General features: G+C 40.3%; 3 protein-coding genes across 3 annotated transcripts; all 3 read left to right on the forward strand.

Annotated features, from left to right (window-relative positions):
* Window positions 1–14,200: 14,200 nt before the first annotated feature.
* Window positions 14,201–19,092, forward strand: LOC141465621 (alpha-1-antiproteinase-like). Its single transcript, XM_074149165.1, has 5 exons — window positions 14,201–14,291; window positions 14,707–15,369; window positions 16,253–16,523; window positions 17,174–17,321; window positions 18,152–19,092. The coding sequence occupies exons 2-5, from the start codon at window positions 14,724–14,726 to the stop codon at window positions 18,344–18,346; spliced, it is 1,260 nt and encodes a 419-aa protein (XP_074005266.1). The 5' UTR covers window positions 14,201–14,291; window positions 14,707–14,723; the 3' UTR covers window positions 18,347–19,092.
* Window positions 19,093–33,337: 14,245 nt separating this feature from the next.
* Window positions 33,338–36,565, forward strand: LOC141465265 (alpha-1-antitrypsin-like). The gene is made up of 4 exons (XM_074148607.1): window positions 33,338–34,010; window positions 34,496–34,766; window positions 35,493–35,640; window positions 36,359–36,565. The coding sequence occupies exons 1-4, from the start codon at window positions 33,338–33,340 to the stop codon at window positions 36,563–36,565; spliced, it is 1,299 nt and encodes a 432-aa protein (XP_074004708.1).
* A 14,552-nt stretch (window positions 36,566–51,117) lies between these two features.
* Window positions 51,118–55,588, forward strand: LOC141465522 (alpha-1-antitrypsin-like). The gene is made up of 4 exons (XM_074148982.1): window positions 51,118–51,793; window positions 53,297–53,567; window positions 54,233–54,380; window positions 55,321–55,588. Exons 1-4 carry the CDS (start codon window positions 51,136–51,138, stop codon window positions 55,510–55,512), a joined length of 1,269 nt encoding a protein of 422 aa, XP_074005083.1. The 5' UTR covers window positions 51,118–51,135; the 3' UTR covers window positions 55,513–55,588.
* Window positions 55,589–63,721: the final 8,133 nt, after the last annotated feature.

Below are 63,721 nucleotides of genomic sequence, written 5' to 3' on the forward strand. Positions count from 1 at the left end.
AAGGATCTGTTTTCACTATTAAGATGCACAATACTAAAAGTTACATTCATAATGCACATGCTTATTTATTTTTTCTTGTTTACTTTCCTACCTATTTTTTCCTATATTTTTCACATCTATAATTATTTTATTTCTTTCCTCATGCTCATGGTATATATCTGAACTCTGGTTGCAGGAGGGGTAAATTATTGACTAAAATGTGTTCGTCTGTTAATAGGTATTAAGCATTAACACCAGTCTTTGTACAGCCTTGAAATATGCAGACAAATGTACTACGGTAGAAGAACAACAATGAATAAACGTGACATGAAAAATTTTCTTATTTTGCTATTTCATTTCTGTAATTCTAAGTCTTAAGTATGGTTCAAGTAGGTTTTTTTGACCAGTGTCAACAAACAGTTATTAATATACTGCCCATATATCAGCATGGTAATGCTAGTAATGAGCTTCAGAAAGCCCTCTGCCTTTGGCTGGAGCAGTAAAACCCTATTCAGCACACAGTATGGTATCTCTATTAGGAGGAGAACTTTTTGTGTAGGTTCAACACTTCTTTGATGCAGATATTTAATTCAAAGGCTACAGACAGCATGCTGCTTCTACTCTATCAAGTGTGTAGTTTCATGTGTGTCTCATCTCTCTTCTAAAGGGCTCTCTCTTGACTCCCTCTAATAGCTATGTAATCAGTCTTGGCATGTGTTTTGAGCTGTGGTTCCTGTTATTCCATAAACAAAATATGGACCATCTAGATCATACATTTTTTAATAAATTATGACAGGAAAACAAGAAAAATGCTTAGGAGCTATAAGTTTTTTGTAGAGGACCCCACTTTCAAGTTAAAATCATAGTGAAGAAAGACTCCTCTGTGTGGCATTCAAATCAGGCAATAAGTAAGAATAAATTTAGTATTTTCCAAACTGAAAACTAGATGTACTCATCATGTTTTCATTTGTCTTTGACTACATCACTGGATCCACAGCAAATCTTGACAGAGGTTATTTTTCTACAGGTTCTTACAGATGTTTGTAATTTATATTGATCTAGAGAAACTGCAGATCTTGCTAGGTCATAAGCAGTTTTCTGACATAACCAGATCTTGCAGCTTGCTTTCCTGTAAAAATGTATAACAATGCTTTTGGATGTAAATCCAAAAAAACTAACTTAAAAAGGAAAAAAAATAGGCATATCTACACATCAAAGTAAATTAGGATTATGAGGAAAAACTTCAGAAAACAGAAGTCATGATCAAATTGGGGAATGCCCCCCACTAAAAAGAATAAACCCGCAACATTGCATCTCAAACTATAATAAGAAAGGACAAGGACAACTTTGAGAAACAAAAAATAGCAGAAGTCATAGCATATAATGATATATTCTTTTTCAAAGACATCAGAAAACTGCCAGAGAGCCTGAGGGGCTGGTAGATGTTCAAAGTGTAAAAGAAATACTCAAAGGGGATACTGGGAAAACAGGAAAGCTCAATCCATTGCACATGTTCTTCCCTTGCAGTGGTTGAGCCTGAGCACCTATTTCAAGTTCAACTAACAGTAGAAGAGATTTAGAAAAAAAAAGATCAAAGAACAAGTAACAACAAATTGCCAGGACTGTTTAGGATGCATGCAAGAGCTCTTAGCTGTCTCAAGAAGAAAAATGTTAAGCTTTCCACTGCTTCCAATGCATCAGTTGGACTGGTCTTTCTGTAATAGAGTGACAAATGTGATATAAATTAAAAAAAAAAAAAAAAAAAAAAAAAAAGATGCAAGTGAGCACGCAGTGAATTGCAGAACAGTTAGTCCAACTTGGATATTTTGGAAACTGTAGAATTTGTAGTTGTATGGATAAATATGACAAAATATTGAAAAACTAACATGACTTCCATAGAATCATGAAATTGTTTATGTTAGAAAAGAACTTTAAGATCATCGAGTTCAACCATGAACGTAAAACTGCCAAGGAACTTTAAGATCATCAAGTCCAATTGTTAACCTAGCCCTGCCAAGTTACCACTAAACCATGTCCCTGAGCACCACATCTACACCCAGAGATGGTGACCCAACCACTTCTCTGGGCAGCCTGTTCCCATGCTTGATAACCTTTCAGTGAATAAATTTTTCTGAATATCCAATCTAAAACTCCCCTAGTGAAACTTGAGGCCATTTCCTCTTGTCCTATTGCCTGTTACATGGGAGAAGAGACTGACCCCCAACTCACTACAACCTCCTTTCAGGTAGTTGTAGAGAGCCATAAGGTCTCCCCTGAGCACCATATTCCTCAGGCTAAACAACCCCATTTCCCTCAGCCGCTCCTCATAAAACTTGTTCTCCAGACCCCTCACCAGCTTTATTGCCCTTTTCTGAACACACTCCAGCACCTCAGTGTCCCTCCTGCAGTGAGAGACCTAAAACTGAACACAGTACTCAAAGTGGGCCCTCATCAGCGCTGAGTACAGGGGGACAATCACTTCCTTAGTCCTGCTGGCCACACTCTTTCCAATACAAGCCAGGATGCTCTTGGCCTTCTTGGCCACCTTGACACACTGCTGGCTCATATTCAGCTGGCTCTTTACCAACACCTCCAGGTCCTTTTGTACCAGGCAGCTTTCCAGCCACTCTTCCCCAAGCCTGTAGCACTGCATGGGGTTGTTGTGATCCAAGTGCAGGACCTAGCACTTGGCCTTGTTGAACTTCATCCCATTGGCCTCCACCCATCGATTCAGCCTGTCCAGATACCTCGGTAGAGCCATCCTACCCTCAGGCAGATCAACACTCCTGCCCAACTTGGTGTCATCTGCGAACTTACTGAGGGTGCACTTGATCCCCTTATACAGGTTATTGATAAAGATTTAACAAAGAACAGGTCCAAACAATGAGCCTTCAGGAACACCACTTGTGACTGGCTGCCAACTAGATTTAACTCCATTCACCACAATTCTTTGGTCCCAGCCATCCAGCCAGTAGATCACCCAGCTAAGCATGTACCCATCCAAGCCACGAGCAGCCAGTTTCTCCAGGAGAATGCTGTGGGAAGCAGTGTCCAAAGCTGTCCTGAAGTCTAGTTGGACAACATCCACAGCCTTTCCCTCATCCACTAAGTGGGTCATCTTGTCATAGAAGGAGATGAGGTTAGTCAAGCAGGACCTGCCTTTCACAAACCCATGCTGACTAGGCCTGATCACCTGATTGTCCTGTATGTGCCGCATGATAGCCGCAAGTTGATTTGCTCCATAACCTTCTCTGGCACCGAGGTCAGACTGACAGGCCTGTAGTTCACCAGATCCTCCTTGCGGTCCTTCTTGTAGATGGGCGTCACATTTGCTACCCTCCAGTCAACTGGGACCTCCCCGGTTACCCAGGACTGCTGATAAGTGATGGAAAGTGGCTTGGTGGGCACTTCTGCCAGCTCCCTCAGTACCTTTGTGTGGATCACATCCAGCCCCATAGATTTGTGTGCATCTAAGTGATGTTGCAGGTCACTTACCATTTCCACTTGCATTATGGGAGGGGGGATTCATTCTGCTCCCCGTCCCCGTCTTCCAAGTCAGGGAGTTGGGTATCCAGAGAACTGGTCTTACTATTAAAGACTGAGGCAAAGAAGGCATTAAGTACCTCAGCCTTTTCCTCATTCTTGGTCACTACGTTTTCCCCTCGCATGCAATAAAGGATGGAGATTCTCCTTAGTCTTCCTTTTGTTGTTGACGTAAGTATAGAAACATTTTTTATTGTCTTTTACAGCAATAACCAGAATCCTTTACCAAAGGGTTCTTTGAAAGAGTTGATGTGTGTGGGTTACAATGGTTTGATTGGTATATGTCACATAGTTCAGAAAAAAGATAAGATTCCTCAATGAAGGATCTCAAAAAAACCCTAAGATAGTAAGAAGGGAAAACCCTTTATAAGAAATAAGTTCAGGCAGGCATTATTCAGAGAAGTCAGAGGTCATGTGGGACTTTAATGAATTATGAGATGACACGTTTTGTTGTTAGTCCCACCTTGTTCATGGGTAGGGGTCTCATGGGACTCAGTGACTGCCTGATAAAATGGTGCAGGGGTCTCTTAAGTTAGGCATTGCACTCAGGACGGAGATTTTACAATGATGCTGGATAGGCCACTGAATATGTCATCTCCATGCCCAGTGCTGGTGGAAAAGTAAAGCAAGAAGTGGAAGATACGAAGAAAGGAAGAGAGAGAAAGGAAACATCAGTGTGCCTCTGTGCCATTTTATATGGCTTGTACAATAAAGTTATCTGTATATATACTGTGTATCTATGGGCTCAACTCAGAGCCAAAACCTAAGTGTTTATTTCCTTTTGCTATGCCTGAGGGTGTCTAAGACAACAGTATGGAGCTGGCAGTTAAGAGCATTTTTATTTCCTCAATTAACAGCAACACTTCTATCAACTCAGTGGTTCAGTAGGAAACAACTAAAAATCAAAGCCGACTTACATGACTCAGTAGATTAGAAGTATTAATTATAAAAAAAAGTGTGGTTTTTTGATAGTTTGCAAGGGTCTTTTTATGACGTCTTTGAATGATTGAAGTAGGTGAATTTACATTTGTAGCTTATTTGCAGTTTTGATTCTTTTTACAATCATTGATCATACTTTTTACAGTCACATGAATGCCTTGCTATTTACCAGCATACCTTCAAAAAGACTCCAACCAGATCTATCATGTCTCTTATTTAATGTTTCTGGGTTTTGTTCTTTTATTTCTCTGTCAAATATATATATATATATATTACTGGGAATATCTCCTATCTCCAGTGGGAAAACTAGCCTATTTTTTCTCATCAGATTCATACCAAACTTTCCAATTTAAAATTTATTTTTTTAATGTGAATTAGCTCTCAGTATACCAGTTCTAAACCATTTTTCCTCTAGATCTATGACTTTACAGTATATGACAAATCTATTTTCAGTTCATGAAAAAAGGCAAATGAGAATAAAATTCTGAGTGGCAAGATAACAACTTAGTCATTGTTCAGGTACCCTACAGCTAATGCAGAAGTTTTTTCCATCCTGACTTAAAGAAATTAAGTGCTTGATCTAAACTTTATTGTAAAGAATTTCTTTCCAGTCAATCATTTTCTACAACAGCCTTTAGATAGCACCCATAGTCCCATATTGGTATTATCTTCCCATTCAATAAATGACATTTCTTTCCCAAGAGAATTTTCCAAAGATGTGACAAAAATTTAAAATCGCAACAATTTTCCTGATGGTCCATTTTAGTGGTAAGCGATAGAAAAGTTTATCCCTTGATAGCATCTTATAAGATAAAAGGTAGTGTGGAACATTTTCATCATTTCTATTTGAAAATGTTGACAAAGCCAGCGAATTTCTGAAAATGTTCTGATTTCTCTGACTCTGCTTTCTTACATGAAAATTGCTCCCTTAGACAACTTCCAAGAAGTTTTTCTGAGAAAGCATTTTTAAGGGGGACAATAAGGGCACTTGCACAATCTAGGAAAGTTTCTCAGATGCAGAAAAAAGTTGAAGTTAACATTTGTGAAGTAGTTTGTAAGAAGTAATACAACGCTGAAGTTGTCGCTCAGTTATAAGCCTACTACCATCAAAGATGAAGTAGGGACCCCCAGCTCAAAGGATTTATTGACTTCTTAGCTTTGGCTGTGCACTGAGTGCCCATGGAGCAGCAGTAGAAATAACTGGCTTTACAGTAAACTATGAAAGGAAATGTTTTTAGAACATGCTGGTAAAAAAACACCTCCTTTGGAGAGGAGTGAATCCTCTTATTTAGTCCTGCTTTGCAGGATTCTGTTTCTGGTGAGGAGATCCTAGTCATTGTTCTTCACAAACTACCTCAGGAGGGGTCTCAATAGTTATAGAGATCTCTGAAGAGCAGGGGATGCTAAGTGTCACCTGTGCTGTAATATTTGGGTGTTGGGTTTGGAGTTATAGTAATTATAAGTGTGGAGGCGAATTAGAAAAACAAACGTGTTTGTTAAGAGATTAATTCAATCATCATTAGTGTGAGAGCTGGAGCATTCACAAAGGCCGGAGACCAGTTCAAACTGGTTCTCATAATCCCCACCCACCTAAGTTCTGCCAAAGCCATTAATTTAAAAACATTGCATCACCAAGGAAAAAAAAAATACTCTCACTGGCTGATCAATGAACCTGAGAGCAGGACATCGTCACCTAGAAGTTCTTGCGACCTGATTAACCTTGTTGCTCTCTACAGCTGAGTCCCATTCTTGCTGACCCCAGCCCCAAGAGTGCCATAATGCTCTACTGCTCTATCAGAGAAGACACCTGGTGTTCTGTGAAAATCAGTCTGGGCTTTCCCTGGTCCCTAAAGGTTGACTTTTGCTGAAGGGTCTTGCTGTGACCCCTTTGGGAATGCCTGCCTTCGTGATTCTTCAACAGGATCTATTGGCCGTTGCCCTCCAAGCTGACGGAGGGAGCAGGGGGTAGAGGCATGGTGTGCCAAGGAGATAGAGTGGTCTGCAAGTGACTGTGGGTGATGTGAAGAAAGGCAGGAAAAGAATGTCAGAGGAGATGTGAGTGTGCAGGAGCCAACACTAGAAAGGATATTGACTAGTTTTAGGTAGGGAATTTTTGATCTGTACTGAAATATTCACAATTCCAACAGTTTTCTGTTAAAACTAAGAAAATTGAGATGCTTGTGAAATGACTCATTACATGGAAAAATGGCTTTTTTTCCTTGTCTGCATACTGATCTTGAGTAAGATTTTTGAAAACTCTGCCGTGATAGCCTAAATCTTCTCCCAACAAAGTTAAAAGCTGTGGTGGGAACATAGTTTACACTGTATCCATTCAAAATAAAATTGAAATCTGCCTCCATTCTGCATTTGTTCCCTGGTGGACTCCTATGTTTGTACCCTCATTTTCAACAGAGCATTTCTTACAAGGAGTGGTAAACAAGGTAAATTGCCTCTGTGGCTTGCAAGACCACTTTCTGGGTCCTTTCTTTGAGCATTAGCCAAAATCCATATTATGTGTTTGGGCAGCTGAGCTTCTGAGTCACAGAATAATGTCATTACTGTTTACTTCAAGCCACTTAGATCAACCTTACTTGATCAGTTGTGTGATTAAAGGTAGGCACTCGATTTGGTATTGCTCAGGAGTACAGAGGAGGAAAAGGAAACAATTCAGGTGAGATGGTCCCAGATAGCAGGGTCGGAGGACCAAATGGGAAGGTGAAGAAGAACTTTTTAATGAAGGCTTTCAAAATAATGTTAGTTGCTTAAGTCTTGAATTACTCATTGGGATGGTTCTTGTTAACTATATTTTCGTGTTGTATAGACACACATTTATTACAATTTTAAGTACTATATTGCTGTTGGAAACCCATAATTAATTGATTAATTTCTTTCTTTCTTTAACGCAAGAACATTATTAGGAAAGAAGGATGGGCCAGAAGTTACACAGCATTGGGCTGGGACTTGGGAGTTTCTGCTTCCCTTCCTAGCTCAGTCACAGGCTCACTTTGTATAAACTTAACTTCCTGTCTGCTTATAGCTAACCATTGAGGGTGATCATCCTTCCTTTCTTTGTTTAAACAGTCAGAGAGGGATTCAGGTGCCTTGCAATAGGGAAATAGTATGATTTTAAAAGCACAACACTGGACTGGCAGTAGATGAAGAGGTTCAGGTGAAATGATCCCTGCTGGTATGGTGCTTGTGTCAAACTGGAAGGTGAAAAATAACTTTTTAGTGAGCACAATGATCTTATTCCTTTTCTATTTTCCTGTACCAAACTCTTGTGTTGTAGGTACTGGAAACAGATATTTGTGTTTTCTAGTCATGAATGAAAAAACTTCTGGTAAAGGGATTGGCTTGGGGAGTGCCATGTGGTACATGCAGATCATTAATACTTGTAATTTATGTGTGCTTAATCACCTCTCCCCATGCTGTAATGTACCTAAGTATCTAGCACCTCTTGGATGCAAGTACTCAGCACACCAGGAAAGAAGACTTCTGTAAAGTCCAGAGGACTTTTAATGGAAGCTTACAACTGAGGAACCTTTCTAATTTCACTTAGAAGCTGTATAAAGCTGCATCCTGCAGACCACAGATTTTGAAATTGTGTATTGTTGTTACCAAGGGAGGTGCCATGGTACCAACCTGATAATAAATGGTCTTGTCTTCATTAAACTCAATAAGGAACTGAAATGATGCTCAAGGCCATTGAGAGCAACTTTTTATTTTCATGTCATCTTACCTCAATGAGGAAGTTAGATGTGTCATTTTTATCTTACAGATGAGAAAACTGAAGCCCATCAGACAGAATTAGTGTCCTGGTTTCAGCTAGGATAGAGCTAATTTTCTTTCTAGTAGCTGCCGTGTTTTGGATTTATTATGAGAATAACATTGATAACATGTATTGTCTAAGTAAAGTTTACATTAGCCAAGGGCTTTTTCAGCTTTCCATAGAAGCTGAGAGGGAGCATAGACAGGACAAGCTGGCCAAAAGAATATTCCATACCATAGACATCATGCTCAGTAAATATATGGGGGTTGGCTGAGGGGGAAGGAATCCATGTTTGCTGCTCAGGATGGACTGGGCAACCGATTATTGGGTGGTGAGAGTAACTTGTGTTGTATCACTTTATTTCTTCTTTTACTATAATTATTTTTTTCCCCTCTTCCGTTACTGTTCTATTAAACTGTCTTTATCTCAGCCCATGAGGTTACCCCCCCCGGCCCTTGTCTTCCTCTTCTCTCTACCTTATGAGGTTGTGCAGGGGGTGAGAAGTGATCAAGTGACTGCATAGTCCTAGTTACTGGCAGGGGTTAAACCACGACAGTTAGTGATGTTCCCAAGATCAAAGCTGAGCTGCTCAATAGAGCTAGCAGCCTATCCTGAATTTTCAGCCCAGTGGTTCTCTCATCAGGCAGTCCATCTCATCCTGAAGTCATTCCAGTATCTTGAACAGTATTTGGGCAATGGAAAATATTCTTGGACATCTTTATAAGTCAATAAGATTGCAACATGGTTGTTTTGTCAACTATTTTGGGGGAGAGAAGGAAAATGAAATGGAATGCATACTATTCTTTCACAAGATGTCTGTTGGAAATCATTCAGATATGTAAAACTCAGAAAGCTATTTTGATATTAATAGTAATAGTATTACAGAATTACTATTATTTCTGTAATAGTATTACAGAAACACTCAAGTCTGAAAAGAAACTCCATGGTAAAGCTGTTACATGCAGAAATAATGAAAAACAAGCCTTCTTTGAAAGTTTCTGGGGTCCAAATAAATGTTACTAATGTTAGAGCAACCTGCCTACTCTCCTTCTCCTTTTTCAGGAGGGCTCAAGTCTGCTGTAGGTCCTGTATCATCTCTGTCATCCTGCACACTTCCAAAGCGGCAGTAGGAGGTCTAGTTGTTATTGGTGTACCATACATGTAACACATCTGCTACATTTTAGTAGGTAATTTGTAATGGGCATCGGTTTTCCAACCAAAAAATGGTGATGACTGTTAACTTATTGTCATTGTCATTGGTACAGTATATATTTTTTTCAGTTCTAGTCCCTGCTCCCTACTTAGTGTACACATATTATTAGTGATGCTAATTCAAATGAAATGCAGTTCTGTAAGCAGAAATTCTGCTCCTCCTGAATGTTCTCATCACTATATACAGACTGTATTTCATCCCCATTTCACATTCCCTTTCTAAACTAATGAATTTTGCTTTCCTGGAAGAACAGTGGAGGGGATGCTCCAAGAAGTATTGAATGACATGACATAACCACTGTGGGCAGATTGGGTCTTTTTTCTTCATTATATACCTCATCCAGACTAGAAGAACCATAATTCACCAGACATGCGTACATCTTCAACCTTAACAATTTTCTCTGCCCTCTGACTGCCTGATCCTTCCCAAAGACTATTAAATAACCCGAAACTATCGGGGGGAAGGGAGGGGAAGGCAGTGTCCATTTCCTCCCTATTTCCACACTAAGTTTCCTTCATATTGCTGCTATGTCAATATACTTGTCACCTATGCACTTTACACTTAGAAATCTTGGTATTACTTTGGATATAATAGATCTATAGGGATAAAGAGTTTTTTGATATTTGAAGTAAGCTGTGTGTCTGTGATCCTTAATCCCAGAACAGCTATTATTGTTGCTAAATTGACACGGAAACTATAATTTCCTGACCTGAGGTGTAGAAGCATAACAAAAACGTCGGACAAGTTGAATGGTTCTGTTGTCATCGAATATACCAGCCATTGGTTAAGAAAGATCTCCTTAAACCTGCTTCAGAATGATTTTTTCAAACCAAAACAAACTGGCAGGAAGCTGCTTGCAAGATGCTGGTTAATGCATGAAATATTATATGTGTCTATTTCATCTAAAGAAGTAAAAATGTGAGTTGAGGTGTGGTATAGATACTGACCTAAATGAAGTACACAGCAGTAACATAGACTTGGGTAATGTAGACTTTGTTGTGGTTTTAATTATCAGAAGGAATAAACCACATGTATTTGCTTATTTCAGTATTCTGGACTTTTATTTCTATGAAAATCAGTAGTAGAGAAGCAAGTTCTAGTTCAGCAGATGATTGATCAGTATGAATCTGGTTAACATGGTTTCATGACAGAGTTTTAGAGTTGAAATTGTGGTAAGTAGAGAGGTGGGACTGTAAATGGCTTGTGGCAGTACACCCAGCACACGTGCATCTGTTCATCATTTTAGTTTAAAGCTGGTGTAGCACCTTATTGCTGCTGCTCTAATGAAATGCTAGGGAAATGACTTGTTAAAGTGTAGCTTAACGTTATTAAAAACAAAACAGTAATTACAAGGCCCCACAAATGAAAAAGAAACAAGAGGCTTATAACCATTTTGTAACACAGTTTGTCCTTGACCACCATGACCTGTCATTCTCCTAGGCTTTCATGAGTAAAATACACCCTGTGTTTGTCACCGTTTACAGCCAGAATTGGAGGGAACAAGTAAAAAGGAAAGGGGAAAAAGAAAGAAAGAGGAAAACAAAGAAGGGGAGTGTCAAGAAAAGGTTTATCTATGTTCTGTCTCCATGTTTATCTATGTTTGTAATGACGAAATTACACATATGAGTAAACAAGTACAAAGGAAAAAGAGTCGTCACAGATGAGGAAATGTATTTCATGTCACCGCTCAATCATGGTCTTTGGTGTTAATGGGAAAAATTCAGTCAGCTCGATCCACTAGCATTTTATTCCCGTTGGAAAAACTTAATAGAAAAAAGCAGTACTTTTTTTCATTCCAACAATCTAAATTTGTGCGAGAGGGACAAGAAGAAGTGAGTGTGCACATGCAGTATGTGCTTGTGTGGGAGTAGAGAAAATAGCTTGCTACTTGTATTCCCACCACCTGCCCGGGGCACTGACTCAGATGCACACAGAACTGAGATATGTGAAGGGACCACCATGTCAGAGTAGGAAACCTATCAGGGAAACATGTCTATCACATACCCTCTCAATGGCATGCAATTACAGTCAGATTGAGAAGGTACAGGCAACTAGTTCAGCGTCCATATTCAGGCTAAGGATCAGGAGGCAGATTTGGCTCTGGTCAGACTTGGGAAGAGCACTCAGCTGCTGTGGTGTGTGGCTGTGAGGTCCATGTGTGCTTCAGCACAGCACAGAAAGTCTGACTTCTGGCACCAAGAGTTAGCATCTGCTTCCAGTGGTTCCAGGCACAACCTCCTGGTTTCCAGTAGGGCCCTAAGTACACAATCTTTGCCCCTAAGCTCCTCTACATGGTCAGAGGCAGCAGGCAGAAAGTCACAGCTGCGATTCAAATGGTTGAGGATTGTCAGCTCCATTGGCTGAATTTGGGAGATGATCCTTGGAAACCCTATTTCATCAATGTTTGCACTGTTTCCTCATTTTTTTTTTTGGTTGGCTCTAATTTTTGTCAGGTCTGTTTAATGTTTAACAGTGGAAATGAAGCAGAAGATGATGTAGCAGTATAAGTAACAGTGTGGACAACAGCATGGTCAGCTGAATGCAGCAGGGCTTCTGATTTTGTAAGTACTGCACATGCATTTTTCTTAAGAGACTTGCAATTGATGCTTTCTGTGGTTGGTGGAAGTTCCATGTTAGGTTAATTTCATTTGTCTGCCTGTGACTTGGTTGTGTGTTGCCATGAAATATTAATCAAGCAAACATGCAGGGTACCAGTGGGACCTGCTGTTCTGGGAAAATATGCTTAGCCTGAAATGAGAATAAAATAACCTTTGAAGTCATGGGGACTTATTAAGTAGTTGTTAAAGCTGAATACTGATGAAATCACCCTTGAGGTTTGAAACAGCCTTCACAGTGACTCAAAATTATCATAGTCCCAATAGTGACTGAACAACCAGGTATAAAACAGCCACTGAATTGCTAAGGCCATGCTCTCTAATTAGGACTGGGGTGAGTGTAGGGGGTGGGTGGAAGACCACAATTTAAATTTAATTACCCCTTTTATTCCTATAGACAAACTAATCTGTGGTTTGGCAGAGAATTATTTTCTGAATTTCCAATTTGCGTATAAAAATACAGCCCAGATTTAATAAAGCCTTTCCACTTTCTTCAGCTTTGATATCATAACAAAAAAGTATTTGTGGCTGAAATTATCTAATTTCAAAATGTTAAATTAATGTTATTAGCATCTCTAAAGGGAAGTATGTAGCAAAAACTTGATGACAATATTCAGTGTTTCCCAGCCGCTGGTAGAAAATTATTTAATATTTCTGTAGAGAGCTGTGATACTAAGAGAAATTTTAATTTATCTGTTATACTAAAGTTAAAACCAGAGCCATGCCCAATATAAACTTGCTGCAGAAAAGCCATACTCTTTACTTCAGAAATTCTTTGAAATGTAGGCTAAGCTCTATTTGGATGCAGGAAGTGGTCATGAACAGGCAAAAATTATTCTCTTTTTCACTGAAGTGTGCAATATCTGAGATAACTAGAGAAAAACAGCCTATGAAATGTTAAACAGCAAGTACTTTTGAAATACCCTCTATACTACATGATTGCTTTGTTTGTCTGCAGTACATAAGGGTTGCTTTTGTGGGTTTTTCTGCTGGGAGGAAGAGGAAGAGTTCTGATTAAGAGAGATGCAAATAGTTGAATCATATTCCCATCTAGGGCTATACTCCATCTTTTGATTTAAGGAAATTAAAATTTAGCATTACCGTTTCTTACTGCAGGTGCTTTAGTGGTCTGGTCTCAGACATACTCAGCATACTCAGGTCCTAACAAATAAGAGAACACACAGCTAGTGTATGTATCTGCTATAAAAACAAGAAAGATCACTATACCAATAAAAAAATAAAGCAACTGGTTAATCACCAAGAATCCTGGAACTTGGGCTGCCCTCAGAAACTCCATCTAAATCTTGTTTAGATAGTGGATACAGTCACCTTTCACACCTAAGAATGAATATGGGACCAAGAGAACTTCACCTTGGCAGGACATGGGAAAATGCAGTCCTGGAAGACCAAGGTACAAACAGGCTGTTTTGGCTGGAAACCAGAAGAGGAGCTATAAGAGCATAAAAGTTCTAGAAATGTTCATTACAGAGCTGCAAGAGCAAAAATCTTATTTTTATAGATAGCTTATTAGATTTCTAAAGAGGGTTTATATAAGATGCCTCCCCAGAATAGCAGGGAACTGAGTTCAGTAAACTAGAGACTTTTTCCAGTGCCTATGGAGGTTAGGAGGCTCATGTGATATCATGTTAACATTAGGAGAACAAGCATAATGAAGAAACTTGTCATCTCCAAGTGGGTTGACCTGAGTGTCCTTTGAATTCCAAATGGAATCTGTGCTTTTTTACTCTTGGATCTAGGTCCTTCCTGTGTCTCTAGAGGGAGCCACACACCCCACACAAGCTAACCCATGGTGAGGGACAAACCACCAAACAAATTACAAACACTTGTTGCAGCCCCCTGAAAAGAGTGTGTCTGTTCCAAACATGCACTTCATTGTCTGGTGCAAACCTGCTGCTTCCCACATGTCTCTATGGCCACTTCGAGTGTTCTAGTGCCATGGCACAGGATGCTTCAGGCTTTTGCCTTCAACTTTGCCTTGAAGTTTATGTAGATGACTTTCATCCATCACTTACCAGCTGTGGCCAATGACTGGCCATGTGAGTAAGCAATCTTGAAGTAAACAGGGGTGTGAATTTAACAAGCACTGGATAGTCCATGAAAAGTGTCTGTCCATGTGCTGCTGCCCTGATAAAAGTGAGGGAATTTATCCCACTTCCCATAAAAATTCAGCTGCCTCACATTTCCTCACATTTATCAAACCACATTTGGGCTGGTACTGTGGAGTATTTGATGTCTTTGAAACCCATACCCCATCTTACCTCATGGTAACTTTTTTGTTTAGTTGTACCCTGTAGGAGACAATGATCCAGGGAAGAGAATGCCATTGTTAAGAGAGATTATTATGGACTATGGCTCTATACTTTCATTGACAATGAAGACAAGAATTGCCTTTTCAGGGCAATTACGGTGGAATATTATGGTTTTATTATGCCTGAAATTTTAATTTATAATTTGGTTGAATTTATTAATGACATTTGACTTTGTGTCCATGGGCACTTTAAATATCCTATGTACATTAGATCTTTACTGTTGCACTATATAATATTTATGCTAACAAACTATTCATTATTTCTTACTACCAAGCTCCTTACTGTCTGCTCATCTAATGGCTGTTTGTTTTGTGACAGAATAATTTGGAAAGAAGATGAAGTATCTCCTGTGCCTGTGTTTACTCCTTGCTGTTCTTTGTGCCGTAACCCATTGCCACCGTGAAGATATTTGCCGTGAAGTCAACAATACTAATTTGCACGATGGAACACAAAATTTATTAACACATAACTGTGACAAGCAAGGCTCTAACTATGCAGATTTTGTATTTAGATTTTACAGGCAGGCTATATCAAATGAAGCTGATAAAAATGTTTTCTTTTCTCCCATGAGCATCTCCACTGCCTTTGCCATGCTGGCTGTTGGTGCTAAGTCAACCACCCGGTCTCAGATTTTTGAAGGACTGGGCTTTGACTGTCTGACTGAGACTCACGTGCATGATATACATGAAAGTTTTCATAAAATTTTAGCAGTATTGAGCTGTGCTGATGTTAACATCACATTAAATACAGGCAATGCCCTTTTTACAGCTATTGGGTTTGAACCACAGGAGACATTTTTACAAAACACCAAGCAATTTTATGATGCAGATTTTTTTTCTAGCAATTTCCATGAACCAGAAGAAGCTAAGAAGCATATCAATAAATATGTAGAGGAGAAAACCAAGGGGAAAATTCCTGAGTTAGTTGGTCATCTTGATCCAAGTACTGTATTGGTTCTTGTTAACTACATTTATTTTAAAGGTAAGACATATAGCATAGTATTTCAATAGATTATTTTGATGGAAAATAAAAATTGTAGGGAACTCTTGCTGATTTAGAAAGACCTAAACTGTGGAGGACCTTCAAAGTAAAGATTAGATCTGGCAAAAGGCAGGGTAGCTGATTGTGGAGAAATATTGATTGCTTGATTTTGGCCCAGTTGGCCAGAAAGTTGTGGACAGAGAAGTCCCATTCTAGTGGACTGCCTCATAGACAGGGACCCACTGTGCGCAGTCTCGTTGGTCTCGGGGCATAATGACTAAAGATGTCTCCACGATCTCTATGCTGACTGTATGTGCCAGTCAAACTTAGTCGACTGATATCCTTGCACTTCCAGGGTTCCCAGTATTATGGTAGATCTACTAGGTACACTGCATGAAAACTTGGGACATATAACATTTTGAGGGCCTGTGCTTCTAGAGCCCTGCTTGAATGTTAGGATCCTTTATTCTGTTGATGAATTCCTCACCAGGCTGAGTGCAGTCAGCTTGCATCAGGTACAGCATAAGAGGAATGGCATAACAAGATCATGTGGCTGAACGTTTAGGTAGTTGAGTTTAAATGACATAAAAGGCACAAGCGATGGGAACATATGACTACAATAGAAGCAGGAGTCTCTCAGTTGGTCCTTATCAACCTTTGGTTGTTTTTCAGCAAGACAAGACTTAGTCACACTATGCTGAACCTACTGCACAGCTAAAATGTTTTATTGTATGTTATGCAGGAGGTTCAAGTGATTTAGTGATCCTCTTCTCCCATAAACAGCCCTTCAGCATCCTAACATTTCAGTTCGTCTGATTTATATGAGCCATTTTTAATGATCTTTACATGTTTGAGTACAACATCTTCTTTTTTCACCCATTAGCTGCCTGGGAAAATTCTTTTGATCCTTTGCGTACATATGAGGATAATTTTTTTGTGAACACAAACACATCTGTTAGAGTCAACATGATGCAGCGTGATGGTGACTATGACAGTTACTATGACCAGGATCTCTCTTGCGAGGTGGTAGAGCTGCCTTACAAGGGCACTAGACGAGCATTGTTCATTCTGCCTGATGATGGAAAGATGAAGCAAGTGGAAGATGCTCTTTCCAAGGAAACTCTTTGTAAATGGGATAACAAACTTGAGACCAGGTAACTCTAGGTAGATGGATTACTAGATTTGAGGAGACATCATTATTTTAAGAGAAAGCATTAATTTCAGATCGCCTCCTCCTGGATATAGTGTTCTAATTTCATAAAGTGGTGTTTTAAGTGATTCCCAAGATGAGCCAGAGCAGGGGCTGCTTGCTTATAATCAATAAGCAATAGCAGGCTGTCTGACCTGGCAGAAGCAGATACAGCATTGTAACAACTGCCTCAAGACTTGCTTGGCTATCTTTTGGCTACCATACGTCTTCTTTCATGGTCCTAACATAATTCATTTACTTCACTGTGTCTTAGATTTTATCTTTTTTTTCCTTTCTTTTAGCCTTTCCACAGTTGTTCTGCTTACTCTCTGTAGCCTCTAACCACAAAACTCTGCTACTTGTGTATGTGGCACTGGGATGAGAGGCAATGAAGAAATTAGTTTCTATTTCCAAAATCAAAAAGAGAATGTACGTATGGGGAGATGACACGTCTTTCTGGATGCCAGAATTGCTCAAGGAATACAAATGCTACCATCAAACAAATTAGCAATCAAAAGAATGCTTTCAAGTGCCACTGAATTACATACTATTCAGTCTGCTGGCTGAAACAAGTCTGCAATGCTTCACTGTTGTGTTGTTTTCTTTGTTCAACAGGAGATTAGATCTGCAGTTACCAAAGATTTCTATTAGTGGATCTTATGATGTTAAAAACCTGTTCAATGAAATGGGCATTACTGAAGTATTCTCTAGTAATGCTGATCTGTCTGGAATTAGTGGCAGCCGTAATCTTCAGGTTTCACAAGTAAGTGAACACGCAGAGCTGGTGATGGGGCGGCGGCTGGTTGCTCTGATCAATTATATCCAGGGTTTTTAAAGAATTGCTTTTACTCCTTGTCATACGGAAGTTATAATTAAAACTCACAATGCCATGTGGGGACTTGCTTAGTAATTGTGCTTTTCTACAGAGACAGTCTGCTGTCCCACTTTTGTATTATTTTAATATTGCTAATAAAAGGCTGGATATTAACTATATGGAAAATTTGGACAAGTTTTTAAATTATTTCGTGGCCCTGGAATATGATTGTTTACATGCGATTGTGTCAAGTAAATTATAAACGAGGAGTATATTATGATATTCGTGTTGATTAGTACCTAATTTTTTAATATTCTCAACGTTTCCAGGAAAATTCCAGTTTGCATTAGCAGAATTTCACCATGTCAGTTTAAGCTACGATTTAATGTGGCAAAGATGCCAAATACTGTCCCTGTATTAGTATTTAAATAAGTCTTCCACTGACCTTGGAATAACAGAGAAAGTCTTGCCAGTGGAAGTTCAAACAACCTAAGAAAATAAACCAGCTAGTGCATGGGCTGTGATTATCCCCCTCTACTCAGCACCGGTGAGGCTGCATCTACAGCATGTCCATTTTTATTTTGGGCCTTCCCCATTCAGTCCAGACATGAAAAACATTCCTGTTGCAGGCTATTAGAGATTTACCACACCAGAAAGTTTGGTCCACTGAGTTTTATCACTCCTTTCTTCTCCTAAATATTCCATAAGAAGAGCATGTCTTTTCATCCCCTATTTGCTCTCCCGTGTATTAACACAGCTTTTGGTCCTTTTCCCTGCAGGCACTTCACAAGGCCCTGCTGGAAATTGATGAGGCTGGAGCTGAGGCTGCAGGAGCCACAGCCATAATCCTTAACAGACTTCTCCATCCTTCTGTTACCATCAAATTCAACAGGCCCTTCATTATATTGATTTCTGACAAAGCAACCGGCACGACACTTTTCATGGGGAAGATTGTCGATCCTACTAAGAAGTAATTGACAAGTTATTGTGCATGCTGGTTTTCAGCATGGGTTATAATGGCTACAGTGTTCACACATGTGGGCTAGTTAGTGCTACTAACTACTCTCCAATCGAAGGATATTCAGAAGTAAATGAGGAATTTCCTTATCAAACTAATAAGCAAAAAATTGTAAAAAAGCACCCAAGCAACTGACAGCTTTAAAATGTAACATTGACTCCAGTTGAGTAATTCAAGTTATTAACACATTTTACCAATTTTCCTTGGAAGACAGTTTTTGTAAAATCTACTGCTATTTTCACAAGTGAATTGTCTCTGCTAAGTGGTTTGTCTAGACTGCTTCCAGTTCTGGGTTACTCACCAAAAGCTTTATCCCAATAGGTAACAAGTCCCCTGGAGTTCTGTTATGTCTTCTCTGGCACTTGCTGATGACCACTGTTCACCTGAGCCAGTCCCTATGGAGTTTCTTCCTTACATAGCTCTTTGCTGCCTATGTCATTGTTTTTTCCCTCATGTTCTTTCACATGTTCCAACTCTTTGCCTAGGATGTCTTAAAAAAACACTGACAAAAAAGAGAAAATCCCTGAGACAATAGACTTATTCTGCTGTAGTACTCACTGTAAGTGCCTTTTTGGAGTCAGCAAAAAACTTTGAGAGACAGTGACATTAAGCATAAACTGTCAAAGAATTGTCCTGCTACAATGTCATCCATGAATTATTGCTAAGGCTGATGAATAAAATAAGCAGTCATTTAAATCACTTAAGAGCTGACTCTCAGTGACTCCATTCTCTTCCTATCCTGTTATAAATCTTTCAAAATCAATGAAAACTTTCAGTCACTCTTATTAACATAGCAGGATGTCTGTAAAATATATTTTAAAGGCTGTTAAATGAGTCTGACTTTTCTGATATGGAGATGGTAATCCTTTGCATTCTCTCCCTATGTGCCTACTCGGGTAAAACCTGTTTTCAAGGAATACATAACCACTCTCTTGCTCTTGTGGGTCTGAAGATCACCCACTCTGACTGCAGTGGAGTGCTGGGGCCCAGGGCTCAGCATTGCTGAAGGCTATGGCAAGCCCTTTATCATCCAGCTGCTGCCTCAAGGACAATCCAACCCCTGCTTTGACACTGGCTCTCCCACTGCACTGCTTTGACTTGTGCCACTGCATATTGACCCTGGACACATTTTCTGCAAGTGGAGTTTAGTTGCTATCGCTGGGAAGGTGATGCTCTTTAACGTATGTTGCTCATTTCTACAGTGGTCCTGGCAATGTGCTGTGTGCACTGTGAAGGTGATGCAAGCCCCAAATCAATAAACAAGCTCCCTGCTCCTGACATCTCTCTGGTCCTCTGACATGTTCTCCCAAACATGGTCCACTCTGCACAGAGGTGCTTATTGAGCCCCATCGGTGCTTGTAGCATGGATATGGTGTATGGGTGGTCTATGTTTCTGACTTAGAGAGGACTTGGAGACTACTGCTTTGTCTGAGTCCCTTTGCTCCAAGCAGCAAGAACTCAGTGGAAGCCCTGAGCTATTGCTTCTGCTGGGGCAAGATACCATCACTCAGTGGACTGGGAGATAACACACCTCTGTGCAAAGCAGCGGCTTTTACAGAGTAGAGATCAAAGATAACTTGCTGTGGTGTGAGGCAGCTTACATTGCGGTGACTGTACAAACTCAACAAGAGCCGGGAGCAGTTCAGTGAGATCCCACCCTGATAAATTAGTGCACCAGTACTGATTAAAAGGTAGGATGGTGAGATTTTTATCAGAGTGGGGTGGCAGAAGAACAGGTTCTCAGCCTATTGCTAAAGGGAAAGAGGTTAGGAAAAATCTCACAGTTGCTAGGACAGCACAGAGGCTTCAGGAAATAACACATGGAGCAACTTCCTGTTCCATCTACCTCCCAGGCCTTTGCTTTTGAGAGTGGAGACAAGGAACTGGAGGAGGAGAGCTGAACTGAGTTTTCACAAATTGAGTATGAGGAGCGACTGCTCCTGGCAAAAGTATGAAACATGGCACCTTGAATGCTGGATGGGCTTGGGAGGTATCTGCCAGGATGCAGGGCATCACCACAGTCGTCCTCCAGTTCAGGAACTTCATGCTCCAGACCAGCATGTTGGCCTGAGCTGTGGCAGGGACCTGGAGTTGGAAGAAGGATCATCCTAAATCTCTCTGGAAGGTGAGGGTGTGGAGAGAGCATGAGAAAAAACACTAGTCATGTGCCATACATATGTGGAAAGCACAAAATTTTCATAGTGCACAGTATGGAGATCCATAGAGCAGCAGGCTAAATATACCTGGCTGATGCTACTTTCAGCATAGACCTGATGATGTTCTTTAAGAACTGGACAATTCTGCAAAGTTTTTGTGGAGACAGGGAGCATTTTGTCCTAATTCCATGAAAATTGTGTTGGTCTGTCTTTCATAATTTGTTCGTGTTGCTTTTGTCTCTCTTAGTGTGTGATAGGGAATGTTCCTCTTCATGGTAAGGAAAGGGAGGATTCTGATAGACATAAGCTAAAAATTTCATTTCTGTACTGTGTTTCATTTTGTCTGTGGTAAACACATGTATTTTATGGTGTCTTTGATTCATCTGTAGGTGATTTTATTAACACCCTTTTGTCTTCCACTACAACAAAACCAGATCTGTTTAAGACAGGTTAATCCCACACATGCTTTCTCAGTCTATTGGGCAGCTGTATCCAAACTAAACTGTGAAACAGAACTAGAGCTTCTTTATTCCACTGTGAAGTGTTTTCCACTTGACATCCTGCAGCAACAGTCAGAAAAAGGGGGCAATACAGCTTACAGAGGAGTATGTGACCCCCTATCATAACAAGATCAATGACGCGCTGTGGATCCATTAGCTCTGCTCTGACATAATTACAGGAAGGTCTGAGGAAAAGGACTTACCTAAAGAGAGCATATCTCAGCTGAGAACCCCTGCAAGGGAAGAGGCACCCACTGGGAAGGGTCCCTGAAGGGCAGCCTAGCTATGCCCCAGCAGATCTGAGTGCCAGACTTCTCTTGGCAGCCTCTGAGCCATGTGGGAGACAGTAAGTTTGTTCTATCTGACCTTGTTTATGGTCCACTGGGACTCTGTTTGCTGTTGGGATAGCTTCTGTCAGTAAAGCTCTGTTTGCTTTGCCCCATGGCAGGGTCCATGTAATATGTTGTCACAAACCATGAAGCAGAGGGATTTCAGGGCTAATGTGGTATGTGTTCAATGCATTTTACCTTTCATCGGTAAGGAAAGGAGCGGACTCAATGCCAAAAGGCACAAAGCAATCAGGTAATTACAGGAACACCAGTGGCTCACATAAGCCCTGCTATTAAGATGCTACCAGTACTTTCTTATTCCCATCTCTATGCAATTTGAGCCCCAATGCTGATATCTGGAGAACTTGCCCTTGAATGTGCACACCAGCCCTGTCCCCACAGCTATGCCATCTGTTCAGCCCTTCATCACTGCTACTATTTCAAGGAAATGGGAATTCACCTAGATGTAAACCAACCCTATTTTAATTGTTTCAATAGATTCAGCACAACATAAGCAGCAGTCTTTTTCCCTGTACTCACAATCATTTCAAGCAGAGAATCACCAAGCTCTTAGAAAAGAGTTGTTTATGATAGTTTCTGTGCAGGATGGTTTTTGGCTGTGGATTCTGAGAATGAGGATTGCCTGTATGTCAGCTACAAGGCAGCCTCAGTGCCTCATAATCCAGCTCGTCTTAGACATGGCCCTAAGTAGCTTTGGGAGGTATAAAACAAAACAAAAAAAAAGCTCATAGGAGTGTTACTCCCTAATCCAGCATTCAAGTCTTGTCTCCAAAGCGGAGAGGTAGTAGCGTTTCCCAGCAGAAAAAAATACAAGAGAAATATGAGCATTTTTAAATGCAAATATTTCAATGAAAACTCTAAATATATACTGCAGTGGGAGCTAGGATGAGTGCAAATTCTCGGAAGGGAAAGGAGCATGAAGACCACCATGTATCTCCAAGTCCTGTGATACATCCTCTTAACCGTACCCATCCGTCCAACATTCCCTGTTGGGTACTGCACCTCTGCCCTTACCCACACAAGGCTGCTTTCTTTAGATTTAAACTGAGCTCATGTGTGCAATGGTGACATCATCCATTTGCTGTAAACTGTTAGCCAGCAAAGACTGGTGAGTTCCCAGTCCCAGGTTTAACAGGGAATCCATTTTTAAGATAACTTGGTAATTGTCCTTTCCTCAGAGTAACAGTTTTAAAGAAACAATATAATTAATTCATTTCATGTCCATTTTCTTGAGTATGATTAATACCCTGGTTACACAGACTCAGCTCAGCACTGATGTTGCTGCAACTGACTTTGCTGGCTTCTTGCAAAAGAGAATTTTCATGACGAAAGTATCTTTTCAGTTCAATCCTACCCCTGGAGATGAATTTATTACAAGTGAATTAGCTTGAATTATAGAAATGAGTCTTTATTTCTCTTATTTTTGATTGCATTCAGTTTCTTTTCCATAAGTCATCTGGGAAAAAAAAATACTTAGAATTTATTACTGTACTAAACAAGAATGTATCCTTTGTGGTTGGAAAACTTTTGTTAACAGTGATGTGGTGCTTGTATGGAAGATATGAAGAAGGCTTTGCCTGAATTGTGTGAAGATCTTATTAGGGAAAAGTTGCCATATTGTTTACTATGTCTCATGTAGGAAACACAGACCACATGGAAGATGCTCTGCTGAAGGAAAATGTTTGAAAGGAAAAAACAACATAGAATAAGATAATTCACTAAGTGTTGTAGGTGTCATAAAAACTTTGGTTGCAGCCAGGAAAGTATCTCAGAGCAAGAAAAAACATCTGTGCACAGAAGAGATGAAAGGTGTAATAAAAAGTGGGTCCTAAAATGCATATGAATGCAAAAGAGAACATACGCCTAGACCTCATTTAGGTCATACACATCCAGATTCTTCAGCCAACAACAAAGCCACACAATACCTCATGTATTCAAGGGACAGATACTAGAATGTACAACATGAATTTATTTTCTGTTCCTATATCTTCTGTCTTTCAAGTCTAGGCTGCATCCCTTTGGTAAATCTTAAAGGTTAAATTTTAAGACATTTTGGGCCTCAGTTGCCCCAGCCAGAGATCACTACCTCATGCCATGCCTGTCATTGTGCTGTGTGTCAGAGTCTTGACGTATTCATAGTTGAATAGAAAGATAGTATTCATAGTATTCATAGTTCAATAGAAAGATAAATAATGTAAGACATCAATTAAATGTGGAAACCAGTGATGACTGGTGTTCCTCAGGTGTCAGTAGTGGGACCAGTGCTGTTTAACATCTTTGTCGAAGACATGGACAGTGGGATTGAGTGCACCCTCAGCAAGTTTGCCGATGACACCAAGCTGTGTGGCACAGTTGGCATGCTGGAGGGAAGGGATGCCACCCAGAGGGACCTGGACAGGCTTGAGAGGTGGGCCCGTGAAAACCCCATGAAGTTCAACAAGGCTAAGTGCAAAGTCCTGCACCTGGGTCATGGCAATCCCAAGCACAAATACAGACTGGGCAGAGAATGGATTGAAAGTAACCCTGAGAAGAAGGACTTGGGGGTGTTGGTGGATGAGAAGCTCAACATGAGCCGGCAATGCACTCTCACAGCCCAGAAAGCCAACCACATCCTGGGCTGCATCAAAAGAAGTGTGGCCAGCAGGTCAAGGGAGGTGATTCTGCCTGTCTACTCTTCTCTCATGAGACCCCACCTGGAGTACTGTGTCCAGCTTTGGAGTCCTCAACACAGGATGGGCATGGACCTGTTGGAAGGAGTCCAGAGGAGGGCCATGAAGATGACCAGAGGGATTGAGCACCTTTCCTATGAATACAAGCTGAGAGAGTTGGGGCTGTTCAGCCTGGAGAAGATAAGGCTCCAGGAGGAGCTTATATCAGCCTTCCAGTATCTAAAGGGGGCCTACAGGAGAGATGGGAAGGGACCCTTTATCAGAGAGTGGAGCGATAGGATGAGGGGTAATGGGTTTAACCTGAAAGAGGGTAGATTTAGATTAGATATTAGGAAGAAATTCTTTACTGTGAGGGTAGTGAGGCACTGGCACAGGTTGCCCAAAGAAGCTGTGGATGCCCCATCCCTGGAGGTGTTCACGACCAGGCTGTATGGGGCTTTGAGCAACCTGGTTAAGTGGGAGATGTCCCTGCCCATGGCAGGGGGGTTGGAACTCAATGATCTTTAAGGTCCCTTCCAACCCAAACCATTCTATGATTCTGTGAAATTTGAATAGTAATGCCAAGAGGTTTCTCTGTGTAGACAACTTCATTCCAAAATGAGAACTTTTATCCTCTGGTGAAATGTCACTCTAAAAGTTGTTTCCATAAGAAGGGTTCCTTTATACCAAGAGAAAAAGGTCTGTAAAGCAAATTCTGCTAGTAAAATGTTATCATTTCAGTATACTAGTTAGGAGTAGTGAGATCCTTGCAAGAAGCCAAGCTTTTAGTGTGATTCTGCTACACTGCTTTCTGCAGGTAGAACTGTAAGTATGAAGTGTCGAGTTCTGTGGATTATAGGAAAAGGAGCTCTGTGCCACCACCTTCTGGTAAAATCAAGGAACGGACATATCAAATTCTGTCTCATTTTGAAACCAGAAAGAACAGCAGCATTTTGGCTTGCTGTTACTGTGTCAATGGGGATTTTGATTTTCTTGTTAAGTTTTAACTGAAGGATTGGTGAAATGCTGTATTTGAACTGACTGCTGTCACTCAGGCCTGAGGGTTTGGTGTTATGGTAGGTAGTTCATATACAGATCAATTCAGTAGTGGAGAAGGAGGCAAACAATATTAGAAACTATTGGGAAAAAAAAAATTCACATAGGAACATTGTGCCACTGCTTAAATCTCTGCAGAATCCACACGTGGATTAGAGCATGTAATTCTGGTCTTATAATAACAGAAAGGATAAATGAGAACTGGAAAAACTTTAGGAAAAGGTGGTAAGGTTAATCAAAGGTCTGGAACAGCTGCTGTTTGAGGAGACAGATCTTCAGCCTGGAAAACAGACAATTTAGAGGGCATAAGAAAGCAAATATTATTTGTGACACAGATTGGGTGAATGGAGACAATGTTCACCATTACCACATCTAATGCCAGAGCTACAGCCCATCACATGAAGCATGTAGGAGCCAGGTTCAAAGCCAATAAAAAGAGGCGGTTCTGCACGCAGCAGACTGTGTGTGTGGAGTGGCACATTGCAGGGTGATCCTGCACACCCAAGGTGTACCAGCCCAGTAATTGTTCCTCATGTGTTCCTGACACAGACAAATTCCAGATGATAAATATGGCCTTTATTTAAAGGCATGTCTTCGTTCACAATGCAGCCTATAAACCATAAGCATGCTGGGTAGATATTAAATAATTTTTTTTCCCATTTCCTGTTGTGTCTGTTATATATTTCACAAGCATAACCACTGCTAAGGAACCCTTCTTTCTGGGAGCCCAGATCGCTGGTGGAGTGAGGAAGGGCAGGACCTAGGTGTGAAGGCAGGGCGTCTGGTTGGGGGGAGACGAGCAGTGGGGGAGGGTCTGGGAATGGGAACTTACAGGAGAGAGTAAGGGGATCCCTCCAACCTATGTGCATCTTTCCATGGAGCATAGATGCTTTATTGACACAGGGAAGAAGGGATTGAGTTTTGTGTTTAAAAAGCTGAGAAAATGACAGAGGGTGAAGAAACCTGTACTTGTTCCTCATACATCTCCTCCTCTTGCTCCCCATTCACAGCAGACCTGGGCTGAGAACACTTTCTGAGGAGAGTGTTGAGCCCCAGCCCAAGGAGACTGAATAATTCAAGTTCTTGAGCTCTCAACCATCTCTTGCACTGCCAACCTCAGGCTTTTCTTACTGAGGGAAGATGTGAGCTAATATAATAGGAAAGGTTGGAAAAGATCTGTGTTTACCCAGGTGCGATGGACAAACTGCCTATTATGGGCTGCAGAAAGCAATGTTCTTCCATTACATAGGGACTGGCCCAATATAAATCTAACCTGTAAACAGGTGCCTTCTATCTTAGAAATTAACTTCTGCATGGGCAAAGTGAATGCTTAGTGCTATCTATCCATAACTGTAACTTTCGTACTGAGTGTAAAGCAGTGGAAACTGAGGTCAGCTGCATTTCTTTGGTAAGCCAAACACTTTCTGTCCAAAGCATACAACGAAGAACAGGTCAAAGATGCAAAATTTCATCATTTTCCAGTTCTGTAATTCTCTGTCAGCACTTGGAAAACCCTTTCCAAAGTGTTTCTGCAGGACTCTAGTTCAAGGCTCAAAGTCTCTCACTTAGAATCAGACAATAACTTAAGTTTGAAGGACTGCTGGGCTGCTTTCCTCCAGATCGATCACATATGGAGCTATAGCCTGTGTGTTTTACGAAGGTAGATTCTAGATTGCGATGCTTCCCAGTTACCATTACTTCATCTAAGCAAATGTCTTTTATAACTCATGCTTTTACACAGACTTGTCGGATTTGCTAACTGAATATTCACTCCAACCAATTAATCACAGTTCTTCAGTAGGTTTTATCAGGTAACTAGAGTAAAGCTTAGATTCAGGAGCGTTATCCTTTTAGAAATTGATTTTTAAAGTTTTCTCCTCCAATGGTACCTATTAATGAATGACACAGAATCTCAGTTGAAATATATAGTGATCTGGAACATCCAGTCTGGTTATAAAATGTTATAAAACAGTTTCAGTGTTTACCAAAGCTACTCTTTATCCATGTTGTACTGCTAAATCATTCCACCAAGTGTTGGACTGTCTGCAAGCTATTCCCAGAGGGACATAAAAGAAAAGCTAATGATGAGAAAAATGGAGATACATCATTATTAAAAGGTAATATATAATAAATTGGGTTTTTTCATAAGTATATGTAAGGCAGATGAAAATATTTGTGATAACTAGTGAAAAATGGAGTCACATGAACTGTGAAAACTGAGAAAGTGTGACTCGTATAATCCCAAACACAAAGAAAATAAAATAACCATCCTGGTTTCCAAAGGAAACAACATCAAATTTTCATGTTTGTAGCCACTTGCCTTCTCTAGCTACCCTCCACAACATTGCAGTTTAGCAGCAAATTTCAGTCAGGCTTAACAGAGAGGTAGGGGATTGAAAAACCATTAAGCTACTTTGTGAAAATTGGGCACGACCCCACAGCAGGCAAAAACTTGGATTTGTGCCCGCTGTGGGGAAGGCAGGCAGGACTCAGCTGTTTTAAATTCTGCTGGTCGCAGCAGGCAATGAATGTATGGCAGGGAGCCCAAGCACCAGCCCTAGCCTTAGCCCTAGCCCTAGTAGTCTTAGCTCTGCTCTCCTTCGTGATAGGAGTCATCCTGGAGGCTGTGAAGTAAAGCTGCAGTTATTTTTGTGAGGAAAGCCACAAATCCTTAGTTAACTAGGCTTTAGTAACTAACTCTACTGCTTCCAGAACAGTTTGTTAAACATTCTGGTTTGTCGTGTCTGTATCAGAGTGTAGTGAGTGCTATTGTGTTTCCTCTGAGACAGTTTTAGGTTGGTTTTTTTTTCTTTTTTCCAGGAGTGTAGTTTGAAAAAAAAAAAGTTCATGAATGTTTGTACTATGAACATTTCATGTGTGATGTGAATCAGTACCATGCATTGACATTGTGGTCTTAATCTACATTAGACCAAAACAGAGGGATAGGCTCAGATTTTTGATCTCATTAATTTCTTCAGGCCAGTTTGTTAGTTGGATGCTACTGGAATCGATGATAGGATAGTTTGTCTGTAAAGGAACTGGATACTAAACCATCATAATACTTCAAGATCAGGTAAAGACAGGAGATTGTACCTCACTGCAGCTTGCTGGAAGGAGTCCATACCTGACTAAAAATAAAATAATAAAATAGTGTTAAAAAAAGCCATATTCTGTCCTAATGACAGATTCTCTGAAAGAGTTAATGTGTCTCAGCCTGGGTATTTACAGTCTAATGGCTTATTACATTACCTTTTAACTTACCTTTTTTTTTTTTCCTTTCATTTACACTTGACAGCGATTTTCAGGTTTTTCAACAAAATCTTGGTAAACAAATTTAAAATATTTTTACATCACTTCATACCAGGATGGAAAAAAATCATTTGTACTAGCTTTTAGCAAAAATCAGTTTAAAACAATTGCATATAAAATCTAGTAAATGTGTAATTCTTTAAAAAAAGAAGCTCTTTAAAAAGTGTACTGAAGTTTCACTGAATTTCACTGAATTTTTAGAGTTGGAAGAGACCATAAAGATCATGTAGTCCAACTCCCCTGCCGAAGCAGGAAAGTTATTGTTATCTTATCAAAACATCACAATTAATTTAAGATAGCATTTCTTCAGGTTTTTTTCATTTCAAATCATAATGCATTAATTATTGCCGCAGGTTCTGATTTAGCAAAGATAATGATTATCTTTCACATAACTACTCACACAGTATTCATATGACTAGAATTAATAATACTTGCACATCTTGTGCAACCAGGTATCGCATTCAAAACAATTCCTAGGATCTTTGTTTCTTCTTCTACTTGGATTGTCCTCAGAGGGAAACCTGTTTCTTATCACCCAGGCTTGTGCTTGCATTATTAGATTTACACATCATACTGGCTGATCTTTCTCCAGTACTATTTATACCTATATGTGTGTGTGTACTTACATACATAAATATTATATGTCTTTCACAGGTAGACGAAAACACGCACAGTTGTTCACACATGATTATTTACACATCTCACATAAGTAGGTTTTATATTTTATTCAATTTTTAAACAGAAGATCCTCAGGAGGCAGGCTGGGAATTGTCTTTCCTTTCACTTTGTTGCCAGCCTCTGCAGCCTGAAGATTCCTCTGCCAAGTGGATGATTTGGGTCTGATTATCTTGGGTAGAACAGTTTGTAAGACTCGAGGGTCCTGTATCCAGATGTCATGGTGCTCAAGTCCTCCGGTCAGTAGGTTAGTGAGCAAAGATTAGTACTGCTGAGTTCAAAAGGAAATTCACGTGCTCTGCCCTGTTTTGCTGCTTGGCTATGCAGCCATATGAGACCACCATGGGACAAGAGCCTTGGTTTGAAATTGAGGGGAAGAAGGTGCAGTTCCCTTTCCAGTACTGCCTTCAGTCTCCTAAATGCAGCTCCCCATCAGTGTGCTCCCATTCAGAGGTGTTGAACACTTCATGTGGGGCATTTCGTAACCTGATGTATCTTGGGGCTCGTGCTCAGGAGCCACATGCTTGGGAGCTTGCAGAGAAGGACATGTGTGTTGACCTGGCTACTGCTCTTTGCTTTGCATTAGAATAGTTATCCCTCCTGGCTCAGGCTCTCATCTGTTCTAATGCTCTTATCCAAGAAGATGGTGAAATTCTTCACCAATACAGTTCAAAAAACATTAGTATCTTCATCATTTACACTATATTCCTTTTGAAGCTTGTATTTGATAAGAAAATCTGCCAAATTATATTCTCCTGCATATGGTTCAGCAGCAAGTAACAAAGCAAACACGTGAGCAGGCCACATCAGCCACACGACAAAATCCTTTTGGATTACAATGCATCTTGTGTTCACTTTTCCTCAACTTTTATATCATAAATAAAGTATAAATTCAATTATCAAGATTTGTATGTGAAGAATTGATTTGTTGAAGACAGATGGGGCAAAACTAGCAGGAAAGAATGAGCGCATTTGGGTTCCCTGGTGGAGAAATGCAACTTAAAATGGAGGCTAGAGTTAATGGAAAAGAAGAAGCATCTTTTAGGCTGGTCCTTGTGCTGGTTTTGACTGGGATAGTTCGTTTTCTTCATAGTAGGTAGTATGGGGCTATGTTTTGGAATTGTGCTGAAAACAGCGTTGAAAACGTGGATGTTTTCATTACTGCTGAGCAGTGCTTACACAGTGTCAGGGCCTTTTCTGCTCTTCACACTATCCCACCAGCGAGTGGCCTGGGGGCGCACAACAAGTTGGGAGGGGACACAGCCAGGACAGCTGACCCCAACTAACTAAAGGGATAATCCATACAACATGATGTCATGGTCAGCAATATAAATCTGGGGGAAGAAGAAGGAAGGGGACAGATGTTTGGGTTTATGACAGTTGTCTTCCTGAGTAAATACTACAGGTGATGGAGTCCTGCTTTCCTGGAGATGGTGAGCACCTGCCTGCCCGTGGGAAGTGGTAAATGAATTGTTTTGCTTTGCTTGCATATGCAAATTAGGAAAGATAGCTGTAAGATAGTTGCTTAATTCTCAGAGCTGCAACCATTTCTTCCCTGCAGCTCTGGTTATGGCAGGGGAGCATTTCCAGCAGGCCTTACATCCTCCATGTCAGCTGTGGTGCCTTCCCAATGTCTTTCCTCTTGATGGAATTTTAGGTATGGATAGGCATCATCAGCTGCATAGCAGAGTTTATAGATCCTCCTTGAATGGATACCAGTGACATATTCAGTAACATGCAGTCGTACAGGGAACAGCTTTGTTTTAGTAATCCAAGGACAAATACAATGGTGGGAGGAATGAATGCAACGGGATGCATGCTGGCTTGTGTTTCTTGATTGCCTTTCAGAGTTCCCTTACAGGTCCTGAACTTAGACCATAAATTGAAAATATCTACATTATTGCAGTACCAGTATGAGCAAAGAACATCTGTATTGGTATCTGTGTCCTTGCATGCATCGCAGTCAAAAAGGAGTCATCCTTCAGGCCATCCCTCCATTTATTTCTGGCCTCACTGCTAATAAACAAGCTGATCTCTATTGATGAAATTTAGGATTATTGGTATGAGTTTACAGAGCTTGCTGAACTGGAAATACTCAAGTTCCTGTTTTCCATCTTGTAAATCTGATTCACTGTTTTATAAGCTGTAATAAGCCAATGACCATAGGAATTGTTGGCTACTTCTTGGCAGTTCATAATCCACTTGTAGTTACTGGGCAATGGTTCAGTGATTTATGGATTGTGGACATTACCCTCACTTCAAAATCTGATGGTGGCTGTCATCCTCTTAGGGTGTTCTGGCAATGTGGAATTAACAGGACGCAAATTACGTATTACATATCTCCATTATGGGAATTACAATATAAATGCTAAGCGGAATGACAAAACCATCCTACACAATGGAAAAGAGTCCCACAGGGGCAACCAGATCTGTTAAAAAATTCATTTCCTGCCTTAGTTTGTCCTTAAGTGATCTGTCCATATATGATATTCAACCCTGAATATCATCCAGTGGTGCCAGCACGTCTTTCGCACTGGCTGGAAGGTGAATTGGGAGCCTGTTTTGTGTGCTTCTGTGTCCATTTCAGTTGCATATGATACAGAAAACCAATCTGAGGAGACGTGATATTCACTGACAACATGCCTCTCTTTGCAATCAGTCTCTGGAACTGTCCAATGTCACTCTGGAACTGTTTCTTAGCAGTGGTGGTTTTGGTGTGTATTTTCTAAAAAGCCAAAGGAAGACTTTTCACTAACTGCCCAAATACTCAGTCACAGGTGATGGGCAACAGCAATGAGTGAACAGCTGCATTGACTGGAAATGTCTCACTAGAGCGGTAATGTCAGATGTTATTCTCTAAAGACATCTAGAGACGTTTCACGTGTCACATACAGTTTGCTCCCCTTAGGAAAAGACCCAAAACTGCTAAATGTGGTGTCAAAGGTTGTGACTGAGGTATAACTGAGGTAAGGCAGAAGGACTTGCTAGATCTGAAGACAGCTTACTCTGTTTTGATATCCTGACAGAGAGGTTACAACTCTGGTAGTGTGCTCATCCCATTTATTGGTCCCCCAGGGCCAAGCTCAGGAGGGATGGTCTGGCAGTAAGTGTGGAGGAACTGTGTTCCCTGGTGGGCTGTGCTGGCACCTTCATCCCCCACAGCCGGGCAAGGGGTGGCCTTCACCTGAAGTCAGAGCGTTTGGCTCCAGCCACGAAGGGTATGGCTTTGGTTCTCCTGCCAACCACACAGAGCAGCAGGATTCTCGCATTGACACACAAGCATGGAAGCAGCAGAAGATATAGTCCTTGCTCCTCTCCCTCTCATCTGCAGCCCCACCACCCAGCACTGTTAGCTTGTGTCTGGGTTGGACAAATTGTCCACAGTATCTAGCGTCATTACTGCTTGCTGTGCATCCTTGATGGCAATTTTTTATTTGAACTAACTAATGATTAACGGGGGTGCTCTGCTTAATCCTGTTCAATGGTACTGAAGAGAAGAAGGAGCAGACCAGACCAGATGGATGCAGCAAGATCCTTTTTGTAGTGCTGTAAGTACCCTTTTAGCCTTCCCTTGGATTTTTTTGTACATTTCATTTCGGGGGATTATGTTGTTGCCTGGGAAGGGTGGCTTTTTACATGTAAACAAAGTGATATACCTGTTATGTAAAAAATCAAAACATGCCAAAAGCCAGCAGGAGCTGGCTCCTAGTGAAGAATATACTTCACATAATTAAATAAAAAAGTGTTTTGGAAACAATAGAGATGCCTGTAGACTTTGCTACCACAGTGATCCAATATTTTATCTTCGAAGAAACTGTAAAAGTATTTTGTAATTTTGGTCCCAGAAAGTATGATCTGTGTTTATATCACATTTTTGTTTAACACAGTTTTAATTCCCTAACTATTTGATGAATTGAGGAAGACTAACACATCCTGCAGTACTAAGTACAAAACCAGTTTCTACCAGTTACTCTGGGAAGAGGTCATAAGCTTCCAGTTATTTGCAAATTTTAAAAAAGTTAAAATTACCTATTTTGAGAGAGTACTTGGTTATACAGTGTATCAGTAGGCATAGTCTTCCTGGGGATGACTGGCAGGCATCAGGAATGTGAAATATGAAAGTCTGGGATTTTGGAGAACAGGTGTGTTCTGAGAGCCTCATTTTACTTGGCTGAAGCACATAGCATGAAGAAATGTAATTCCATGTTATATTTTGTATGTCTATTTATTTTCCAGAAACACTGAAAAGGAAAATGAAGCCCACCTTCTCCTTGTGTTTATTGCTGGCTGGTTTGTACACTCTTGCACAGTGTCATCAGCATCCTCGTTACCGCAATAAGCAGGATGATCCTAAAGGGAGATATTACCCAGGACGCAATTCTCATGGAGAAGGATTTTATCCAGTTAAGAACAAAACCTTTGTCAAAATAGTTCCCAGCAATGCTGACTTTGCCTTTTCATTTTACAAGCTGGTTGCATCCGAAACAACCGATCAAAATATTTTCTTTTCACCCATAAGCATCTCTGCTTCCTTTGCAATGCTGGCACTCGGTGCCAAGTCAGCAACGCTGATGCAGATTCTGGAAGGGCTTGCATTTAACCTGAAAAAGACTCAGGAGCAGGAAATACACGAAGGTTTTTGCCAACTCCTCCACATGCTGAACCGTTCAGACAGTGAGCTCCAGCTGAGCCTGGGCAATGCCCTTTTTATAGAAGAGACACTAAAACCACTACAGAAGTTCTTGGATGATGTCAAAAGCTTTTATGAATCTGAAGTCTTTTCTTCTGACTTTAACAACTCCTCTGGTGCTGAGAATCAGATCAACAGTTATATTGAGGAAAAGACAAATGGGAAAATTGTTAAACTAGTGGAAAACCTTGATCCTCTCACTGCAATGGTTCTTGTTAACTACGTCTTCTTTAAAGGTAAGAAATGTCAAAGGGTGCAAAGATTGTAACTTGGATGCTTACTGCTTATTACAGGGAGTGAAAACCCAAGAGAAACTGTAGTTTAAATATTTTAAATGGAGAAAAACATGTTGAGTATCTGGAAAATATTCCTATAAAACCCTGTATATCTGTTGTCAGTATTAATGTTTTTGCCCTCAACTGGTGGAGTGAAAGACTGTATTTTTTTAACAAATATCTTTCTTGAGTTTCATAAATTCTTTAGTGTGATGATAGAGTCATGCTCTAGCAAAAGCTGGTGTTTTAAGTATTAGCTGTCTTTAATTGTCTTCAAGCATTTGAAAAAAAAATAAAAAGAGCTGCAATGCTGTAACAACTGAGGGTGCAGTAACTTGAGAAAGATATTTGTTCTAGTCAAGGCAAGGCTGTGAGACTAGATCCTGTTTTATTCACCATGACTATTCCTCTGTATTCCACTGAATTATTTTTCTCTTTGTCATAAGCCCCTTGGGAGAAACCCTTCAGTACTTCATATACAAAACAGGAGGATTTTTTTGTGGATCAGAAAACATCTGTAAAAGTTGACATGATGTATCGGAAGGGGTACTACAGAAATTACTTTGATGAAGAGCTGTCCTGTTGGCTGGTTCAGATATCTTACAAGGGAAATGCTGCAGTATTATTTGTTTTGCCTGACGAAGGGAAGATGAAGCAGGTAGAAGATGCTCTCTTGAAAAGGACTGTGTCTAAATGGGAAAAGTCCCTCCAAGACAGGTAAGTGTTTTTGCTAAGGTGAGAGGTGACCATGCTATAGATTAGTAGCATTTATCTCTTCAAGACAAAACATTAAAGGCCAGGTTATTTTACTGAACTCTATTCACTTAATGGTCCCTCTCTGTGCAGGACTTCCCTTTTCTTATTTGGAAAATAAAAAAGAGCTGTGGGTAGTGAATAAACAGGGCCTTGAACTTGCAATCCACCTTGGGTTAAGTTCCTGGTTCAACCACAAGTTGCTCAGCACCACGATGAAGTTAACAGACCCTTGTCTCTTATGGGCATTGTGAAACTACAATGGAGTAGCTATTGGCTGTTAGAGTGTTGAGGGCATCGCATGTAAAAGCAGAATTTTTATTCATTGAACATTACTGCAACTATTTCTGTGTTGGCCCAGGCCCTGTTGTGTATTCAAACAGCCTTAGGATAGATAGCTATGATCTTTTAAAAAAAACCTGCTACCTGGCAGCAGTAGCTCTATTTGCCACAGAGTTGGTATAGTTGTGTCTTCCACCCCACTCCTTGAACCCCACTGTGAAGGCAGAGGATAACATGGGCTCATTCTACTCCCACCCTCCATGTTAGACAGCTTACCTGGTCAGAAGTGCAATCTGAACCCTGAGAACCGAACATTTAGAAAAAGAAAAGTGAAGTGTCATTATACTGAAGCCATTGAGAAGTGTTACTTAGATAAAAATTTGTCCCTATTTGTGTTATTTGTTACAGAAAAATACACCTGCACATTCCAAAATTTTCTATTTCTGGTACCTATGATGTGAAAAAAATAGTCAAACAAGTGGGTATGATTGATCTGTTCACTGAACAAGCTGATCTGTCAGGGATTACTGAGGAGCCTGGACTGATGGTTTCAAAAGTAAGTCAGCACGTAAAACACAGTGACCACAGGATTTCTCTGTTCCCGGAACCCAACATTAGTATCCCATGAAAAGCTTATCCCATTCTCTCTGAAGCATCACTCAATCATCAACAGCTGCCAGTCTGGAGGCAAAGCAAGCCCTATTTTTCCTAAACCTGAAGCCAAACAAGCTTACAAGGGGTTATACCTACATGGTTCGAGGACAAGGAAAAAGACATACATAAAATTAGATGTTATTTTGGCTACTAAACAAAATTATCTAAAGGTAGCACATTAGCTTTGGCAAAATTTCCTCTAATTCCATCTACAGAGGGTAAAAGGCTGTCATTCTTGCCCTTCTGTTACTCTCAAAAAGTTATTTTTTTCAGCTAGATGATAGGGTAAATTCACAATAATATATGAAGCTGCCAAAGGCCAAACTAAGTCTAGGCTAAATTACCAGGTTGCCTTGCTTCCCGAATTTCTTGCCATCAGTCATCTTGAGCACTTCTTGGCTCTCTGCTGTGCGAGGGTTACTCTCTGCCCAGACAGTGAAGGAGGGTAGCAGGAGTGGTCTGATGGCTGATGGTGGGAAGGGGAGCAACTTGTGATGACCTTCCCAGAGGCTGGTGCTGCCGAGTCTTGCCCCAGGCAGGGTTCTCTGGCAAGAGCAAGGAGGGTGCTCTCTTCTTGTCGGTTTGTCAGCTGGAAGTTGTTTTGCTTTGTGTCCTTGCAGGTGATCCACAGAGCGGTGCTAAATATTCATGAGAATGGCACTGAAGCAGCAGGGGCCACGGTGAAGGAGATTACCTGGAGATCTGGCGATTTTCCTCATCCGCCTCGAGTCAGATTCAACAGGCCCTTTCTTCTGATGATTCTGGATAGATACACCCGCACCATCCTCTTCATAGGAAAAATCGTAAATCCTCTGCAAAATGACTGATTGACCAGAGGACATGCACTTACGCACTTTGTTGGCTAAATTCCTGTGATCCAGCAAAACATTTATGTGTATATACCACTACATACTAGTACTTGTCTTTCAACCATTATCCCTACATACGTTATTAATCCCTTAAAAATACACATTATTTTTTCCTTGTCCAAAAGTCACTGGTATTTCCCCCCAAGTCTGCAGCTGGGTATAGCTTGTAGCATTAACCAAATACAAGTCACTTTTCACCAGTTATGTAAGAAGCCCTTTCTGACATGCTCCCATGGGGTATTTAAGATGGTTTAAAGTCTCCGGATGATGTAGCTATTGCTGTACACTCACAGTGCGTGTATGGGAGAGCAGGAGAAGGGAAATGGGGAAAAGGAGGTGCGAGGTATAAGTTGTGTCTGTTTAATGCACTAACCTTTGATGACTAGTCTTAAATGCAGATTCCCTTAATACTGGAGTGAATGTCCATTAATTTCATTGGCTTTTAACCAAGTATGGTGTGAATCTGCAGGATCAAGGACTGGGACACTGGAGGACATACAAATGTAAAGAGTTGATGAGTGCAGAGGTTTTAGCTTGCCTCTCTCTGTCTTCTCCTCAGTAGAAGCCCTCCTCATGAACACAAGAAGGATGTTTTTGCTTTACAAATAATGTTTACTCTACTAAGGAAGGAAGCCATACCAGCAAAAAGGCTTTCTGTTTTATCTTGCTAATATTGTCAATGCCCTCAGATAAAAGTGTGGTGGAGGAGCCCATGACATAGCATCAGTTTGCTTTTTATGGATTTGTTGTCACTATCATTTCTCTTTTCTCCTACTGACGCCACCTTCACTGTCACAATTTCCAGCTAGACTTGTCAGACTGGTAGAAAGGAGGAGGAATGAAAAATCATAACACCAGCAAGTTTGTATTTCCTCAGTAGGAACAGCAGAGCTTTCCTAGGGACTGTTAACCTGCTTTAAACTGTCATAGACACACATACAAAATGCAGGTAATATTTGAGAAGCCACCTTTCTAAATATTAACAGTGGATTACTGTTATAGGGTAAAAACATACTGTGACTTGACATTTGTACATTTCCACTTGAAGTTTGTTGAGTAACTTATTGCTATTGTGTTCTTTTATAGTGACTCAATAGGATTTTAGCATACTAATACACTAGATAGTTGTACGGTTATGAAAAGAAAGAAACACAAATCAGTAAATATTTAAATTATTTTATTATTTTTCTTTATTTTTTTAAATCAACATCCTTAGCATGTCTTATTAAAGTATAGAAAGCCAATTGAAGAGCTTAAGTTACAGATTGATTCAACATTTTCTATAGAATATCTCAAGCCAGTAGAAAAAAAAGTAAAAAATAAATGGCAACTCTTCAGACTTCAGTCTCTTAAAGTATCTGTGAAAAATATAACTCAAAAATTATGGTGAGTATTTCTAAAATAGAATTATCTTGATTGGTATGGAGATCTTTATTTTCTTTGACATTAAATTAATGCTATCGATATAAGTAATTTGTAGCTGTAAGTATACCAATAAGGAACATAAGAACCTTTCCATGTCTATCGGCCATCTGCCAGCCATGTAACACTTGACATTCACTCTCAAAGCTCTCCTCAAAACCCTGTAAAGCAATGACAAAAGTTTCTTGCTCATAACTGTATTTAGTCTGTTCGATATTTAGTAGCAAACAGTTGGCTTCATACCTCATACAAGGACTTGGACTTGGTGTAATACAGATAAATGGATTCTACAGAAGATCATTTAAAAGTTCTTGGCAAATCTAGGGCTAAATCAGGACTCTATGCCAAAGTCCAGCTTTGCAATGACAAATGACTCTGTAGGCGAATACCAAGAGAGTTTATGTTTGTTGTTCCTCATGGACGTGAGATCAATAGTCTCTGTTTGTTAACAGGAAAAAAATATCTAAATGGTATTTTGCCAATCAGATCTCACTTTGAAAGGTAACCTTGTTGCTTAACTTATTTGAAAGTGGGTGGAGAAAAATCAAGCTGAATTAAGAACTGGACAGCCAAAACATATCAAGAAACTATTGTTGGTATGAAATCATATTCAAATGGGAATAGGGACCATATACGTGTGTCTTGCCTTGGTTTTCTTTCTATTTTGACAAAAATCAGGGAATTGTCCTCACTGGAAATGTGCAGCAGGCAGAAATTTGTGTGGTAAATAATGAGTGCAGAACTGCACAACCACTCCCAAAACTGTCAATCCTAAGGTTGTCACAAATCCAGTACAGTCATGGTTTGTTCAGGACAGTGTTCCTTCTTTCAGTCTGCTGGTTTTTTGCTTCTTCTTTCCCAGATTTTTGTTCCTTGATTTTTTTGCTGACCGTAAGTTTCATGACCAAGAAGCCTCAGTGCAACAGCAGAAAAACTTTCCTCCTGGCTAGTCAAGAGTTTCTGCTGCTGTGTGTTAAGTGCTGTGGTGTGCCACTTCAATGCAGGGACACTGCTGGAGGATGGAGCTGGCCTGATGAACTCACCTGAGGAACAAAGTGCAAAGGACATCCTCTAACCCAGCCCGCACTGAAACCTACACACCCATCTGATGTGGGAGTGCATGCAGCCCTGTGAGTGCAAGAGCTGCAGCTTCAGCACAGCCTATATGGACCCGAAGAGAAATCTGTGATGATATGCCTGAAAGCAGTCTTCTGTAAAGGCTGTTTTAGGCTAACAGCCCCAGAAGAAGAATTGCCAGCACAGCAGAAGCTTTGGAACAGCATACACTGAGCAGGTCCCTGAAATAATGAGAAAAGGAAAACAAGCATTGTGGGAATAGTGGTAAACTGTGTATTTGTTGTCATTACTAGAAAGGAGTTATCTACAGAAGTGAAAAAATGTCTAAAAACATAAATAAAGAGCTCAGAAACCAGGATTAATCCACAGTGGAGATAGATTTAACCCTTACCTACAAACTACGTGAAGTTCAAAAGACATTGGAAGAAAACTATCAGCAATTTTGAGTAGTGCTAAAGATTATACAAGAAGGAGCAAGAAAAAAAAAAGCAAAGTACATATGGCTGTAGGGCCAGAGAGGGAAATACTATGCTTGAAGTAAATAAAAGAAAATAACATGTTTCAAACACCCAGTGGTTAGTGCCAATGCACAGGCCTGACACTGTTCCCAGTGCAGCATCCACTAGAAAGAAACTAAAGGCATGTAACAAGCAACAGCTTTAAAGGTCATGGTCTGAAAAGCAAATTGTATATTCTACTGGAAAGACCTATTAATGTTCTGTTAAATGTAAGCACAAATAAGAACCCATATTTTGACAACGGTAGAAGGCATAGGCTGTTCTATGAGAAAAATTCCTGACAAAGCTGGAGCGCATAGTTCTGAGTCAGTGCATCCTCATCAAACAGGATATATCATTGAATAATACTATAAATTAGGTCCTTTGCAAAGTAACCACTTTTTAATTTGTTTTCTAATATATAACAACGAAATAGTCACATCTTGTTAGCATTTTCTTGATACTGAATAGCGTGTTAGGTTCTTGTACTGTATGATACTGTCCTCTCTGCACGTCACTTTTAGGACATAATGACAAAGAAAAATTTTAGCAAGATTTATAAAATTCAGGTGGGGATTCACCCCACAGTACTTCAGGAATGGTGGGGTAAGAGTCTTCCCTTAATGACAGCATGCCTTTACTGGTGCTCGTCATTGATCAGAACACCCACATCACTATCTTAATGGGAAAATTGTTATCCTTGCAGGAAAATAGGGCCATTCATGTCACAGACCCATCACATGGGGGTATTCTATTTCTCAAAATCATATGCCATGTATTTAATTATGTATTCAGACGGTCTAGCAATTGTCACACAATTAGTAATTAACAGATATTCCTGGGCAATACTATGTGAGTTTCTAAGCTCTTGAAGAACTTGGTGATTCTTCAGGGCCAAAAACCTGGCTTCTATTGCTACCAGGAACTTGGCAGCTACACAGGTGCTGTGCCCGAAATCCACATAGCCAGTGTCCATCACCTGCTAATCACGCTAGTGCCTAGGCTCAGAAAGCCCTTGTGAAAGATGTATTGCTCCAGGCAGTGCTCTCGTGCAGCTTTCACAGAGCCTTGGTGACCCCAAATACCATATGCATGCTCTTGGCATATGTCAGATGGAGTTACCAAAGATACCATAGATGATCATCATTTATGTGAGGTACGACTGGGGGCTCAGAATGGGGGTTCCAAAGGCATCAACAGTTTCATTGCTGTAATGGATCAAGAAAATGTTTTCTGGAATAGGGATTATTTAATTGTACCACTGGCTGCTAAGAGACTGCAAAAGCCAGACCAAAATAAATGAAGGCATTTCACACAAATCTTTTCAAGCCTTTTTAATAAAAAACCATAATATTAAATCAGTAATTCTGCTATATATTAGATTCTTGGCTTGTCCTCTGTCATTTGGCCAGGAAAAAAAATATCTGTAGGGAAGAATGGAAGGTCTGTAGTTATTTGACTCCTGCAAAGGCTTGACAAAGAGTTGTATTTCTCTTCTTCAAGCACAACATGCTTTGGTCATTTTTGTCTTACATATAGCATGATATTTCTTTCCTATGAGGAAAATACATAGGAAGATAATACAGTACTATGATAATTAGATGTTGATACACACAGGAAAGTCAATCACTAGAAGTCCTGTTGCTTCTCACTCCTTTAGTTTCTTGTTTGAAACTTCTTTCCTGTGCATGCTGAAGTTTACCTGATTCCAGGCTTTGGCTGCAGCTTTCTTCCAGCTAAAGATTGACAAGACGCTTTTCCAGAGGACCAGTTTGATTTCTGAGAACCGTTTCCAGATTATGGCCTCAGAGGTTGAAGTTACAGAGCTGTCAGAACATCTCACTAGCTCTTCCTACTTCACCTTTCCAGGAACAGTCACATGCTTCAACGTCCAGAAATCTAAGATTGACGTAAACAAGAAATAATCTCACAAGTCCGAAACAATTTCAGTCATAAATCCTTTCAGTACAGGGAAAAGGGTTGGGAAAGAAGTAGATTTACACTGTCCTTCAGAAATGGATGGCTCGATAAGCAAAGCTTATACAAGCAGCCCTTAGCTGAGGCTGTTAGCTTTCCATCCCATCCTTCGTATTTCTCATTCCCTTTAGGTAGCAGAGTTTGACATTTCTTATGAGATTTCTCCAGTTTAAATGGACCTACAAGTGTTTTTTATGAGTTAATTGAAAAGTCATCTCAGACTTTTATCACAATACTTTTAAAAACACCTAAACCACTAGATGCCTGCATTTAAAAAAAAATGGTGAGAAAATAGAAATGTTCTTGGAAGGTTCTGTGAAGAAACATGTCATGTCTTTAAGAGTGCTGCTCTTCCCTGAAAAAAAGGCAGAAGTCCATGGGGAACAGGTGGGAACGAAAGGGGAATTACCAAGGTGGCCAAGATGTCCACATTGTGTTGTGAGAGGCAGAGGCACAGGCTGAGGTCCCTCTTGCAGCTGCCATGAGACGGGGAAGCAGGGAAGCTAAAGCAACGTGACAGTACATCTGTCTGGGCTCATCTGTCTGGGCAGGCCACCATGCAATGTAGACTTCAAGTCTTTCTAAGCCTTGACTGGAAATTAATTAACAGATGTTAAAGTTTTTGGCAAAAATAAGAGCGAAAATGATGCCAGTGGAAAGAGAATAAAAGGAAATGATCACGGGGAGAAGATTTAACACTGAACTTTTCACCTCCATCAGTTAGAAGTTGTTTAGTCATAGGGCACAGGCTCAGAACCATGCAAGCACAACTGTGCTGTTGCTTCTCCATTGCTTGGAGTCCAAAGGTTGGCTGGGGTTTGCCCCTCACACACTAGCCACATAAGATCGTTAAAGCTTTGAAACTTGGAAACACTCAGAATAAAGATTCTGCCCTTCTTTTAACTTTCCACTCCTGTGTCATTTTTATGTGATGCTTTCATGTGCACTGTCTTCTATTTATGTACTCTATGGCATATATAAGGCTTTGGTTTTAAGCTTTTGATTCTAGTTTTTGCATATCCTTGAGTCTTTGAGGCAGGTTTCCTGAACTTCTTTCTCCAAGGCAAGCTCATGTGTAGGAGCTGGCAGCTGATGTGACACAATCACTGCTTGCTCCTTCTTTCTTATTTTGGGAGTACGTGGGGGTCTCCCTGCAGCTGTTTTAAAGCATGGCAGCAAATAGAGTTTCTCTTCTGAGACAGGTCTGTATCTGTTCTAACTGTCACCAATTGTCACTTCAGTATCTGCTCAAAGACTGCTCCCTGCCAAGCTCAGTGGGGTGTCAGCTACTTCTCTCTTTTTGATTTTGTACATCTGCCACAGTGGAGTTAAACCCAGTGTTTAGTTTAGACCTGTTTGCATCCAACTCATTCAATAAAGTCCTATGAATCATAACAAAACTCAGAATTATTCCAATCTGAGGTGACTCACTTTTTGGCTAGTTTTTGGACAGTATAACATGTGGAGTCTCCTTAAAGAAATAATTCACTTTCTGCACTAAAAAGAAATGAACAAAAAGAAGAGGAAAAAACACAGTCAGGGTAAAAACCTGAGTTTTACTTCTTGCTTCTTTAAAAAAAAACCTCTTTCTGTACTTATGTTGCTGTACAAACTAAAGCATCACAGATATACATCTTAATTTAATTCAGCACAGCAAAATCAAAAGAACAAATTAGTTGAGCAGCAGTAAGAGGGGTCTCATATGTCCCATCTTTCCATTTTTTAACAGTAAAGTCTATGTTTATCTAATTTCTTTATTATTGACATTGATCCCCAAAATGTTCTTCCCATGATCGCCCAAGAAATGCATCTTTGTTTTCTTTACAAAGCATTCCAGCTGGATGTGACATGTGTGCTCTGGATGGAGGTGGAATTTGGGGCGGGGGGAAGATGACGAAAGGTCAAGAGAAGTTTAAGGGGAAAACAGCTTCTCTAAACACTTCAGTATTCATGGAGTTTGGCAACACTGAACTAACCACTGAGACCTAAGCCTTGTATCTCATTTCTGTGGGCAAAAATGAGGGATTATTTTTGGCACTCTGTGTATTTAATGGGTGTTCCAGTCTTTCTTTAGAAACTACTTCAAAGACATTAATTAAACCCCCTTTTTTCTCATTGTTTGCTTGCTGGTCTTTAAGTTCAGTCATAGAACTGAACTAGCATAAACTTAACTTCTGTAACAAATATTGATGGCATTTTATGCAGAGATGGGTAATTTTCATTATGCTTTCTTACTCAGATGTCAATTCCATTCCTCACTACCTTGTAAATGACAGCCAGCAAACAAGTCCACTGTGTTGTTAGTTTTCACTCCCATGTACTAACTGGTCACGCCGGTGAATAGTACAGCTTGAGAGATGTAAATTACCTACACATCTCCTGGAAAGCAGCAATATAGTTGAAACCTGACTCACCTCAAGGTAGCCACCAGCAATGCTGACTTCACAGGCTTTACAAGCAGGTCATGGCAGAGGAAGGTGACAAGAACATTTTATTCTCTCCTTTGACCCTTTCTAATGCCTTTGCAATGCTCTCATCAGGGAACAAAGCATCCATGTGGAGTTGGCTACACAAAGACGTCACCTGACAGAGACAGAGGAGCAGGAGATCCATAGAGGTTTTCTTTCAATTACTGCTAAGCAAGGTCCAACTGAGCTAATGCAGTGTCCTGTCTGTAGATGACAGACCAGAAGTTTCTGTATGATGACAAAGAGATGCATGATGCTGAAGCTGGCAGAAACTGAAAAGAAGATCAATGAATAGTTTGAATGTAGAAAATTCTAATTAGGAACATATTTTTACCATGCAGTCATTAAATACTGGAAGAGGTTGCCCAGAGAGGTTGTGAAACCTATGTCCTTGAAGGCATATCTCTGAGGAACCTGATCTAAGTAGGCATGTTTTGAGCAGAGAGTTGGACTAGATTACTTCGGGAGGTTCCTTCCAACCTAGATTTTGATTCTAAGATTCTGTTGCACAGGGGCCAAAACCTGAGAGGAAAACACTCTGGCACACTTGTTGACTATGTTTTCTTTAAAACTAAGATATATTGTACAGAGGGACAGTTTCAGAAGTATAATGTTTTAGTGTTTGGTTATGATCCCCAAGTTTTAATATTTCTCTGCCATATTGATTGATTATAAGGTTGCTGAAAGAAACCATTGGACAACACAGATGGACAGAATTTGAACAAGATTTTATTACTGAGTGGATGCATGGTTTTTGTTAGAGGAGCACAGCACACCTCTCTCTTTTCTCCATCAGTCTCTTTCTGGTGTTTCCAGTTCTCTGCTCTCCGCTAAGTCTCTTTCCAGAGAGGTGCAATTTTTCCAGGGTGTCAGATGCAGTTACTCCAGATAGTCACTGTATCAGGGACCTCCCTTCACACTTCTACTGTCCAATTCCTGTTTCTATGAAATTTTCCCACTTTCTTTGCAGGATGTTCACAAAGGCCTGCTGAATTTTGCTGGGAAGTGCAGGCAGGCTGCACTAGTCAAGGCTGCTGAATTTTGCTGGGAAGTGCAGGCAGGCTGCACTAGTCAAGGCTGCTGAATATAGGTTTAGTTCTTGACCTCTCGCTATTCAGCAGTCAGTGTTTGATTGTGACTGCAGGCTAAACTGCCTGAAGTGAAAAATGAGGAAATCTTGACTTAGAGTTTTGAGTTTGGAAATCCATGTAAGGCGATTTCCTGGTCTTGCACTTGTACTATGAACATCAACATGTGAACAAAAGGTCTCATTTTTAAAGTGTAAATGAAGATGTTGTAAAATTAAACCTGTGACTATTTCTGTGCAGGTCTAATGCTGCCTTGAGAAGTCTCACTCTGCACTGTACTCAGGGCTTCTGCACCCTGACAGAGTGGTATATGTTGGAGATATTACAGGCTTAGGGTTTTGGCCACACAGATTGTGGTTTCTTGAGTGACTCAGACTTTTGACATAGCCAAACAACTAGAATATGAATTTTGTATAGCCATTGCCAACGTTTAGCTTGAAAACAGACTCTATCAAAACTCAAAATGAAGAACATGTTAATTTTGTTAACTGAGACCTGTTTTTAAATTGAATGGGAGGAAGCAAAATTTGTATGAGAAGACAACTTGAAATTTCAAGAATTCAACCACACGATACTTGAAAAGCAAAGAAAACTTGCAAGGAGTGATCTTTATTTCATATGCATACATGCCTCGCTAGCCAGCTGTACTAACAGACAGTGTGCCAGCAGCAAACTGTCAGATTAGGTTGGGCTAATTAAACCTTATTACTTTGTTAGGCATGGCTGATTGAACAGCCACCGTGTAGCTGTTCACAGAAATCACCAATTCTTGCAGCCCAAACCAAGCAAAAAAACGAGGCTAGAGTTTTCTTTAGTATCAATTACAAAAAACGACATGATTGTCTCCCATGAAACTATAATCACAGTACATCAGATCAGAACAACCCTGCACATGAACTGTGTTTATATTAGAGCTAAGAGCAAAATTGTGTTTCTTTAGCAAATGTGCTAAAGAGAAAAATGAAGGAAGCCAGTGAGAGACATTTTAGTGCATCCAGAACCTGTGTTTGCATGTTTAATGTAAGATTTTAGGCTGCTGTTTTTAAAAAATCTCTTTTAAGCCAATCACTACTATTCAGAAAAAAAGGTTAAATAACAGCTACTTAGGACCAGTAAGACTTTTCCATGGACAAACTTTCCACTAGCGTAACTAGAGTTTTCAAAGTTGGAGTCTTAAAATTACACTCTTTAAGTCACAACAGGGCTCCTGGACAAAAACATGACTCAGCCAGCAAATATCAAGAACCTTAACATTTCTTTCAAGCATCTGCCAAATGTAAGCATGAAATACAGATGATTAAGACGTTTTTATTTTGGTTCATAAACATGGATTTAGAAAATTGGCTTCCATCCATTCTTGTGTAAGTTTGCTTTCCACATGACACAGAAATAAATTCTACGTTTTTTCTGTGAATCAATAAATACTGTACATGGACAGGAAACTTCTGAGGGTTTAATGAATTAAATAAAATGGGATTATATCACAGAATCACAGAATTATATCCTTTCTTTACTGAGGTTTTAGAGCTGAAATATTATCTTCAAGGCTTTGCAATACAAAACGGTAACAAGCATTTTGCACATGTCTCTGTGTTGTGTTTCTCACTGCGCTTCACTAGTTGGGAGTGCTTCTATATAGGTAACTATTAAAAGAAAAGTAAAGACAATCTTGAACACATTTTAAAACTACGAAATATGAAATTTGTTATCCTAAAGTCATGATTTTAATGGCAGTCAGGAACAGAATTCTTGCTGTATTATGCTTGACTGACATGTGAATCCCAGTCCTACCTAGATTCAATGAGAATCACAGATCTACATTCCTTCTGGATAAACCATTCATCATCTCTAACTTCCACAGTCATTGTTTGAAAGGGATGTCTACCTCTCAAATTATGCAAATTATTATATTAAAGACTCATTAGAGCAACAAGCTCCTGACTTAGAGGTCTCATTAATCTCCATACAGTATAAATGAGCATGCAGGATCTGTCAAATGGAACAGAGCCAAAACAAATATTTTTGGAAAAAGAAATGCTGGAAAAGATTCTTACACAAACCAGGTTGAGTGTGGCTTGTCTTCCATGCATCCTCCTTACCTGCTGACTTGAAGGCCAGGGACTGGCAGACCTTTTCGTCCTGTTGCAAGAATGGAAATTCATGGAAAAATCTGACTGCAACCATGTATGTCTTCAAGACATACTCTAGGTATGCTTTTCAATCTAACACTGGCTACTGGTCCAGAGCCCCCTTCTTTCTCCCCCACAATGACTGCACCCTTTCAGCTAGAGTTTGGTGCTAGGGTAAGCAATGGCAAATTCTGGCAACGTATATACTGTCTTTGTGGATGGGACACGAAGACAGCCTTGGGCCCACTGGTGTGGAGTGGTTCATGTCTACACTAGATATGTAATATATTACATGGATGTTATGGATCTTCTGGACTGGAGTGGCTCTGGCTGCTCTGCAAGCACTTGGCTACGGCTGACATTCTACTGCTCTGAGACATTACCATTGTTTGTTTTTCTTTGTTTTTCTTTCAGACTGCCCAAAATAAGAGGAAAGTTATGTAACAGCATAAGAAAATGTTTATATAGAGTGATTCTTAGCATTGGCATTGCATTCAGCAGGGCATGGCTGGGGCTACCTGAGGTTGCAAGGCTTGCTGAGCATTTGCTGATGAAAGGAGCTGGGCAGCTTATACCAGAGATACTTGGAGTAATATAGTATGAGTACAGTCACGTGGTCAGGAATAACACACCTCAGGAGATGTTTTAGCACTTGTGTCATTAGCTTGCAATAATCTAGGAAGATATATCTGGTAGAACAGCTCTTCATGGCCATGGACCTCTTCTCTCCGAAGTGTGTTGGCCTATGGCAATTATGCATGTTTTGGGACAGCAAACATTTAAGCCAGCTGGCCCTGCGATCACCGATTTTTACCTGCTTTGCATGGCTACATGTGGATGGAAAATAGTTTCATCAGCATTTATCTACATCCTCAGATAATTTTGTTTTGATCCATGTAATGTTTAACAGAAGCGTAAACGCTTAACGTGGCTCAGCTGTATGACTAAAGAGGCAGCACAGAACAGCCAACAGCCTGACTGTGTTGGAGCACTGCGAGCATCTCACTATTTTTTCCTGAAAGACTGCATTTGTGTAATCAAGCATTCTAGTTTATACATTCATTTAATTCAAATGCAGTGGTTTTGTGGCTGGCAGAAAAGAACAGTTTGCTTCATCAAGCCTCACCTAACCTACACAAGCGCTCCAGGGGACAGCAGCAACAGGTACTCTAGTAAGAAAAAAATATAAATTCAAAATCCAAGTATGTAACAGCAAACTTTGTCTGTATCTAAAACAAGCACACAGAGTTCAGCTGTATTCTGAAAAGAAAAAAAAAAAAAAAAAATAGCGCTGAGGCTGTAGATACTGTGCAGGGAACCTAGATGCATGACCAAGGCCATGGATTCCAGTAGACAAAGTCCCTCTGAAAGCAGCAGAGCTGGGGACCAGGAACAGCCGTTCTTACGCTGTTTTACTTACACAGTTCCTTGGCTCTTCAAGACCCAGGGAATTGTGTTACCCCTTCCTGAGTGGGTGGTAACAAGTCCTGAAAGGTGCAGCAGAGGCATAGAGGGACTGAGCAGGTATTCTCCTGGATGGCTGATCAAACCACATATCTCAACAGTTCCCCCAGCCATGAATGTTGGTCAGCCAGCTTCACAGCACTTATCTTCCTCTGGAAGGATCCCAGGAAACTGAAATAAATCTTTACAAGAAAGCTGAGACTTATTCTTTGAGACTGTCTTGATTTGTTATTGGTTAATGTAACTGGGTTGCTCTCTTCTGTTATTTGCTATTCTTTGAGAGATTTGGGACTGTGCCTTTATATTTATATTACAACAGTTGCATTTGTGGTGCTCCCTGCAGCTCCCTCACCCTGACCCTGGTCTTCATAGTTTAGTCCTGGGCAAAACTGTGTGTCTGCAGATGAATAGTTGTCTCCATCTCAGGTAGCACCTAGAGCAAAGTAGCTGCCCTTGGCACAAAAATTGCATTTCCAATAAATATTTGCTTAGGAGTTGCATACCCTTTGGGGTGTAACACTCCACCGTACTAACCAGCTGGGCCTTCTGGTCTTTGCTCTCTGTTTGGAGTGATGTGGACACATGCATACAGTGTCCAAGAAATCTAGCTTCATCAGCATTCAGCTTTGTCCTTCTAGGTAATATGTATTTGAAGCCATGTAATGTTTAACAGAGGAAAACATCAGTATGAGTAAAGCAGCAAGAAACAGCACAACCCATACAAGAGCAAGATCCTTCTGAATGTAATGTAAGTACTCAGTTATCTTACCTTAACAATTTTCATGCAGTTGTATGGCATTTAGCTAGTGAGTCATGAAGCACATTTGCTTTCAAGGGTTAAACCTGGTTTCTAAGCACTCAAATGACAGCAGAACTTAATTTCAAGAAATATTGAACAGCAAATTGTAGGGATATGTTATAGCAGCTCCACAGAGCATAACTCTGCTCTGAATATTTATCCCAAATAGCTCTTTCACATCTAGAAGAAATCTGTTTCATTAACAAGGGGGAAGTATTCTGACTTCCGAGCTGTCAATCTTATTTTTTACCATTACTAACGTTCCCTAAACCTTACAACCAGATAATTGAAATGGAGGTGAATGACCTGTCTTATTTACACCAACGTGGTCCAGGAGGGATTCACAAATTGATTTTGCTATGCCGACCTACCCTGTAAGTCCTGATTCACTCAGATCTCACAGAACAAAGCTGCAGAAGGACAAGCTGGCTTCTTTTCACCCAAATCTTAGTGGTCAGAGTGATGATACAGAGTGGGGGAAATCCCAACAAACATCTTGTGCTCTGCTGCACCCTTGTCTCTGAGTGCCTTTGCCATTGAATGTTACCTGAGCAGGTAACTCGTGTCATCTTCTTCCCTGAAGCTGGTCCACTTCAAGTAGAACATTAGGTGGAGGTTATTTGGAGTTGCTTTTCTAGTGATTAGTACAATTTTAAATTGGAGTACCTGTTTTTTGACATGTTAAACATCCTAGGCAGTACAAACCATCTCAACATGTTCTTGGTCTAACCTGTAAAAGAAAAAACAATAAACAAACAAACAAACCAAAAAAAATGGTCACAGTTATCAGAAACAGCCAAGATGCCACAATCCAGGCTGTTTGCTGAGTGCTACTCTGGCCATGGGGCTGTTTGCCTTATGAAAGGAGGCTTTGGAAAAGTTTGGAAAGACAGGAGGGGCTAAGCACATATCAGTGACCTCACCCTCCCATGACCAGGATGGCAGGGGGTTCACAGAGAGAGGAATCCATCTGGAAGACATGCGTCACATGAGTAGTTGTTTAAAATAAAGCAACATATTCTGATCTAATCAGGTATTGTATTAGGTAGTGATTAGTCACTTTGAATATTAAAATGAGTCAAGAATGAGGGAAAGAATACTACTTTTGAGAGCTGCAATATCATATTGTTTTCCATTGACGTAGAGCTGTCATTTGAAGTAAGCCTCATTCAATCACTAATCTAATAGCATAATAATCCTGAGAGTTCTAAGAGGTAAACATAAAAGAATTAAGAATTGTTCCTGGTGTGCTACCTCACTACAAAACAGACTTACACAGAGACAAAAAAAGGCCTTTTCACTCATTCTCTCCCTCACGGTCTTATTTTTCTTTAATACTCACATGTTTCTTTCTCTAGTAACGAGGGGCTTTCGTAGCTGGAGTAAAGCAGAACTGAAGTAGGCAGCAGTGGATAGGAATTACAGATAAACTAGTACCAGGATTTAAAAAACACTTCCATAGTAAAGGAACAGGTCAGGAGGTAACAGAGATTACCAGATAGCTGTTGAAGGTAGTAGCAGATGGAAATAAAAGATGAGAAGTTGACACAGCTGATCTCCAGCATCCAAGACCATTTCATTCTTTGTTCACACAGCAGCTGCCAAGGATGATGAGGGCCACCCTCCCGCTGTGCTTGCTGTTGGTCATGCTTCACCTCACTGTCCACAGCCTGACCCAGACTGACCTCCACAATGACAACCCCAACGCAACTGACCCCCAGGAGCCACATCCCCACGAGGGAGATCCTCTTGAGTCCTGCAGACAGATAGTCCCCAGCAACACAGACTTTGCCTTCCGGTTTTACAGGCAAGCAACCACACAAGAACCCGGCAAGAACATTTTCTTTTCCCCAGTCAGCATTTCTGCTGCCTTTGCCCTGCTGGCCCTGGGGTCCAGAGCCACCAGCCAGACTCAGGTGTTTGAAGGGCTGGCCTTTAACCTCACTGACACCCAGGAGGAGGAGATACACAATGGCTTTCGTCATCTCCTCCTCTTGCTGAACCGCCCTGGCAGCCAGGTGCAACTGAGTATGGGGAACACCCTGTTCATGGACAAACACCTGAAGCCACAGAAAACATTTCTGAAAGACATCAAAAAAATGTACAAAGCAAAAGTTGTTTCTAGTAACTTCCAGAATTCCACAGAAGCTAGGAAAGAGATCAATGAACATGTAAAGAACAAAACCCATGGGAATATAAACCAAATACTTGAAGACCTTGATTCAAACACTCTAATGGTAATCATTAACTACATTTATTTCAAAGGTAAGTTACATAGGTGTTACTTACTGCAGTACCTCATTTTCACCTGAACTAAAACAAATGTCCCAGATTATTTCTGAATTATTTTTAAAAGAAAGGCCAGCGTTATGATTAGGCTATTATGGTACGGAACATTGAAAGTTCTCATGCTTTGAAACCTCTCCCACAACTAAATTTTTCTAGGATATGTTTAGGCTCCTAATCATAAAAGTTAATTTATTTGCAATCTTCAGGTTTTAGGGAATTGCCAGAACACAAGATTCATGCATTTGTAAATTTTTCTGTCAGACTTTATCTACTTATTATTTTTAAAATTACAATGTTTTAACATGCTACATGAAGTAGAAAAATAAATTCCAAAGATGGAGATTAACAAAAATTGCCAAACACTGTAATTTATTTACAGTCCATGCCTAATAAATGGATAGGTACCTCTGGAGTTGGAGTCTAAATGCTCTACAGCTTGTCATCCCATTATGCATATCCTGAGAGGTAGTTGTGAATACACTGCTTTCACAATGATTAACTTCCTCTTAGATGTTATATCCATTTGCAGCAGCATGCAGGACATGCATGGAGTTTACCACCCAGAAAGGCATGTTTGGAAATAAATGAACTTTCAGCAACACAGATTTTATTTCAAGTACTTTATTAAATTTTGGTACCCTAATCTCAGATGCCCTGGTCTGAGGCATTGCTTTATGATACTGGAGTATATTTTTTTTACTGGTGGGGTAGGGAGGAAAGCTCAAACTTATGAAGTAATCAGAGTTCTATGAAGTTTACATTCCTTTATTTATTTTTCAATTTTATTTTATTTCTATTCAATATTAAAAAAAAAGAGAACATACTTACAGAATGACAAGCTGTGATCCCTGTGTATTTGTTCAGTGAATGACCTGATTTAAGACAAAATAAAATATCATCAAAAATTCAGTTGAATAAACATCAAGAGAAAACCATTATGAAGATTAAAGCCCTTGAAGCCCTATTCCGTTTACCATAACGCAGTTATGATCAGGCCCAAAAGTTCGGGTTGTTCTTGCATGTAAGCTTTTCCTTAGTGCTACAAGATGAAGAACATATGAAAAAGCATGGAAGGAGCTTAATATGATACCTTTTAAAAGGCAGACATCTGCTGTGGAACTTGCTTCACAAGCAATATTCTGAAACCAAAAAGTAACTTTGGATCCTAGTCAGCTTTCACTTTCTTCAAATAAAACTTAAGGTAGTATGATGAAGTTGCTTCATTGAATTTATCTGACTTAGAAAGGTGTTGTACAAGTCCGTATGAAATTTAACCTGGGATACTTAGTTGTTACTGAACACAGTACAGCAAAGATGACAGGGAACAAGGTCATTAATAAACCTGAAATACCTTTGGTCTTCAAATATGAGTGTAAATCTTCAGATAAGGGTTTATCTGGTATACATTAGTCTGGACTATATTAATATATCCTCCTTGAAATAAGCAACTGATTGCATTCTTTCTCTTTTGGTTTTAAGCCTACTGGGTAAATCCTTTCAATATTAAGGGGACTCACAAGGATTATTTCCATGTGAATGTGAAGACCTCAGTTGAAGTGAAGATGATGACTCGAGATGGATTTTATAAAGCATACTCTGACAGGAAGCTGTCTTGCAAGGTGGTGCAGATTCCTTACAAGGGAGATGTTGCAGCATTATTTATCCTGCCCAATGAAGGAAAAATGAAACAGTTGGAAGCTGCCCTGACAAAAGACACCGTGGCTAAATGGGAAAAATCACTTGAAAGACAGTAAGTATAGAATTCTGATTTGATGATTCAAGGTAGCCAGAATCCAAAGTCTGAATACTATGATCAGGTTTTACAGTTACTAGCCTTTGCTGCTGATTGAAGATTTAAGCAATGGAATAGGTATACAGGAACAAACCAAATGGTTTGATGATTTGATACTTTCAGCAAAAATTAGAATCATCATTGCCTTGTGATGAGGGAAGAGACCTGTGAGCTGGGAAATTTCCCCCCCCCCCCCCCATTCTCTAGTTGATGTTAAGTGTCTCCATTTCCCTTGTCTCAAGCACAATGTGTTGAGAGTGGTAATACTGCGACATAGCAATCTAATCCCTCAGAGGGAATGGGATGTGAATTCCAAAAGAAAAATCTTCAAGGCTAGAACGAGAATGCAAACTTAGTGCCAAAAATGCTGGCACCACCACTGTTTGCTCTCCCATCAAGACGCTGTCTTACAGAATCATACAAGAAAGCCCAACTGATGTCATTCTCCTTTCCCATCCTCCACACCATTATCTTCCCAACTTCTTTCTGTTGGCATCTTTTTCAGATGAAAAGACTAACATTTCAGCACAGAAGAACCACCAGCAATTTGGGAGTCTTGGGACCTTCAACCCAAGGCGTACTTTGATTGCAATAACTACCATAGTTCTCTTTTGAATTAACAGGAGGATAGAAGTGTATATTCCAAAACTATCAATTTCAGGCAACTATGACTTAAAGAAGATGTTCATGAATCTAGGTGTAACTGATGTGTTTTCTGACCGGGCTGATCTGTCTGGAATCACAGGAAAGCCTGATGTGAAGGTTTCAAAAGTAAGTTTGTCAGCAGAAGCAATGGTCTGTGGATTTCTCAATACTTATTGTCTTGCCCTAACCTAAGTTGTGAAATTTTACTTATTGCTAGGGCTGGCTGATACAGGGCTGGCTAGAACACTTAGCTGATAAAGTAACTTTAAACTCTCTCAGACTTCTCCAAGATCTGGAGATAAGGGTACTGTCTTCGGTCTGCCAGGCAAAGGTTGGGAGGGGTGTAGCATTTGCCCCAGAAACTAAACACAGCCCAGTTTCTGCATGTGAAAGAAGTGCCCATGGATATCTGTGTTGGTGATGCCTTGCACCAGCATATCTAGCCTTCTAACATGTGCATTCTATAATTTGAAAGGATTTTAAAACTTCTGCTGCCGTTGAAGGCCCCAAATGAGTGCTAATCATGTAAAATGGACCAGATTTGAGGAAAAATCCCATTTCCTGAAAATAACGTGAAGAGAAACAGATAAAGTGAAGAGAAAGGCTAGCATTCTTACAGCCATTCTGAAAGCGGCAATTACAATGTTCTAACATTCTGGGGCTAGTAAAACAAAAAGATTAAAAATGCCCAACAATAATTAAAAAAAAAATGGTAGCAAGGTTGAATTTCTACTGATTGAACTGTAATGCATGGGCTATTAGGGATACATACAGTGCAGTTCTGCAGCCCAAATTCCCTTCCATCTGAAATTGTCATTCCTTTTGAATTTTCTTGAATATTCTAATCTCAACTAACTCCACAAGGTGTGCAGTCCCTAAAGTCTGTGTTGGATACACATGTGGAGGAACTCTGAATGTGAGAATACTTGCTTATTGAGACAACATTGCCAAAAAAACCACCTCGGGCACTGTGAAGCAGGCAGTACCTGAATTAACTTAGTGCTAATTTTAGTCATTTCACACCCCGTCTTCCACATACATTAATTCTTGCTGTATTTCATTGTAGGCTGCTCACAAGGCCCTGTTGAAGATTCACGAGAACGGCACAGAGGCTGCAGCAGTCACTAGCTTAGATTTTCTTCCTCATTCTATTCCCCCTGTTGTTAAATTCAACCGTCCGTTTTTGTTATTGATTGTTGATCAATATACTCAAAGCATCCTCTTCATAGGAAAAATTGTGAACCCAACTGAAAAATGACTGGTCAGTGGCTGGTTTTATTGATTTGAATTGCATTCTTCATGCAATTTTAGTTCAATGTGATTAAAATTATATCAAAACAGTTACTATCAATTATTTCTTTCCAAAGAAATGAGGCAAGAACATCATCATTCTTAAAAACACTGTTCTTGCTTCCTCCTCCAGTAGAAAGTAACCACTAAGTTACACTTATTTGTGAATTATGAAGAATTTTATAAATCAGCCTTTTAAGGACCAGTGTATGCCATCTTTGATAAACAAGGTAAGTATCCAGCTGAAAGAATCAGTCTAAAACATTTTAAGTAAATAAAGATTGAACAAAGAGGCCACTCCTGACTTTTGGGTAGGAAGGAAAGAAAATGCTGAGGTTTGCTCCTGCTGCTGCCAGCTCTCACCAGGTCCTGGTGCTGGAGGGCTGGCATGGATATCTAAAATACAAATGCAGTCCAGTCAGGGATATCTTAGTTCTTCTCTTCCACATGAATGTCATTGATGGACAAAGGCCATGTTGTACTTCTATGAGAAAATGGTTGCTCACATCTCTGAGGGTGTCTGTGCCAATTTGACATATCTCTCCTAACACAGCCTTATAGATCCAAGGCAGTGTCAAAATCCAGAGCCAAAGCTTGGCACATGTGAGGATGCGTGCCATCAGAAACACAGCCAGTGTTGTGTGGTGTCAACGGCCTCCCAGTTCCATCCTGTGCGATCAACAGCAGATGTTTAACAGTGATAAATGTATTTAACACTGCTCAGGGGTACAGCAGCATAGACTTACACTAAAAAGAAACCAGACTCTCCTCAATGTGTTGAACCTCATTCAATCTCTAAATATTCTGGGTTAGGTGATCAAGAGTTTAATTTTTTAAACCAGAAGTTTGAGTCTCTAAGGTCATGAGGTCAATTTGGTAATAGAGCAATTATTACCTGAGAAGGAGCTACTCTGTAGAGTTCAACGTCTCTCTGAGCAACCTGGTCTAGTTGAAGATGTCCCTACTCATGGCAGGGGAGTTAGACTATATGACCTTTAAAGGTCTCTTCCAACCTGAACATTTTGTGACTCTGTGGTTCTGTGATTGTCTCCAAGGCAAGTGTTACCTGCCCACACCAGTCTGTGGAGTTAGAGCAGTTGCCTTGGGTACAGGATATTCAGGATTAATGTTCAGATCCCTCCCTTTCCTGAAGGCAGACAATCCCACGCGTCCAACATCCTAAACTCCAGGCTGGTCAGGCTGGCCCCTGTGAAAGGAGAGCTAGCACTGGACCTGGAGTGCTGGTAAGAGTATTTACCTGGAAGATGGAAATCCAGGTCTGCCCTTCCCTGGGTAGAGAATGGGTTTGGCATATAAATCCTAATGAATTCTCTGCAAACTACACTATTGAGTGGGTGGTGGATGAAGCAATGATATCTTGTGACATTTGTAGGGCTTCTAAGAAAATGAATGCATAGCTTCAAATCCCATGTTGTGGGAGATCATCACTTTCAGACCAGGCATATGCACTTCCTTTAAAGGTCAAGTCTTTCTCCATACTCTCCTTTACAACATTCACAGCTGATGGCATCCACCCATATTGTGTTGGCTTCTTTGAGCCCCCCCTTTAACAAACTCTCCACAAGCATCCCATGTGGAAGCAGTGGCTAAATTAGAGCTGGGAAGTATTTTAGTTGGTTAGACACCCAAAAGGTGCTACTGGCATTGCTTTATAGATCTAATCTTTTGTTTTATCAACAAATAGAAGTTCAGAAGGGATAGGGTATGAATACCTGGCAGGAATAAAACAAACATTGAGATTAATTATATCCCCAGAGTTTACATCTATGCTAGTAAATAAAAAGGTCCAAGGTCTGTTGTCTAGCCATGAGGTCAACTGGCTCATCACAGCTCGTATCCACGTTACTTAAATCTGACCTTGCAAGAAATCTGGGCTGGATATTGAAAATATGCCCTGGCCTGTGTTAATTTGAAAAATATGCTTAGCACTTGTTTGGAAGAATCGTAGATGACATGAGCAATACCTGTGTCTGAAACTGTACTAGAAATGTAAGAATATGAGTAACTGCAGGCTGATGGCCAGGCCTGTGCTTCAGCACTGCTCAATGTACTGGTACAAATGGAGCCAGAGTGACGGACTAAGGGATGGGAAACTACCCCTTGGTCATTTAGCCCTGTAAGCTCCCCCTCTGCTGGTGATCTGCCTTTTTGGAGTGATACTAAGTTCCAGGTCATGCCAATGGAATTCATGAAGGAATTAGCCTTCACCAGCTAATTCCCAAAAATGAGGGAACTGGAGACCCTTTGCCCTTCTGTGGAATAAGATTAAGCAGTTCAGGAAAAACCCTTCAGAACTACTGCAAGTCACAAACTGTAAGACTCCCATGTACTTCCTGTGGATGTGTTTTGATGGTTTCTTCTGATCAGTCCTGTGCATTTGCTGTCACAGTATCTGTGCATGCTTATTTTCAAAAGGCTGCTCCTTCTTAAGGATTTGTGCTGGTCCTCAGATGATACAGCAATGCTTTGATGATGCAGATATCTGAAGCATTTCATAGCTGAGCACAAAGAAACTACTATGAAGTGCGAAATATGCAAGTTTAATTCTATTACATTGTAATATATGTGAACTTAAACACAGTTTAAAATGTGATACAACTAACTGTGGAGGCATAGCCACAGTCCATCATCCATGTCGCCTCTCCTCCTTAAAAATATTGAAACCAAGAGTTTTGTTATGAATCAGAAAGTCTGTCACTGGTTCAGGGCCCTCAAAGTTTTTTCATAGTTGGGCAAGCTTCTTGCTAGGTGCTGCCTTGACTCCGCAAACTGGAATGAGCTGGCAGAAAAAGGCCATTGGTGAGTCTCCTTTGGCAGCTGGATCTCCCCATTGAGAAAGGCTCAGCAACCATCATGTAACTCTCCTTCCAATGACTGTGCAGAGGCAGGCAGAGATGGAGGTGATGAAGCACACAGCTCCCCACTCCTCAAATCTGACAGTGACATTAAATAAAGCAGACCGTGACTGCAGTAATACCACTGCCAAACTAGTGCTGAATCAGAGATGTAACCAGATCCCCTGTGATCAATTCATTCTCATAGACAGTGCCAGACCAAAGGGAAACTCGTATTTTTTGATTACTAAAATTTTTTAGAAATGGTTTTACTGACAGATCAGAAAGACAAATGTTGATACAACCTGATAAAACAATAACTATAGAACTTCTCAAACGGCCAGATGGATGAATTTAGGAGTTGTTTCTGGCATGGTACCCAGATAGGAAATCTATTCACAATTAGATCAAGAAATCTTGAATTAGCTTTATTTTTTCTTTACCCATGACTACGTGCAATGCTACTTTGCTGCACTTGAGCCTGTTGTCCCTGGCTGTCAAAGTCCAGTGGCCATGAGAAGAATAAGAAAACTAAGCACGACAGGAACAGCAGTCCCACGAGGGAGATTCTTTTGGGTCCTGCCAATGGATAGACCCCAGCAACATGGACTTTTCCTTCCACTTTTACAGGCAAGTGACTCCCCAAGAACCTGGCAAGAGCATTTTTGTCTCCCTGGTCAGCATCTCTGCCTCCTTTGCCCTGCTGGCCCTGGGCTCCAGAGCCACCAGCCAGGCTTAGGTGCTGGAAGGCTGGCCTTTAACATCACTGACACTCAGGAGGACCCACCACATTCCTTTACTGTCATTTATTTTAATTCTGGGATTTATACATGCCATCTCTAAGTTCTTGTACCGTTATACTTAAATAAGGTTTTTGTTATGTACTCTTAACTGCTTGAACTTGATGTATCTTTTGGGAAAAGAATTTGAAACTACGATTCAATTTGAGATAAAATTGTGGTCTTGCAATCTATCTACCATTACTTATTTCCCCCCCCCCTTTTATTCTAGTGATTTAAAAGAACCCCACATATAACAACTAGTTTTGAAAAGCCATGGCAGTGTCAAGCAAGTTTACAATTCCAATGTCTTCATCTGGAAACTTTATGGAATATATATCAGTAAAACCTGAGATGAGCTCTCAGTGAGAGATTACCTATCTTGAACATTAAAATGGTGGCTGATTGACTCCAATGGAATTCACATCAGGTCTTAAATGCTTGTATGCTCTTGGAAACACATTTTATTTCAGTGCTAGGAGATTAGGTACAGACAAAGCAGAAAACTTAAAATATTGTTTTCGGCAAACTGATGAAAGTGATCATCTGAGGTGAAATGTCTGTTATGAGAAATGAAATCACACCTTGGTAATAAAAGAACTTTATTTCCTTCTGAGCTATAATACAGAAGAAAATCATGAGATTGATTCTGTTTATACAGCTTTCATCTAGCAAACAATGAGTTTATATGACATTTTAGTTCAGAGATTCCTATTGCACTGGTGAAAGAAGCTGAAAACGAAGTAGAAAAGGTCTAGTTTCTATTCCCAGTTCTATCACAGACTTTTTGCTTAGCCTTCAGATTTTTTCTTTCTGTCAGTCATGCTGGTTTTTGAAATGGAGCCAGAATAACTTTCCTTATCCAAGGAGAAAAGGATTAATATTTGTAAGACATGGAGACTATAGGCGGGTTGCCCTTTACAGAAACAGGTAAAAATACAGAGTGGACTTGATTTTTATTCTAGTTACAGTGATTTTGCAATTTGCCAGTCTCCTGATTTTAATAGAGTTCTTTATGTCAAGAGATTTATTTAGATGAACTTTTGCAGACAGACCTTGAACGCTACATCTTTATAAGGCAACAAGAAATGGCTGCATGAGGATTTATCATGCAAAGTGCACATTTCTCTTGCTCAATCCTTATCATCTTGCTGATGTTTTGTTTGCACAGCCAGAACTCTGTTGCCCTGGAAAACCCAGAAATATAACTTGCAAAGCTAGCATATAGTAATCTGACAACCGAGCAGCAACAGAAGTTAATGATATGAGATGAAACTGCTCCTGTAAGGAGGAACCAAGACATATTGCATAACTGAGCAAAGTAACTGGCAGACAGTAGGGAAAGAGATAATTAAATTATTCTTTAATTCCTTCCATATAGACCATTATCAGGCCAATGGGAAAAGCACATGTGTCAGGGCTTTATATGACTCCCCTGGCTCCTGGAGCAGGAGTCCCTCTGCCCCAGCCACTGTTTATCTAGGAGGATTCAAGAGTTCCATACCCTCCTCTGTGACATTCCCCTTGATGGATCTCCTTCCTGCAAAACTCTGCACAAAATTTCGAGTTTAGCCTCACATTTCACAGTGTCACATCTGTTCTGAGGACACAGCCATTTACACCAACAGGAATGTGCAGAGAAGTAACAAACTGCTTTCCCCTCCCTGGATTCTCACAGATGTTGCCATCTGGCAGGTATGCCAGTGATACCCATGTGTGGTGATTCATCCTCATTTTTCATTGCATTCAAAAGGAGAAACTTGTGTTTTCCTAGAGACTCTATTTCTCGCACCTATGATCTCAGGGAAATTTTCAAAAGCCTAGGTGTGACTGATACATTCATTAACCATGCTAATCTCCCTGGAATTGCTGAGAAGCTGATTGCTTTGAAAATGCTCATTTGTGAGTCTGTTGTAACTGCTGATCTTAACCTTGCCTAGGAAGAGACTTGGGCCAGGGTCAGAGGAGAAGGTGCCTGGGAGTGATGATCAGAACCTTCCACTGTCTCCCTGACATGCTGAGTGCTGCTGTATGTTCCAGGAGAAAATAGAGGAATCACAGAAGCAGCTCTGCTGTTCCCAACAGTTCCTCCCTGAAAACAGTAGCATCCTTCAGGTGGTTAGCCAAGCATTAGGGCTGGGCCGAAAGATTCATGCTATCTATGCAGGCAGGCCTAGACTTGATTAAAATAGCTTGTCTTTGCTAGTTAAGCAACAGCATACTTGCTCCTACTGAACCTTGGTCATTATACATAATACTGCAATAAACTTTCTGGCTACTTGCACGCATCATAAAAAAAAAACCTCTCTGAGGAAATACATTCTGATCAACTCTGCCTCTATCTTGTAAGAGATAGTAGTTACATAGCAACAACTATGTTGGGTAGATTCCTATGTGTAGATAAATTGTAGATTTACCTGGGGTGAAATCACGTACAGTCAATGGAAATAATTAGTCATTGCTAATTAGGATGAGTGGCATGCATCTTAAATAACCTTCTAAATAGCTAAATTGTGCCTGTTTCTCTCAGCTCCCTCTGAGAGGCATCCTGGTGTAAGTCACATACAGTATGTATATACCTAATGCATATCTTATGTGTATGTAGCAAGGGGTTAAGAAGATCTCCTCTCTTCTCCCCAGCTAACATTTTGCCATGATAAAGATTGCCCATTTAATTCTTCCATTTATTTTCTTATTTTGGCTATTTTTAAAGCCATACTAATATTTTGCTTCTCACTGTAGTAGTTTCTAAAATACTCCTCAAAGGCCTCTCAAAAAGCTAACCAGTGCCCCCGACTACTCTTTATCTAATAATTTAATGAGCCCTTCAAATACTGCCAGTTAGGGCACACCTGCAGTGTGACTTGCAGGGCAACGTAGAGACACTGACCTATTCTTGAACAAATGTGCTGCTGCCTTGGGTACTCAATTAGGTGGCATCCTTGCATCAGGATATCCTATGCAGAGAGTTCAGTGGGACACAGAATCCTTTTTATAAACAAGCATTGCTTTGGCCCTGTCTTAGGTTTCCAGTTCTAATTTTTTGCTCTCTAAAGCTCATGGCTATGCCAGACTAACTTGCAAAGCTCTTATGTCCACAGTTTGGTTCAAGCCCAAGAGCAGCAAGGCCCTTGCTCTTTCTCTTCCCTCAGAGCCCTAGGTGCTGGCATCCTTCTGCTTGTATGACGAGAAATGAGACTTATAATGTTTGATGTCTGGAAAAAAAATAGCTTACTCAGTCTTTGCTTTGCAAATAAATCTTATTTGTTCTGTTTAATATTTACCAGTAGACATTAACTTAATACTGCCCAACAAAATGAAGAATAGGAAAGAAGCACTGTGAAAGAGAAGTCCAGCACTGTAAGTACCATACTATACTTTCTTAGAAGTCTTTGAATTCATGTTGTCTGTGATCTCTGCCATTTATTGAACAATATTAATTTCTGAGATTAATTTAGTTTGCACAGTAATTGGAAATTATTTTACCTTCTGGAAGTATGTTCTAAATGTTGGAAGCAGGATTCAGTCAGTGATCTGTCTCCTAGATATAGTGGCATAAAGACTGGCAGATGAGGTCTAAAATGAGTACTCAACACTCAATTCACCCAAAGTGAAGAAAAAACCTTGTCTCTGCTCCCAGAGAAGTAAATTTAGTCAATGTCTTGCCTACTCCAGGCTGATACAGGGCTAATAAGAGTGACGTCCCTGTACCTCCAGTGAGCTTAAAGACCAGGCTACTTGCAGCCAAGTGGCCTGGAAGAGAAATTAGTCTCTCTCAAAAGCAGATGTGGGGAATGATGAAAAGAATACTTACCAGACTGAAATGAACTACCTCCATTTAGAATGCCTTTCTTTTTCCAGAGTAAATGTTTTTATCCAGCATTTTAGACATGCTGAGCACAACTCTCATACTCAGCACTTCCACAGCTTGTATCTCCAGTTTTTCTGGGCAGCCAGAAAAGGGGGAACCAAGAATTAACAACTCACCATAAAAAGTTTGATGAAAAACCTAAACCTGGCAATAGACTCACAGCCTGAGGCAGACCTTGGGGCAGAATCCCCTGCTCCAGAATAAGTATACAGCTGCTATGAACAACATCCAGATTGTCTCTATTTTTCTGCAGGCCACTGCCTACTTTATGTTTTTGAGTTTCTGTTATTTGAGATAATTTAGGTGAGGCAACCTGTAGAGAACATTTTTCTCCAGTTTATTTCATGGTTCTTCCCCTGAAAAGAGCAAAAGAGACTGTGGGATTATGTAGAATTTGCGTATGTCAGTTAAAGAGGAAAAGTCATTGAATTGCGCTTACTCAGCAAGGGATTCCACTATAGCTTTTCCAAAGCTCTTGAGTCTTGGGCTTTACAGTCTATGGATAGATTATGCAGAATAGAGAGAGTCAATAAACTTTCTCGATTTATCCTCAATTTGCTGCAACATTTAACATAATGTTTTGAAATAATATAGTTCTTGAATTCAGAGCTGCCACGTTAGAAATAGATATAAACAGTTCAAGGGATAAGGGTTTAGATGGATTTTATTCAC

Source organism: Numenius arquata, chromosome 6 (assembly GCF_964106895.1).
Source record: "Numenius arquata chromosome 6, bNumArq3.hap1.1, whole genome shotgun sequence".
In the NCBI taxonomy this organism is placed as follows: domain Eukaryota; kingdom Metazoa; phylum Chordata; class Aves; order Charadriiformes; family Scolopacidae; genus Numenius; species Numenius arquata.

What these genes read in the sequence shown, in the direction of transcription:
- LOC141465621 (XM_074149165.1), top strand. Translation starts at nt 14,724, where the DNA reads ATGAAGTATCTCCTGTGCCTGTGTTTACTCCTTGCTGTTCTTTGTGCC. An exon ending in TAACTACATTTATTTTAAAG is followed by an intron (nt 15,370 to 16,252) that starts GTAAGACATATA and finishes TTCACCCATTAG; the next exon opens with CTGCCTGGGAAAATTCTTTT. An exon ending in GTAATCTTCAGGTTTCACAA is followed by an intron (nt 17,322 to 18,151) that starts GTAAGTGAACAC and finishes TTTTCCCTGCAG; the next exon opens with GCACTTCACAAGGCCCTGCT.
- LOC141465265 (XM_074148607.1), top strand. Translation starts at nt 33,338, where the DNA reads ATGAAGCCCACCTTCTCCTTGTGTTTATTGCTGGCTGGTTTGTACACT. An exon ending in TAACTACGTCTTCTTTAAAG is followed by an intron (nt 34,011 to 34,495) that starts GTAAGAAATGTC and finishes CTTTGTCATAAG; the next exon opens with CCCCTTGGGAGAAACCCTTC. An exon ending in GAAAAGTCCCTCCAAGACAG is followed by an intron (nt 34,767 to 35,492) that starts GTAAGTGTTTTT and finishes TATTTGTTACAG; the next exon opens with AAAAATACACCTGCACATTC.
- LOC141465522 (XM_074148982.1), top strand. Translation starts at nt 51,136, where the DNA reads ATGATGAGGGCCACCCTCCCGCTGTGCTTGCTGTTGGTCATGCTTCAC. An exon ending in TAACTACATTTATTTCAAAG is followed by an intron (nt 51,794 to 53,296) that starts GTAAGTTACATA and finishes TTTGGTTTTAAG; the next exon opens with CCTACTGGGTAAATCCTTTC. An exon ending in GAAAAATCACTTGAAAGACA is followed by an intron (nt 53,568 to 54,232) that starts GTAAGTATAGAA and finishes TTGAATTAACAG; the next exon opens with GAGGATAGAAGTGTATATTC.